The following is a 72,089-nucleotide window of genomic DNA, read 5'->3' on the forward strand; positions in this document are numbered from 1 at the left end:
GTGAGGGCGGTCCAGTCATACTGTAGACTATATATGCATGTTGTTTGTTATGATATGGTTATGGTTTGTATGGCGTTGGTATTTTGGGGGAAACTCACTAAGATTCGGGCTTACAGTTTTGGATTTTGTTTCAGGTACTTCGGATGACCGCGGGAAAGCGAAGGCGTGATCACGCACCTCCTCGCATTTTATTATTTTGATTTCTGGGACACTCTGATATGATTTGAAAACATTTTGTGATAAATAATGATTTTTGGATGTTGAAAAAGTTAAAATTTTTATGAAATTTATGGATGTTACAAAATGCCATTTTGGAATGAGATCAGGCAAGTTCCTAGGATACATGGTGACTAAAAGAGGAATATAAGAAAGTCCTGAGAGAATAAATGCCATCATTGATTTAAGTTCCCCATCCTCGACAATGGATATTCAAAGACTGACAGGAAGAGTGGCAACCCTGAACAGGTTCATCTCAAGATCCTCAGAGAGGTGTAAACCTTTCTACGACATCTTGAAGAAGAACAAAAGGTTTGAATGGACTAAATAACACGAAGATGCTTTTCAAGAACTTAAAAATTATTTAAGTTCAATACCCCTGTTGCCGAAACCACTAAATAGGGAACCACTCCTACTATACCTTTCACTTTCAATATCCTGTAATGTTGTACGTGCAGTTTTAAATAGGGATCTTAACGGGGACCAACGTACATTCTACTATGTAAGTAAAAGTCTGTCGGATCCTGAGACCAGGTACTCCCATTTTGAAAAACTAATACTTGCATTAGTAACTACTTCTACAAATATAAGACACTATTTTGAAACACATACTATACATGTAAGAAATAATTACACCATTGAGAATGTTATACGAAAACCAGAGATGTCAGGTAGGATTGCAAAGTGGTCTGTGAAGCTAAGCACATATGATATAAAATATAAATCGAGATCAACAATAAAATAGTGACTTTGTGGCTGATTTCAGCGATGTTCTACAACCTGAAGCAGAATTGGAAAGCAAAGAGCTCTAAAAAGAAGAAAGCATGGGAATATGGACACTCTTCACTGATGGATCTTCCAACTTTAAGGGAACATTCCTAGGGATCATACTAAAATTTCCACAGGGGGATATCATACCCAAGACAGTCAACTATGAATTTGATGCAACCAACAACGAGGTTGAATACGAAGCATTGATCGTGAGATTACACTTGGCCAAAGATCTTTAGATTATGGATCTTTAGGTATTCTTTGATTCCTTATTATTAACTAATCATTTTAATGGATACTATGCAGTAAAAGGTAAAAGACTAGCATTATACTTCAAGATCCTTAAAAAACTAGCCTCTGAATTCGATGTTTTTAGCCTAAGTCAAGTTCCCAGAGAAGAAACACCAAGGAAGATGCATTGGCCAACCTTGAATCTTCCCTCAGGACCCCTCTAGAAGACAGGATCCCTATAACCCATATATTGATCCTAGTGATAAAAGATCCCTCCAATAAACCAAACAATCCCAATGACCATGATCAAATAACCAACATAGCAACAATCGAAGATCCTAATACCCAATCGCTTCCTCATGATCCTAATCATCAGGATCCCGACATCCAGGATCCTATGCAGGACTCAAGATCCTGGATCCAACCCATTGTGGAATATCTCCAAAATGACATGATTCTAAGAGAAGAGAAACGAGATAAACCATTTCGGATAAGGGTCTCGACTTCGTGATGATCCAAGGGAATCTATACAAGAAATCGATGGTTGGTCCTTACTTGAGATGTTGGGAAAGTCACGAAGTTACCGAAGTACTAAATGAAATTCATGAGGGAGATTGTGATAATAATGATATGGGCAGAACCTTATGCTCCAAAGTATTAAGGACAGGGTACTACTATCCAACGATGAAAAATATGCCTTAATATACACACAAAGATGTGATGATTGTCAAAGGCATAGCAACATCCTTCATCAACCTGTAGAACCATTAAATCCCATCATTTCCCCTTGTTCATTCATGAATAGGGAATGGATATAGTTGGCAAGTTACCAAAAGCCCCTGGTGTAAAGGTCTTCATGCTAGTAATGATGGACTATTTCTCGAAATGGATAGAGGCTGAAGCCTTTGTTCAAGTACGAGACAATGAGGCAGTCTCATTTATCAAACATAATATCCTGACTAGGTTCGGGCTCCATGCCGAGATCATATGCGACAATTGATACTAATTCATAAGCAAAAGGATTAGAGACTTTTGCGTGAGTTAGGAAATTAAAATGATAATGTCCATTCCTGTCCATCCTCAATCTAATGGTCAAGCTGAATCCAACAATAAGATCATAGTCAACAATTTGAAGAAAAGATTATACAAAAATAAAGGAAGATGGGTAGAAGAACCCTCTTTCGTCCTATGGGTGCATAGGACCACTTCAAAAACAGCCAGTGGCCAAACTCCATACTCCTTGGTGTTTGGAACATAAGTCGTGATGCCTACTGAAGTAGTGATCCCAATGGCGAGATACCAATTGCAGGATCTAGAGAATAACGATAGGATCCTAACTCAGGATCTTGACACTATCAATGAGCTAAGGAATCTTGCTAGGATCTGCATTGCTGCTCATCAACAAAGGATCACTAAAGCATACAATAAGAACATTAAAATAAGAAGATTCCAAATAGGTGACTTGGTGCTTAAGAAGACATTCCAAAAATACCAAGGATCTCAATGCAGGTAAATTGGCGACTAAATGGGAAGGATCATATCTCATTAACTCAAAAGCATAAAATGGGGCATATTGGCTAGCTACCGTTAAAGGAAATGTCTTTCCAAGATCCTGGAATGTTATACATCTAAAAGCTTAGTTCATGTAAGTTGTATTAATCATTTTCTAACAAACTCAAGGTACACACTCTCTACTCGTTACTTATCTGACTCTTTTATTTAATTTTTCAAAATCCATTATCGACTTAAGTATTGGAGGGGTATTATCCAAGCTAACGCCCACCCCAAGCTAATGTTTGCAACATGTAGGAATCTAAGGATCCTAATAACTACGAATAGAGACTGATCATCTCTCCTACGATTAAGGGTACTTAATCCCCTTTAAGGTTTAAAGAGTTAATGACCTCTTTCACACGAGATAAGGTTTCTACACCTCACTTGGACATACGATATCTAGCTATGGGATTTGAATAAGGGGATCATTTCACGCTTTAGTGACTTGGCAACCCTATTATTTCAGAGTATATGTTAAGACCCTAAAGCTTAATTCTAAGTTTATAAAATTTTAAAATATCATATATTCCTTTCTTAAATATCAAAATATCATATATGCTCTTCTTAAACATCAAAATATAAATGTTAATGTCTAAAATATCCTCCCTCTACAACATGGCAATATTCAACAACAGTAAAAACTAAACAATTAATACATACATTCCACATAAATGGCTGAAGATGAAACATTTTGTTTGTCAAGAGAGCGACATTCCAACAATTTAGAAGTAAATTGTAACAACCCAAAAACCGTGATAATTTTTTTTTATCTGAAAATCGTTTCAACCATCAATTAGGTCCAAGTCAATAACAGTGTACAATATCCAAAACATCATATTAATAGTATCCAAAAAGTGTGAAAATCATGAGGGGAAGATGTTGTGCCATCATGTTGGGCTCTTCCTTTTTATGCCGGAAGTACCTGAAATCATAAACATAAATTGTAAGCATAAAAATTAGTGAGTTCCCCCAAAATACAACATACTAAACATATAAATTGGGTGTAACCCTGGAGTATATTCCAACCCAATAAACAAATTTGGGCCCCGCCCTGGGGTTTATTTCAACCCGATCATACGATAGTGGGCCCCACCATGGGGTTTATTTCAACCCGAACATGCCATAATGGGCCCTTCCTTGGGGTTTATTTCAACCCGAACATGCCATAATGGCCCCCGCCCTTTGGGGTTTATTTCAACCCAACCATACAATAGTGGGCCCCTCCATCGGGTTTATTTTAATCCGATCATACAAACATATATATAACAGCCACATAACAGCTAGCATTCTACATAACAGGATAATGGGTCAGCATTGGTGCCTTTGATCCGTGGATACAATGATGAGACTTACCTCACAGATAGACGAAATAGCTACAACAACATGTTGCTCTGAATACCAACTCTACCAGTCACCTTTACAAATAACAGTGACCAAAACTCAGATTATTGGTCAAAATACCCAAAATACCCCTAGATCAAACTTAGTCAAATCCTGGTAAAAGTCAAAAGTCAACCGATTCAACTCAGCTGAGTATGCCCCACATACTCAGCTTGTACGCACGACATACTACCGTATTGACCAAAAATGGGCCTTTGAACACGTATGCACAATATACTCTAATGTACACCCTGTTGGATAAGGTGTCTAAGTCCATAACTATATTTGGTATGTACTTGACCCGACCCGGCTTGGTCCATTTGGGTTGCATGGCATCATGTATTTGGATAAACTAAAATGAGAGAAATAACACTTATGGTTTATTAATATATTATAAGTTCTAATATATTAATAATATTATTTAATTAGCATTGATCAAGAATTAATTTAGAATTAATTAAGTGATCAAAATATGACTAATTAAATATATGGGTTGATTGTGTACATCATCCATACTTGTATAGTGGACTAGATGCTCCATGGATTATCAAGTTGGGCTAAGGTCCATAGGATGCTCCATGGGAGTTACAAACCCATGGGTCATGGAAATGAAGAGTCATGTCACATTAGGGTTTACATGGTGTAACCCTAGATGTAACACACTATATAAAGGATATGAAGCTCACCAAAATCGGGTACTAGAAGCAACATAGAGGGAAAGCCGATTTCTAAGTGTGACATTCTTTGTCAAAGTTTATTCCAAGAGCATTTGGTGTTGTGTGAAACATTTGAGGCATCACACTTGGGGTGCTAGGCTCTCAAGGTTTTCAAGGAATCAAATCAACTACAAGGTATGTAATTCTAGCCATATTTTATGTTAAAAGTTCCCCATGTATGGCAGATAGGTTTATGAACCTTGGAAATCATTTTTTGCATGTATTTTGACAAACATAGATCCAAGGTTTTCTAGGGTTGCATGTACACTTAGGGGTGTTAGAATGCTCATAACCCATCAGCGGTATCAGAGCCTAGGCTTGTTTGTTGATATTTGATGCAAAATAGTGAAAAAATCAAAATTTTAAGTTGTCTGCACAGGGGACTCGATGAGTCCAAGTGAAACTTCAACCAACTCGGCAAGTCAGTTCATGTACTCGACGAGTTGGTCATGCAAACTGCAGTTTTTTTCGATTTTTGCTGCTGGAAATGAACTAGAACCATTACCCTAAACTATTTGGTGTTTTAAAACTTGTTTTAAATGATGTAATGGTTGTTCTAATCTATTTACAATGGCTAATATCAAAATCACATGATTATATGTGTTCATATGTTCTTGAAATTTTGATATGAATATTCATGTTCTTATGAGTTCTTGATAGATCATAAGAATTACCTTTTTAATGCTTAATTCATGATCTTATGTGTTTTAATGGAGTCCATAACTTGTCCTCAAGTTATGGATAATCAAAAGTCACTTGTATTAAACCCATTAAAAGAACACATAAGTTACAAAAATGAAGAGTCTTCATTTTAATAACTCATAAGTTATGAATTGAAAAGTTTTGTTAAGTTACAAAACTTGCCCTCAAGTTTTGGAACATATAAAGTTATCTTAATAAACTTTAGTTCCAACCTCTAGTTTTTTAAAAGTTAAAAATCAACCCTTATACTTTATAATATTATAAGTTAATAATATATATATGTATAAGATCAAGTCGTCTTACCGTTAGTAGGCCTCATTCACGAAGCCGGTCTATAAGGGGGGGTATAAGGTTGCTGCCTATAAAATGGCAGCTTAATGGGTGTCCACTCTCACCCACCGCTTCCTTGATCGGTGGAAGGTCGTTACCTGAACGGGTATGACAAAGACTTATAAAAATTCTCATTAAAAGTATAATGATTATTATAAAGTAACTAAATGTTTTATTAAATTCATAATCTTAGTTACTTTAGGAAAATGTGAATAAGGTGCTAATCCATGAAATTACACTTTACACTTTGTTTAAGTCGTTAGTGGAGCGTGTGTGGTTAACCGGCACACTAACTTGGACTTAACAAGGTATGTAAAGGGTGACTTAAGGTTTATTATAGGTCGGTGGAGCGCGTAGGGTTAACCGACACATCGATTGAGTGATAAACATTAAGGGTACCAAGTGATTTGCATGGTTACTTCACACCTCGTTTTCTGATCCTCGATATCCTAGTCACAAAACTTGGAGGGCACACTCGAGATTGAAACATGCCTTTGAAAAGTACTTCATTGAATCTCAAAAAGAATCTAGGAATTTCTAAGAACCAATTAAAACCCAATATTTATATTTCGTTTTTCATGGTGGAAATTGGTGAATCGTCATTACCTACCTTTTAAATATGTTATAGCTTAGATTATGACATCCCTCTTCTAAGTTATGATATATTGTGATTGGATCCTAGCCTTAATATTACATTTAGGTGTTTTATTAAGGACTATCTTTATATCTAAACTAAATTTGTTCTCTTCTTTTCAGATGTCTTCCAACAACATTGCTTCTGGCTCAAACCCTACTGGCCCCTTTTCCCTCATGAATCTATGTGGAAGGGTCATCTTCGATGGGTCCAACTTTATGGATTGGATCCGGAACATCAGGATGGTGACTCGCTACGAGGACAAGGAATATGTCCTCTACAAGGAGCTAAAGGAGATCGATGAGTCCACTGCTACTCCCCAGGAGATCGCTGACTTCCGGACTAATGAAAGAGATGCCACCAAAGTGGCATGCATCATGATGGCCACCATGATAGCTGAACTCCAGAAGTCCTATGAAGACTACTACCCTTTTGAGATGCACCAAGATATGATGGAAAGATACCATCAAAGTGCTCATCAAGAGTGGTATGAAATAATCCCCTAGAATGATAACAACCAGGATGAAGGATGGAGAATCCGTCATGAGCCACATGCAGAAAATGCAAAGGTATGCGGATTGTTTGCTGAAGCTTAATGTGAACTTCCCCGAGGAGCTAGCAATAGATGTCATTTTGCACTCCTTTCCCTCGTGTTATGATCAATTCCGCATGACATACCACATGAATAAGGTGTTGGATTAATGTCTAAGTCCATAACTATAATTGGTAAGACTTGACCCGACCCGGCATGGTCCATTTGGGTTGCATACCATCATGCACTTGGATAGACTATAATGAGAGAAATAAGACACTTATGGTTATTAATATATTATAAGTTCTAGTATATTAATAATAAGAATAATAAGATTATTTAATTAGTATTGATCAAGAATTAATCTAGGATTAATTAAGTGATCAAAAGAAGACTAATTAAATATATGGGTTGATTGTGTAAATCATCCATACTTGTATAGTGGGCTAATGCTCCATGGATAATCAAGTTGGGCTAAAACCCATAGGATGGTCCATGGATGCTCCATGGTGTATTTGTACCCATGGATCATGGAAATGAAAGGCCATGTCAATTAGGGTTTACATGGTGTAACCCTAACTATATAAGCATCTTATTCTTGACCAAAATCGGCCACTAGCTTGTGAAGTACAAGGGCTAGCCGATTTCATGAGTTGAAGAATTCTCTCAAGCTATTCTAAGTGTTTTGATGATTGTGATTCCATTTGAGGTGTCACACTTGGGGCACTAGGCACTCAAGCTTCATGAAGACTTTCTACATCAAGAGGTATGTATTCTATCTTGTTACATTCATTGTTTTGTATGCTAGATTAGGATAATACCTTGGAAGTTCTTATTTGCATGTATAATAGAGAAAACATAGATCCAAGGTATTTAGGGTTGCATGTACACTTAGGAGTGTTAGAATGCTCAAAACCCAACAGTGGTATCAGAGCCTAGGCTTGTTTTCTTGTTATACTTGCAAAACTACTTAAAAAATCGAATTTCTTGCTGTCTGGTCATCAGACTCGGCGAGTCCATCAGGAGACTCGACGAGTCCATGCCTTAAAAGTGATGAATTCGATCCAACTCGCCGAGTTGGTTCATGCACTCGACGAGTTGAACCCCCAGACAGCATAAACTCGACTTTTTTGGCTAGAAATGGACTAGGAACATTACCCTAAGTTGTTTTTGAACTTATAAACTTGTTTTTGATATGGTAATGTTCATGCTAATCCAATTTCAAAGATAATTATCAATAGATTCATGTTTTGAATTAGTTTAGTGATTAGGCTAATTACATGAAAAAGTTTGATTTGAATTGTCTTGTACTTATGAGTTGCTTAGATTAATAGAAAAGTTAATTGAAATAGTTGTTTTCAATCCATTTTAATCTAAGAGTTGAGTATAAAATGTATTTGTGTAACTTGTCCTCAAGTTACATGAAGAGTCACATTAAAGACTCATAAAACTCATAATAGTTGGCAATGGTTACAAAATGAAGAGTCTTGTGTCATTGAATAATTTTTATGACTCCATAACTTGTCCTCAAGTTATGGAAGTTCAAGAGTCACTTCATTAAAAGAATAAATATGTAACCATAATTAAATCCATAAGTTATAAAATAAAGAAAAAGTTAGTTCTTTTATTAGTTTAAAGTCTTCCATAACTTGTCCTCAAGTTATGGAACTTGAAGAGTTTTTGGATTAAAACTACTTTAAACAAATAAGTTATGGAATTAATTAGTTTTGAATAGTTTCAAAACTTGCCCTCAAGTTTTGGAATTTGAAAAGTTTTCACTTATGAATACTTTAATTCCAAGTTAGCCCTTAGAATTTTAAAAGTTAAAATTCAACCCTTATACTTTATAATATTATAAGTTAATAATATATATATGTATAAGAGTAAAGTCAGTCTTACCGCTAGTACGCCTCATTCACGAAGCCGGTCTATAAGATGGGTATAAGGTTGTTGCCTATAAAATGGCAACTTAATGGGTGTCCACTCTCACCCACCGCTTGCTTGACCGGTGGAGGGTCGTTAGCCGAACGGGTTTGACAGGACTATAATTCTCCCTTCATTAAAAGTATTAATGATAAATACTAAGTAACTAAACTCTTAATAATACCCAATCTTAGTTACTTAGGAAAAATGTGAATAAGGTGCTAACCCATGAAATTACACTTTACACTTTGTCTAAGTCGTTAGTGGAGCGTGTGTGGTTAACCGGCACACTAACTTGGACTTAACAAGGTAGGTAAAGAGTGACTTAATATTTATCATAGTATCGATGGAGCGTGTGTGGTTAACCGGCACATCGATTGAGGGGTAATTTATTAAGGGTACCAAGTGATTTGCATGGTTACTTCACACCTTGTTTTGTGATCCTCGGCATCCCAGTCACAAAACCTGAAGGGCACACTCGAGATTGAAACATGCCTTTGAACAGTTCAATGAATCTCAAAGATCTAGGAGTTTCAAAACCAATTAAAACCTAATAATACATTTCGTTTATCTTGGTGGAAATTGGTGAATCGTCATTCACCTACCTTCAAATATTTTATAGCTTGGATTACGGCATACCTCTTCTAAGTTATAAAATAGTTTGTTGGGTCCTAGCCTTAATATTTCATATTGGGTGTCATATTAAGGACTTTAAATCAACTATCTTGAATATCTCCCAAAAGGTGTCTGGTTTAGACACCTATGATCTTCCCAAATCTCTTGAAACAAGGTTTCCTAATGAAGATGATGTCCCATGGATATCATACTTCTTTCTCCTCCTCCAATTATTCTCCCTAACCCACAAGTTCTTGAAAAAGTTTAAGGTCACTCAGACCCTATTGGCAAGGCAAGGTCTAGGTGTGAACACATCTTGGAGATGTAGTCACATATTGACAAGCCGGGAGAGTTGGGTGTCAAAGTCTTGAGAAAGTTGGTGGTTCAATCACTTTCTAAGTAACATAGTGAGTTCCTTTGGGACACCTATGAAACAGACTATGACAAGACCCTTAATGATCTTATCTATTTGCTAAGATCAACTTCCTTAAAACTTGATGGACATTGACAATAGTGACACGGGAAATCCCGGAAAGCATTCTCTTCCCAATGGAAAGGGATCGGCCATAGTCAACTCGGTTGACCAAATGGTAAAGAGAAAAGCTAAGTCTGTGATAGTCCCGTGTACCATTATCAAAGGGTCCATATGTTTATATTGCCAAAGGAAGGGGCATTGGTCACGAAGCTGCCAAATTTACCTAAGGATGTTAAAGTCAATAAGTTTGACTCTACTTCAGGTAAAGTCCACTATCTAACTCTGTTAAGTTTCTATTCTGAGATTCTTGATACATGATGTGACTGGGTCACATGGTGATGTTTTAAGGATCAAAGAAAAGTAAAGAAACTTAAAGGAAGAATATGCTGAATCTGATCGCGTAGATGGATTTCTATCGCATAGTTTGAAGATCGGATTCTTGAGCTACTTCTTTGGAGTTATGAGATATTGCTTAGGAATAGATAACAACAAGTTTTCATATGGATTGTAAGGATAAGTTTTTCCGCAAAGTTTTTAAAATAAAAGAAATTTTTTTTGATTTATTTATTTTAAAATATCCTTACAATGGCATTTGAGGAAAAATTGTTGGTTATATGATTCCATTAAGAGCAAGAGTGGAAATATGAAACTGATTCTTTCATTTGTGGTAATGTCTAGATTTACGAAATAAGGAAAGTTTTTCATCACCCAAGTTTCAATTGGACCGGAACTTGGAATCATGCAAGTTGTATAGCATGATGAATGAGAACTTTCAAGTATTGGAAAAATTAAGACTAATTACTTGTTCACATGGATGTGTGAGTCAAGTAAAGGACTAAGGGATCGAGTACACATTCTTGTGCACTGATTAAGTCCACCACAAAAGATTGATAAGGCTATTCGTCATAGTTTACTAAAGTTCAGTAAATATGATTATACTTACAAGCTTAAGTGTAACTCTGAGACATTGGAAAAAAGGTTCCAATGTAAGACAGAACGAATAAGAAGAATCAAATTAGGCAGAAGGATAAAAGTCTCTCAAATCTGAAAAGATGGGAGAGTACTTTAGTATCATTTTTGTGATCATCTTAATGATTAAGAAACCATAGCACAATTAGTTCTCTAAGGAAAATCTTAGTGCATTCTTATGACTAAGAAGAGGGATCTTGAATTGTTGAAATGGTTAAATCAAGAAGATGAGTCATACTTCGTTCCAATATAAGTCTTAGAGTCATACTCTAAGATTGTAACTTGAGTGACATGTCTCAAAGAAGGTTTAAAACACTTGTCAAATGTAAGAGTAAAAGTTTTCTACTCTTGTACATTTGAAATTGGTAAGTTGTGATGTTTTGGATAAAACAAAGACCAACTTAGGCCAATTGTGTGAAGTGTTTGTCTTGATTAGAATCTGCACTATCTCTTGGATGTTTGACAAGGGAGTCTTATATGTCAAGAGGACAGTGGGAGTCTTAAAGGTCTTGAGAGTCTCAGGAACTAATCAAGAATAGAACCCGAGGTTCTTCACCAGCACACGACTTGAGGTTTATAACCTATCGTGTTGACATATTCTGTGCCCATTCCAGTTAAAGTTGGCTTTGCGTATGAGTTCTTAGAGTTCTCAATTAGTTGCACAACAACTTGGAAGCAATGGCAGGCCCTTGAGGTGCCAGGTGGCAAGAAGTTATGATTGAGTTCAATCCATATGGTTTTGGTTTTGTCATTATCTGTGTCTTGTGATTATGGTTTTGACAAATTCACATGGATAAGAACACATACACCATTAAATCTAAGTGTCTTAAGGTTTCTCTCCGATTCATGAAAATGATGGTGAGGAAACACTTTCACTAAGTAGATTTTATCTAGATAGCAATTGTGGTATTTGCATTCTCAAAGTCGTTAGTGGAGCGCGTGTGGTTAACCGGCACACTAACATGGAGTTGTGAGAAGTGGCAAAAAGGTCTAAACATTATGATTACGACATCCCTCTTCATAATTTTTTAGATACACAAGTGTGCTATCTAAGGGAAGGTGTATGATTTTGATAAAGTCTTATGAAAACAATCTAGTATCAGAAATCTGAACTTTGGTAAGAAAGTCAATGAAGTATTGATTTCTAGAAGTCCAAGTGATTTCTGAGAACATGTCAATACTAGTGGGAGCATAAGTGTTATGCTAATAATCATCATGTTAGTGGGAGCATGATAATTATGATAAGTATTGCAAGCTAGCAATGTTAATTATAGAAAACAAAAGGTTTCAATTGGGAAAAGGTTGTTTTGCTATAATTAAGGGAGAGGAAATTATGCTTCATCTCAAATCTATAAGCTTAGATCGTGAGGTTTTAATCATTTAGTCAAGCATATATATGAATTTCATGTTGGAATGGCTCAACATAAGGAAATTCTGTATATGGGTCCATTATTTGCGTTCTAAAATTCGATTATGATTACGGCATCCCTTTTCATAATCTGAATTATGAGAACTTGGCAAATTGAAATGGAAATGTTATAGCAAAAGACTGGTTTAGTCTTTATGTGAGACATCATGAATCGATTCCCATATGCTTCGGATATAGGATCGATTACATGTGCTATATTCATCCTTTCTAAAATTTTCCAAATGCCTGGGGCATTAAGAAGGGAAAAGGTTTAGAACTGGATATGACTAAAAGGATTAAACAATTGTCGAGGACAATCTAAGGTTTACCAAAGATTGGTTGCTCAAGGACAGTTGGAAGTGTAGTGATAATTCTGGAAGGACCATATTGACATAATCTGTAAGGAGGCAACTCTTGTTCAGAAGTGATAGTCAAAATGGAATCTAGAAATGTTTCAAAGTTAGAATTTTCAATCTGTTTAAGATTAGGAAACTTAATGCAAGAAGGATGTTCCCAAGGAGCTGATCTCCTTTGGAATACTCTGTGATGATTATTGTCAAGTCTTTCTGACTTTGTGCATAATCATTACAAGAGGATCAATGCATATAAGTTTAGAATCTAACATATTTCAATAAATGGCATGAATTTGGAATTCTTGCATTTGCAGTAAGGATTTGGGAGTGTGAAAAGAGAATCATTGAAGTTATGTTCAATTGATCTAGTTCACAAAGTAAAGATCATAGACAAACATAGTATGCATACTTGGTGTGTGGCATGACTAGTGTTTAGAAAAACATAGTGTACATGCTTGGAGCATGGGACAACTATTGTTTTAAATTCAAGAATAAAGTTGATAGCTGAAACAGTATACAATGAATAATGTGCAATCATATGGTGATAAATAAAAGGTGTTTTATTTATGTTCATAGGTTTTGATACCATATTGGATTCAATTATTATTGTGTTTCACTTTGCATGTTTTGACTTCCCGAATAAACTAGGTTATTCTTCCGGAATGACTAAGTTATTCAAACCATCCACAGTCGGTCATATGTTGGAAGTAGATATGAATTAAGACTGTCATGGGTTGGCTTGTAGAGGTCTAAGGTGTTGGACAAAGGGCTACAACACTCATGAGTGCTCATAAGTTTTGAGTATTGGATTCAACCCGCGCTCATTGGAATCACTTCATGGATTTTATCACGATTGATCATGAGACGATAATATCTTATATTCTTCAAACCTAGAGATATGAGTTGTTACTATGAGTTGATAGTACATTGATAGCACGAAAACGCATTTGGTAACTCGGTGCTATAAAACGTGCCTTTGTGTATGATTCAACAAGTAGTAGAACAAGCCATATGAGTCGAAGTTTATCTGTTCCTTTTACCTTCGGGATAAAAGCGATATCTGTGGGCCCCTCGATGATTTGATGATGACAAATGGAAGTGCTCGGCCGGGCTAGGACTGATTTGATTTGTTCAATTAGTTAGTCGTCATAAATTGGAAATCGGGAAACAACAAATGGACAGAGAGAATGATTATAATCCATGTCTCAGTCCATATGATATCCAGAATGGAGGAATATATGATCACTTATCTAATGGACAAGTCATTGACAAAGGTCAGAGTTCATCTACAAGGTCAGAGTTCGACAGAAGCTTTTGAGAGCTACGATTGCCGGTTGGTTCCTGAAGTCATACGCAATAATAGTTTTAGACTTATCCAAGTGGGAGACTGTTGGATTAATGTCTAAGTCCATAACTATAATTGGTAAGACTTGACCCGACCCGGCATGGTCCATTTGGGTTGCATACCATCATGCACTTGGATAGACTATAATGAGAGAAATAAGACACTTATGGTTATTAATATATTATAAGTTCTAGTATATTAATAATAAGAATAATAAGATTATTTAATTAGTATTGATCAAGAATTAATCTAGGATTAATTAAGTGATCAAAAGAAGACTAATTAAATATATGGGTTGATTGTGTAAATCATCCATACTTGTATAGTGGGCTAATGCTCCATGGATAATCAAGTTGGGCTAAAACCCATAGGATGGTCCATGGATGCTCCATGGTGTATTTGTACCCATGGATCATGGAAATGAAAGGCCATGTCAATTAGGGTTTACATGGTGTAACCCTAACTATATAAGCATCTTATTCTTGACCAAAATCGTCCACTAGCTTGTGAAGTACAAGGGCTAGCCGATTTCATGAGTTGAAGAATTCTCTCAAGCTATTCTAAGTGTTTTGATGATTGTGATTCCATTTGAGGTGTCACACTTGGGGCACTAGGCACTCAAGCTTCATGAAGACTTTCTACATCAAGAGGTATGTATTCTATCTTGTTACATTCATTGTTTTGTATGCTAGATTAGGATAATACCTTGGAAGTTCTTATTTGCATGTATAATAGAGAAAACATAGATCCAAGGTATTTAGGGTTGCATGTACACTTAGGAGTGTTAGAATGCTCAAAACCCAACATAAGGAAGAAGTCACACTCAACAAACTTCAAGGACTCTTAAAGACCGTAGAAACAGGTCTTAAAGGTAAGTCGGTTGTTAACACTCCTACTCCAAACTCCGCCCCTGTCCTGGTAATCAGGAAAGGTAGAGGGATGAAGAGGAAGAGCCCTTCGAAGGGTACCAAGGGTAAGACTCTTGATGGATCTTCTTCAAGTGGAACCAAGAAAGGTTTCGTCACTCCTTCTTCTGACCCAAAAGAGGCTGAATGCTTCTATTGCCATGAAAAGTCGCATTGGAAGCGGAACTGCCTAAAGTACCAGCAAGATGTGAAGGATGGGAAAGTCAAACCCAACCATGCAGGTATTTACACTATTCTATCTAATAACTCACCCTATTCTAACTCTTGGGTCCTTGATACCGGTTGTGGTATTCATATTTGTTCTGATTTGTAGGGACTAAGAAGAAATGAGAATGTGGAGCATGGAAAGATAAAATTGATCATGGGGAGTTCATCTGTCACCAAGATTGAAGTTTATTCTTTGTTGCTAAGTAGTGGGTTTACTTTAGATTTGAATAAATGTTGTTATTCGCCAGAAATGGCAAGAAATATTATTTCCTTTCATGCTTTGTACAAACAAGGGTTTACCTTTTCTTTTGATAATGAAATTGGTGGAATAAATGCTTTATTTAATAATGTTCTTTATTTTAAAGCATTACCTTGTGATGGTGTGTATGAAGTTGTATCTGTTGTAGATAATCTAGGAAATAATGTGTTGTGTATTGATTCTTTTAGTAATAATAACTTGGATAAAGCATCATTATGACATTGTCGTCTTGGACATGTGAGCAAGAAACGCATATGCCAACTCCAAAATGATGGAGTCTTGGAGTCATTTGACCTAAAGTCAGATGATAGTTATGAATCATGCTTACATGGAAAAATGACAAAGTCACCCTTCACTGGTTTTTGTGTTAGGGGTGAAGGTCTGTTGGATCTAATGCACACAGATGTGTGTGGACCCTTCAAATCTGCCACAAGGGATGCTAATCGTTATTATCTGACTTTTACTGATGATTATAGTAGATATGGATATGTCTATTTAATCAAGCATAAGTAAGAGATTTTTGAAAGGTTTAAAGAGTTTAAACAGGAAGTCGAGAATCAATTGGGCAGGAACATTAAGATGCTTCGATCCGATCGTGGTGGTGAGTATCTTAGTACAGAGTTCCTCGACTATCTTAAGGAATGTGGGAGTATCTCACATTTGACACCTCGATCCGATATGGATATTTCTTTTTTTACTCCCCGCTCCCGAGTTACAGCAAAGAAAAGAAGAAGAAAAGAAGAGAAGAGAAAAAAAGTAAGGAGAGAAAAGAAGAGAAAGGAAAAGAAATTTGTGTTTTGTGCTCCCGGGTTGGAAAGAAATGGAAGGAAAGATAAACATTTTGTTCTTTCTTTTCAAATCCTTCCAAATCGGAAGGAAAGTTAGGAGAGAAATTGTTCATTCCATTTCCTTCCACTTCCTTCCTTTAATGAAAGTCGGGAACACAAATTTCTCTTACTTTCCTCTCAGTTCCTCCCATTTCATTTCTTTTCTCTCCTGAAGTTGAACCCGGGGGCGGGGTGTTAGTGAGAAAAGCCCAATGGTCATGGAAACCGACAATTATAAGTCACTGTCGTTTATTAACATCTAAAAATGGACTTCGTACCCCTAAACTACAAAAAAAAGATGAAGGACCATTTAAAACAGAACCCAATAGTTGGTTGAGCAACAATGACATTTACTCTTCATTAATATACCAAGTTGTACTATGTACAACTTCACTACAAGAGTTTCAACCTATATGTATGTTCTTGGTATTCTTTTATTGTTTCTTTAGTTTTTATTATTTATAACACAAATATTTTTTTTTTGTACAATAACAGGTTATAAAAGCGAGCATTCATCATAGGATGGCTACTAGAGAAAGAAAGGGGTTCGTGAGCTAGACTTAGATAAAAAAAATGGTAAACCATATTATCTAAGCAATTTATATGAGATCAATCGATGAATACTAACAATATCTTATGTGTGTCAAGGTTCATTTCTTATATGAAATTTTACATCTCAACCATTAGATGGAGTTCTACACCACTAGTTCCACTAAAGGGCACTTAATAAGATCCAATAGTTCCTCATGGTGTCCAATAGTTCCTCATGGTCATTCCACTTTAGTTTTTTCGACCAATTTTTGTTCTTCAGACTATCTTTTTTCTCGATTTCATGAAACTAAATTTCAAATCAACCTTTCTCTTGGGGCAAACATTGAAGCTAGATATATAACCTTCAAAATACGAGTTAAAGTCTTCATTTTGTTTTCATAGAACAAGCACAAAACCAAGCATTGCAATTACACACTTAATTCAATACAACACTTCTTATTCCCTTCAAATACCACCACCATCCATCGCCCTTCTCCTTTTCCTCGACGGTTTGCCATTGTCAATTAAAGGGTAACCTGTACACAATACAAATATAAATAGAAGACCCATGCATGTACATGTTCTATCATGGTTGAAATTAACCTATGTTTTATCCGGCTTTGTTTTTTTAACAATTCAATTTTCTGAACCCCGTCTAAGATGGTATGAAGTGATTCGGGCTTTGCTTAGACCCATAAAATGAAGCATGAAAAATAGAAAAGTGGTAAATAGACATGTACATAATTGGCTTTGGTTTACTTCCTGATCATCCCAAGCAATTGACACGTATGCTTAAGGAAAAATGGTTTACTTTTTCAGGAAAGTGTAATGAGCTTACGCTAGTTTAAGCGATGTATCAGACCAATCATCCTGATCAGGAGGAGGTCCACTGTTGCAACTGTATACGTTGGTAGCAACAGATTCCGATGACTGCACTTGATCTTCTGGGTTAATTACAATATTGTCCAACTCGGCAGCCGTTGTCAGTGGCCTCTTGCCTACCGAAGTCAAACTCATCATCTAGACATACATCAACAAAGAAAATGTTTTCTATTAATTAATCACGATTAACAAACACACACACACACACACACACATATATATATATATATATATATATATATATATATTATTTAAAAAACAAAAGAATCTTGCTTGTTGTTTCAAGAGCTTGTTCTCTTCCATCAACTGAAAACCCTGCAACATAGTTCAAAGAGAAATTCTTTTAATATCTTATTACCTTAAAAATGCATCAAAATCAAATTCTAGAAATTACAGAGTCAAATCTTTTGACACAAGAGAGACAAACTTAGTATAATTTTAAATGATTTTGAGAAAAAAGTTGTATAAGCCGACGTAGTAATGATGCTCTTCCTAAAACAAACGAGTTCCTGTTTGACTTTCAAAATCAACAACCCTTCAAGCAGTTAATTTTGAATTGCAAATTTTATAGGAAAACTATTAGTATTTATAGAAACAATACTTTTACATACATACGACCACAACTTAGAGCATCCACAATGGAGAGTTTAATGGAATAGTTGAATGAGATGTCATGTCTACTTGTCATTCAATGGATACAATTCTACAACTCCACCATTGTGAAATGCCACCTTGGCATTCAATGGATTTGGAGTTCAATGGTCATTGAACTCTTCAATGGGAAAAAGGAAAGTATTTAAATCTTTAAATAAATATTCTTTTAATATGTTCCTTTGAACTTATAGAGTTTAATGCATTGTGGGATAAAAATGAATAGAGTTGTATGGAATAGTGAATGATGATGTGACACTTCATTGAACTCTATAGAGTTCAATGCATTGTGGATGCCCTTATTTTAACTGTAGTACTTACTATTTTTTTCTTCGAAACATGTGTAATATATGATTTTGAAATGAAAATGGGGCTCTTAAAAATCAACAATGGACTCTAGTTTGAGTATATAACACTATAACCTTTTGTTGAAGAGTTGCTATCTCGTTTGCAATCCGTTCATCCTGAAATAGGACAAGAAACACTTTAAAGCCCGGTGAATATACTCACTCATGTAAGATAGTATAATAACCTTTGTCTGGAGCACACGGTTGAGGCCTCCTTCAAGCAAGCTCTCCAAACGTTGAAGTTCCTCTAGAGTTAACCCATTAAGGTCCTCGCCACGTAGGTGGCTATATTTAGTGACGAAATCATACATAATTAGTGATGAAGTTAATTCACTTTATTGCAATTGATGGAAAAAAGAAAGAAGATATATAATACCTCAATTCTCGATTCTTGTCAAGTACCTCTTTGCTCATCCTTGACTCTTCGCTTTCCAGGAGCTACAGACGTATATATAGTGTTTTACTTTGACAGTTGAATATTCATATTTATATGCTATGAGCGAATTAGTAGCAAATGTGCATACAACCATACTAATTTTGTTTTACTTGTAATAATACTATGCATAACATTTCCAATGAAACAATTATTGTAATATGAATAAGTTGGTCAAAGATCAAGGGACAAAACCTGTAGATTGAGAGAAGGTGCGTCAACTTTATTGACGTTATTAGTCGAGTGGAGTTTATATTTCCCGAGTAACTCTTGCATACTTCACAACACAAAGAAAAAACATTTTACAATTTATATCTGTGGATAAAAGATTATATTTATAATGTTGTTTATGAGTAAATGTACACGGTCATATGCACCTTTGTTTGATTGAGTGAAACAAAAAGAGAATGAAAACATTTCTTGATTGATGAATTGCTCAAAAATTACAATACAACAAAATGAACTACATCTATATGTAACTAATCTCTCAATAAACTTCTTAACTAAATAATTCATAGAACACATGGCATCTAACTAACGAAGTTCATAACAAATTTGGCACATAGATCTGTACTTAGCTACCGCAAAAGACAAGGAGTCTGTAACTTGTTTCTTTGATTTCCATGACAATGGTGTTCCTCCAAATAGAATGAAGAAACCACTCACGGATCGCCTAGTAATTGGACAAGATGCCCAAATTTATGTCACAATATGCCTCAAGATCAAAACTTGGTTTATTATTACTCATAAATAATGCTTGAGAAACTGTTCCTTTAAGATACTTTAAAACACAAATGACAGCACTATAATGGGCTTCATAAGGTTCTTGATTGAATTGATCAAGATACTGTAAAGGATAAATCTGGTCTTGTATGTAATAAGAAGTTTAATTTTCCAATTAGTTGTCTATAACTAGTAGGTGCAACTAATAGATTGCCCATTTTTTGAAATAATTTCAAGTTGGATGGTAATAGAGAGTATACAAGCTCACAACCAACCATTAAATAATGTTGTAGTAAATCCATATTAAATTTATGTTGATTAACAACCATGCCATTTGGTGTTTCATTAAACTCCAATCCCAAAAACAAAAATGTATGTATCCCATATCCTTTATCTTGAATTGTTCATCGAAAAAAGCTTTTAAATTTGATATTTCTTCAATATTGTCCTCGGCTACTAATATGTCATCAACATATATAGCAAAAATGATAAAGCTTCCATTTGCTTTCTTTATTTCTTCAGTACTGATGCGATGTTTGTTTCAATCCATATAAGGATTTTTCAATCAATAAACGTAAGAATAAGGAACATGAAGACCAGGAGGAGCTTTCATGTACACTTCTTCATGCAAGTCACTTTGCAAAAAAAAAACATTATTCACGTCAAACTAATGAACTCTCCATCCCCTTTCACACCCAATGAAATAATAGCTCGAACAATAGTGAATTTTTTACAATAGGAGAAAACGTTTTGTGATAATCAATTCCATGTTTTTGTGTAAATCCCTTTGCCACTGAATAAGCTTTCTGACGTTCAATGGTACCATCTGATTTGTATTTGATCTTATAGACCCATCTACAAGATATAGACTTCTTTCCTTTAGGAACTTTGACAACATCCCATGTATGATTGGCTTCTAATGATTTGAATTCATTCTGCATAGCATTTTCCCATTTGGACCCCCTTGTACTTCATTGTAGAAGGCATGTTCAGTTTGAACAAGAGAAGCATCAAAGCAAATTTGGAACAATCATGGTGAGTAATTGGAGAGGTAATGCACAAATATATAATCATTAAGATGTCTAAGAGGATTGGAGTTCCTTGTTGAACGTCTTAAGGGGTTTAATGGATTGGGGACAACGAGGGTATTTTGGTAAGATACAATAGCCTAATAGCCTACCGATGAAATCTCATTTGTAAATACTTCAGGAACAGATTAAAGGAGATAAGAAGAATCAGAAGAAGCATGCTCTTAAATTGATGATAGATGTAATGAAAAAACATCTTCAAAAAATTTGACATCTCTAGATATGAAAATTTGCTTAGTGTCTAAATTTAACAGTTTGTATGCCTTTTGACCATAGGGGTATCTAATGAATATTTGTATGCCTTTTGACCATAGGGGTATCCAATGAATATGCATTTTATAGCTCTGGGCATGAACTTGTCACTTGAAGGTTAAATGGGTGTAGTATGACAAAGACAACCAAAAGCTTTTAAATAAGATAAATGTGGCTTTTCTTTATGCAAAACTTCATAGCAAGTTTCAAAATGAAGTGGTTTAGTTGGCATTCCATTAATTAAATGAGTGGCAGTTTTGATATATTCTCCTTGGAAGATATGTCCAACTCCATACTGAAAATAAGGAGTAGCCTACAAAATATGCTTGTGTTTTATTTCAACAAGACCATTTTGTTAAGGTCTATAGGGTACATATATTTTTTTTAATGAATAATGCCTGCTTATGTAAAGAAATCTACTCCCTTTTTGCTTGATCAAAGATCACATGCATTGCCACTTCTTATCACTTTGACCATTACACCAAATTGAGTTTTGATAAGGTTAGCAAAACCTTTAATAATGTACAATACATGATTTGTGAGAAAGAAGATGTGTCCATGTGGATCTGCTGAAACCATCCACTATTGTGATAAAATACTTATGACCATCAATAGTAGAATGTTTATAAGGACCCTAAACATCAATATTTATAAAATCAAATGCTTGAGATGAGTTAGTTTGAATTTTTGGAAAAGATAGTTTATGTTGTTTTTCTTGAGAACAAATCAAGCAATCAACATAATGATCATGAACATTTAAAAACAAACGAGACAATTTCTTGAATTTATCCAAAGGTAAATGCCCAAATCGTTTATGCAAAAACATTGCTTCAGTGATACAATCAAAGGAATTATTAGAAGAATGTAATGTATACATTATAGAAGACTTGTTACAAGAATTCAAAGCAAAAAAATCATACTCAAAAGAAAGTCTATTGGCAATATCTTGATAACCAAACACATACAAATCATTTATGTGCTGTCCAAGAATGCCAAAAGAGAATTTATTCGTTGACAAAAGGGTCCTACATGAGACACTCTTTAGCATTAAGAAGTAAGAATGATGAAGGTATTCAATTATGCAACAAGTTTAGGAACATATAGAAGGTTATACTTGAAGCATGGAACATACAAAACATTATGTAATGGAATGGAATTATGAAGCCTTATACATCACTAGAGAATGAAATGAGAGTGTTTTGTCCACTAGGCAAACCAATCGAGTGAGGATGATTGGATTTATTAAGAGATGAAAAAGATATTTATTAGAACACATATGATCGGTAGCTCCTGAATCAATGATCCAGGAGTTATGTGTTCATAATAATGCAGAAGATCTATAAACATTTGCAAAAAATGTTTAAACGAGAAAGTTTTTCCTTCATTAATCATTACTCCATCGAATTAACTTGGCTAGTTGAAGGAGAAGCATTCAAGTTATTAGTATTAATTGGTTGAATGAGCTGTTATAATTGATCTTGAGAAATCAATGATGGCAATACCACATATTGAAAAGAAGAATGAGTATCATCATGCTTGGACTTGGTGAATTTGAAATTTGCAAATTTGAAACTGGCAGGAAATTTGTAAAGACAATAACATTAAGATTTACTATGTCCTGATTTATTTTAGTGATTATAGGTTAAAGCCCTCTTGAGATAAGAAGAAGAAGCTTTCATGGCAATAGTTTAGTACCAAGAACAAAGTGAGGAATTGAAATATCTCTTTGACGTTCCTCTCCGTGAAAACAAATCATCTTACAACTAGTTTTCGATCTCATCGAACCATGTAATGAAGTATCAACTTTTATTCAAGAATCTGGCCCATTACAACATGTCCATAAAGCACATTCAAAGCTTGTGTTTAATGAAATCCGTAAAGAAAAATGACCCACATCAACTACCAACTTCTCTCTCTTCACTGTTATTGCCCCTCCTTTGTCAACATCACTTCCTCCGCAAAACAACCTTGCCATATCCTTGCTCTACAACAACAATAGCAACAATGCTACTTGAGGTCATGGTAGCCGTCAACTTGATGTGACAGTCGTAGTCGTAGATGATGTCTCTACAACCCAAACGCCGGCAACCAACAACCAACGACCCCCCTTTTGGGCCTATTTCCTATATGGGCTTGGTCTAACAACAAAGGTATATAAGCCTTCGTGCCCATTCCCAACATCCCCCTCTACTCGTCCTCCCACGTCTAATAATTAGAACCCGACTACAAAATACCAACACCGTCTTTACAAAACCATTCTTATGCATAAACACTCTTATGGATCTTGCTCAGGTAATGAAAGCTATGTCATTATACCCTTTCGTGAGAATTGGCATATGGATACCGATGATTCATCAAGCGGGTTCTTAATGTGAGCTCTTATTCTATTTAAATTTGAGAAATTTTAATAAAAACATAATCATCATAAACTTCTAATTTATGTCTCCATACATTCTTCTTCCATCATCCTCCATTTCATCTTAAAAATATCATTTTCTCTTGCTACATTATCAAAAATGAAATCTTTGTCCATTGCTTTTTCTAGTATAATAAACTCTCTATTAAATTTAATCATTTTGGTTTTGTTGTGAAGGACTACCCATCTAGAAAAATCCTCACAAAATGAAATAGTATCAACGAACTCTACCCTATTTCCTCGTCTACACTTCAAAATCTTCCCAATCCTAAAGTTTTTGTTATTGTTTTTCAAGATGTATGACACCATTGCCGTTGTAAGACATCTAAGATATAACATTCTGGATCCTCTTTGGAATCGTAATTTTAGTGATTGTAATTGCATTAAACCATATACTATTTTTCAATCGCGTGTTTTCGATAAACATTTTAAATTATATTTTTATGGTTCGTCTCATTTACAACTTATAGACATCTTTAATTTTGAGTTTAGGGAACATTGTTACTATCTTTTATTACTTGATGATTACACTAATTTTCTATAAATATTTCCACTCAGTCACAAGTCACTTTCTTCGCCTTCTATAAATTTATTCAAAACCACACTCTTCTTTCTCACTCTCAAGTCCCCACTAACTTTTAGCATCATGCACTTCAAGTGGATGCATAAATTCTCAATATACTACCTAGAAAATTGCTAAACCTAAACTCCCTCACTCAACTTTTATACCACCACCTAACCACTTACAAACACCTATAATATGGATTGCTACTTGCAATGTACACTATAATATGGATTGCATTTATCCAATTTATATATACTTCAAGCTTACTTTGTTGCACCAATGCGCATTGTGGCAGGTGCATAGGTTTTTAACCTACATTGTCCCCTAGTAAAAGCAACTATTATGTTCTTACAACGTGAGTGTTATCTTTCTTTTCGAGAATATCAAAATGGATAGCATTGCGGCAGGTGCATAGGTACTTAACCTACATTGTTCCCTAGTAAAAGCAACTATTATGTTCTTACAACGTGAGTGTTATCTTTATTTTTCGAGAATATCAAAATGGATATCCATTTTTTCTATGAAAAAGTCGCATGAGGAGAAGTGCAAATTTTACATGTTCCATCATGGTCCAAGTTAACCAACATCTTCACCAAGGGTTTGCCCTGTGTTGTCTCAATTTTCGTTGATCACCTCATCTTTTCTACTACGGGGACTATTAAACACCTATCTTATTATTATTTATGTATTTATCTTGTTAAAAGTGTTTTTATTAGAATAGGATTATACTTTCCTTGGATATATATATATATATATATATATATATATATATATATATATACACACACACACACACCTTGTGAATGAAAGAAATCAAAGAAGATTAAATCACCTTATACTAAGTTAAAATAAAATCAACATTGATATCAAATTATCAATTATTGGATACTTATTATTATAGAACAAAAGAAAACAATACCACTGGGCTTAATGGGCTTAATATCTTCTTAATGGTCATAATATACATGAGATCTCTAATGGTAAACATATATTATAGGTCAAACATTACCACCCCATCATCCCATTAGTATTAATCTTTAATTAAATAAGTTCTCCAATGATTAACCTCTTCTATGACTTTTTTTTTATTTATTAATTGAAGTAATTAATTCTCATCTATCTAAAATGTTCTATAAAACCCCCTTACTTAACTAATCTTTTTATAAAAACGACGTAATTTAATACAAAATATTTTAATAAATATTATCACTAGACGTTTAATATTTTAATAAATACAAACTTCTAACATTAATATTTAAATAATTAAAGACAAAACCTCATAAATGGTCTCCGTGGTTTCTCGTATATAGTCCCTATGTTTAAAAAAAATTCATAGATAGTCCCCTTGGTTTCAAAAAAAAAAAATTGTAAACCATATTATCCAAGCAATTTATATGAGATCAATCGATCAATACTAACAATATCTTATGTGTGTCAAGGTTCATTTCTTATATGAAATTTTACATCTCAACCATTAGATGGAGTTCTACACCACTAGTTCCACTAAAGGGCACTTAATAAGATCCAATAGTTCCTCATGGTGTCCAATAGTTCCTCATGGTCATTCCACTTTAGTTTTTTCGACCAATTTTTGTTCTTCAGACTATCTTTTTTCTCGATTTCATGAAACTAAATTTCAAATCAACCTTTCTCTTGGGGCAAACATTGAAACTAGATAGATAACCTTCAAAATACGAGTTAAAGTCTTCATTTTGTTTTCATAGAACAAGCACAAAACCAAGCATTGCAATTACACACTTAATTCAATACATCACTTCTTATTCCCTTCAAATACCACCACCATCCATCGCCCTTCTCCTTTTCCTCGACGGTTTGCCATTGTCAATTAAAGGGTAACCTGTACACAATACAAATATAAATAGAAGACCCATGCATGTACATGTTCTATCATGGTTGAAATTAACCTATGTTTTATCCGGCTTTGTTTTTTTAACAATTCAATTTTCTGAACCCCGTCTAAGATGGTATGAAGCGATTCGGGCTTTGCTTAGACCCATAAAATGAAGCATGAAAATAGAAAAGTGGTAAATAGACATGTACATAATTGGCTTTGGTTGACTTCCTGATCATCCCAAGCAATTGACATGTATGCTTAAGGAAAAATGGTTTACTTTTTCAGGAAAGTGTAATGAGCTTACGCTAGTTTAAGCGATGTATCAGACCAATCATCCTGATCAGGAGGAGGTCCACTGTTGCAACTGTATACGTTGGTAGCAACAGATTCCGATGACTGCACTTGATCTTCTGGGTTAATTACAATATTGTCCAACTCGGCAGCCGTTGTCCGTGGCCTCTTGCCTACCGAAGTCAAACTCATCATCTAGACATACATCAACAAAGAAAATGTTTTCTATTAATTAATCACGATTAATAAACACACACACACACACACACACACATATATATATATATATATATATATATATATATATATATATATATATATTTAAAAAACAAAAGAATCTTGCTTGTTGTTTCAAGAGCTTGTTCTCTTCCATCAACTGAAAACCCTGTAGCATAGTTCAAAGAGAAATTCTTTTAATATCTTATTACCTTAAAAATGCATAAAAATCAAATTCTAGAAATTACAGAGTCAAATCTTTTGACATAAGAGAGACAAACTTAGTATAATTTTAAATGATTTTGAGAAAAAAGTTGTATAACCCGACGTAGTAATGATGCTCTTCCTAAAACTAACGAGTTCCTGTTCGACTTTCAAAATCAATAACCCTTCAAGCAGTTAATTTTGAATTGCAAATTTTATATGAAAACGATTAGTATTAATAGAAACAATACTTTTACATACATACGACCACAACTTAGAGCATCCACAATGGAGAGTTTAATGGAATAGTTGAATGAGATGTCATGTCTACTTATCATTCAATGGATACAAGTCTACAACTCCACCATTGTGAAATGCCACCTTGACATTCAATGGATTTGGAGTTCAATGGTCATTGAACTCTTCAATGGGAAAAAGGAAAGTATTTAAATCTTTAAATAAATATTCTTTTAATATGTTCCTTTGAACTTATAGAGTTTAATGCATTGTGGGATAAAAATGAATAGAGTTGTATGGAATAGTGAATGATGATGTGACACTTCATTGAACTCTATAGAGTTCAATGCATTGTGGATGCCCTTATTTTAACTGTAGTACTTACTATTTTTTTTCTTCAAAACATGTGTAATATATGATTTTGAAATGAAAATGGGGCTCTTAAAAATCAACAATGGACTCTAGTTTGAGTATATAACACTATAACCTTTTGTTGAAGACTTGCTATCTCATTTGCAATCCGTTCATCCTGAAATAGGACAAGAAACACTTTAAAGCCCAGTGAATATACTCACTCATGTAAGATAGTATAATAACCTTTGTCTGGAGCACACGGTTGAGGCCTCCTTCAAGCAAGCTCTCCAAACGTTGAAGTTCCTCTAGAGTTAACCCATTAAGGTCCTCGCCACGTAGGTGGCTGTATTTAGTGACGAAATCATACATAATTAGTGGTGAAGTTAATTCACTTTATTGCAATTGATGGAAAAAAGAAAGAAGATATATAATACCTCAATTCTCGATTCTTGTCAAGTACCTCTTTGCTCATCCTTGACTCTTCGCTTTCCAGGAGCTACAGACGTATATATAGTGTTTTACTTTGACAGTTGAATATTCATATTTATATGCTATGAGCGAATTAGTAGCAAATGTGCATACAACCATACTAATTTTGTTTTACTTGTAATAATACTATGCAGAACATTTCCAATGAAACAATTATTGTAATATGAATAAGTTGGTCAAAGATCAAGGGACAAAACCTGTAGATTGAGAGAAGGTGCGACAACTTTATTGACGTTATTAGTCGAGTGGAGTTTATATTTCCCGAGTAACTCTTGCATACTTCACAACACAAAGAAAAAACATTTTACAATTTATATCTGTGGATAAAAGATTATATTTATAATGTTGTTTATGAGTAAATGTACACGGTCATATGCACCTTTGTTTGATTGAGTGAAACAAAAAGAGAATGAAAACATTTCTTGATTGATGAATTGCTCAAAAATTACAATACAACAAAATGAACTACATCTATATGTAACTAATCTCTCAACAAACTTCTTAAATAAATAATTCATAGAACACATGGCATCTAACTAACGAAGTTCATAACAAATTTGGCACATAGATCTGTACTTAGCTACCGCAAAAGACAAGGAGTCTGTAACTTGTTTCTTTGGCACATAGTAAATGTACACGGTCATATCACCCTCACCCTCACCTCTCTCCCCTTATTCTTATTTTTCACCTGATCGAATGATATAACAAGGTCACAAATTTTGAAGTCATAAATTAACTACAAATAATCAATGTCAAAGTTAAACCCAAAAATCAATAAAACACAAAATCAAAACCCTTTGAACCCATCAAAAAATCATTCCTCTCTACTGCTCACTCTCCACTCTAAAAAATCATTCAAAAACTTGAGTCCTTGATCATGATCATTACACATGTTGCTGCAGATGGTGACAAATTCAATGTAGGTAATCGAATTCGATGGGATCAGCTTCGAAGCAGATCTCACGTTCTGCAACTATGAACACCTCATGATTTTCTTAGCATCACCCACAGATACTATAATGAAATCTGAAGAAGACGATGCATTCTCCATGGTCTGAAGCTTTAGACCGCCACACCTGAGGCGTTTAGAGCCAGAGGTGTTCATCTTTTTCCTAGAACAGATATCACGTTCTGCAACTGTGAACACATCATGATTTTCTTAGCATCACCTGTGGATACTCCGACGAAATCTGAATGAGATGATGCATTCTCTATGGTTATCGTCAATCCTAAGACATTCGGAGCCAGAGGTATTCATCGTTTGCCACCACTTCTCTCCAACAGGGAAGTAAAATAGTTTCGGCTGGAACCGGAAGAGCCACCGGTATAATCCAACGTCTGTGGTAGCAAGGGCAAACGCATGATTTCCTACTAGGTGTTGCCGGATGCCATAATAGTAGAAAGAAAAAATCAAAAATTTTCGCACTGCTTTTTTGGAAGTCAAGAGTTGTCGGTGCCACTGTGGGACACCATATAAAATTACCCTCCTGTTTGTTGGAAGAGGACTTCTCCGACGATGCCATTAATGCTGACGTATAATGCGACTGCCGGTAAATTAGTTGTCGGAGGGTTTTAGAATTACAGATTTTAGATATTAAAGATGAGTGAAGGTGCAAAGGGGAGGGAAAACAAGGTGGGTTGGGGAAGAAGAAAAAGATAGGGGTTGATGGGGTTTTTTGACTTTAATGAGAGAGAGGTTTTTTATTTATTTTCATTTTCTTTTTCTTTAAATAAAGAAAATCTAATAAATAAGTTTTTTTTATGTGGGTGAGGGATTATTTGTGTAACATCGTGTTTTCCGTTATTTCTTATTTCAGGCCCACATCGATTATGTAAAGGCTTTGGGCCTTAAGGAGGTAATGTTTAGACCTTTTGGAAGGAGGCAACGATGGTTATGAGATCTAAACTTTTGAATTGTGTATTGGGCCAAAGGGTAGAACGGGAAAAGTCATAGGCCGGGTTCTTGCATGAAATATAGATTTTTGGTCGAAACGTTTTTAGTCCAAGATATTTAGATAGGATTATAGAGCTCATCATTACATTTCCGTGGATATAAAGAACATTGAAAACGGAGTTAGAACGAAGAAGTTACGACCGTTTGAAGTTAGGCGATTGTTGGGTTAGCCGCATATGCTGGGCATACCAGAAGTACGCGATCAACACCCAAACCCTATTTTCGTGGTTTGAGCCTTATTTAAGCTCCTTAACTTCCCCAAACCCATTCTATTCTCAGCCTCCACCTCTCCAACACCCTCCTTTGAAACCCTAACCCTAGTTTGAGTCTTCTGAGAAAAAAGAAGGTGTTTTCTAGTACTTTTGAGTGTTGTTGGTGCACCTTGGAGAAGAAGGAACTCATTAAAGAAGCCTTTGTTGCATGGGATCTTGTAGATTCAAACCTTTTTCACCTTGATCTTTCTTTTGGAGGTATAAAGTTTGAATCTTGATGATGAAATTGTTAGATCTAGCTAGTTTTGGGTGTTATGAGCTTTTGATCATTTTAAGTACATAAAGTTTAGATCTTTAAAGTTTATGACCTTGTTATGGATAAAGTTGAAAACTCTATCCATCTAAACATCATATTGATTCAGATCTAAAGGTTGGAGACTTGGATTTAATGAATTAAGTTGAAAAAGATACATTTTTGGTCCCTTTGAGACTTAAAGACTGGATCTTGTTTGTTGGGACCATTATAATAGATAAAGTTGGAAACTTTATCCATTATGGAGCTATTAGGAACCACAAAAATCTTATCTTGGTCCTTCTCTCCCTTCCATGCAAGAATTATGATGTCTTAATGGATTAATAAGTTAGGATTTTAGCTTTTGGACCTTCCCTAGCCATGGAAAGTCATAAAGGTGGAAACTTTATGACTCAAGACAATGTTTTGAGGATAGATCTGAGTTTTCCTGTATTACGTGTTTACTTGATCCTTGATTGTTTATATGTCAACATATAGAGATAGTAGGTTGAGGCGGTCTTGCTTTGTGTTATAAGCCAAGATACCCGGTGCGGGCCGACTATAAGCCGAAGGCACGGAGGCTCGGGAGGAGCGATTGGGTTGAGGTGGTAGGCCAACAAACCCTGGGTATTCCAGCCCGATGGCTGGGTGGACCCGATTCTTGCTTGTATGTTTATCGTATGGAGTATTTTCGAGGAAACTTACTAAGCTTTGTGCTTACTCAGTTGTTTTATTGTTTCAAGTATCATTGGTTGTCATGGGAAGGCGAAGACGGACTGTACACATTCATCAACAACAATGAAGATTTTATGCTTTAATATTACTTTGATTTTTTAATAAATGTATTTGGAATAAACGGTTTTTTTTTCAAAATGGATTTATAAATAGGAAGCTTTACTTAAATAAAATGAAAATTTTTCGTTGTGAAAATGGGACATTACAATTTGTTAAAAATTTTGAAACCACATGGACCATCTATAATGTTTTTTAAACTTAGGGACTATATCCCGGATTTTAGAAAACCACATGGACCATTTATGATATTTTGTCATAATGAAATATAATACAATACATTGCCTTAATAAATACTCACACTAAATCACTAAATCAAAGAGATAAAATGAAATATATTAAAGTTGACTCGATAAAAATTAGTAAAAAAATCATGTTTTCCAGTGATGTTAAGTCATTTTACAACTCAACCAAATAGTAAAAATCTTAAAAAAAAAGCTCTCATGCTCTAATAACAATGAACAGCAAACTACCCTTAAAAGGCACAAGCATAAATATAGCTAGTTTGATGGGAGAACGCTATAAAAATGAGTTATAGTAGTTGTTAGGATTAACCTCTTGCATACCTGCCTAAGAAGGCTTGAAAAGGCGTTAGGAAAGACTGATAAAACTGGAAATTTATTAACATTGAACAGCAAACTACCCTTAAAAGGCACAAGCATAAATATATCTAGTTTGATGGGAGAACGCTATAAAATTGCATACCTGACATGAGTAAGAAGGCTTGAATAGGCGTTAGGAAAGAATGATAAAACTGGAAATTCAGGATCCCCATTTCTATGCAATGTTTTCTAAGTTTATAGGAATGACAGTACGTTTTGAAGTAAGTTCATACCATAAAAGTTAAGCAAAATGATCCTCTTTGTTCGGCTTGAAGTAATCAAGTATGGTAGTTAACAGTAAAAATCAATCAGTTTAGTAAACATCAGTTTCCCATCTTAGTAGTTAAACAAAGATCATTTTACAATATTTATAAAACTAAATTAAGGCAATTAAGCTTATTTTAAAATTATTTATTTACCAAAAATTTAATTCATATCTTAACATAGGCAAAAACCACATAAAGGTTTCACTATAATCTTAAACATTCATACGATATGTTTCCGACAATAAAAACTTTGAACAGATACAGTCTGGGTAAAAATCAAACATAAAAACACAAATCTACTACAACAAATAAAAAAATGAGATTCAATTCGTTTTGAAGCTAGTCGTTTAGGGTTTAATTTGTCGGTTTAAGAAGACACGATGCATGATTTACAATACCACTAAGACTTAATTAGGGTTTTATCTTTGGGTTTGTTTAAGTTTCTATGAAAGAAAATATTATTAAACTAGCAAACAATAGTGGAGAAAGAATATTTCTCGTGATTCCTGAAACTTATTAAAAAGAAAAATGATATGCGTATCAAACTACAATCGAGCTTTTACATCATGAAAACGTAAGAAATCATTGTGTGCATTTTATAGTATAATCCATGTATACACATTTTTGAAATTCAATTATAAATGATTGTTTATCCCCCTTTGTTTATCTTGAAGTCAAATTATCTTTTAATTGTGGGAATAATAATTATTAGATAGTACAAACAAAAGTAAGCAACTTCACTTACACTTCGTTGTCACTTTTTTGTATCCTCCAATCAATTAGAAGGTCATGGCGTACTTATTAAACATTAAAATTTGATCACGGAAACTGATTATAATGTTTGCAAATTATTTTATTAGTTTTCTGGGAGTGAACGAATTTTTAATTAGTCGTCATATTCACGGTTCAATTATAAAATGCTTATAATTAAACAAGAAAGAGAAAACAACCGGGAAAACAAACTCCCACCATCATAGAGATGTATTTCAATGTAAAAACTAATTAAAAGAAAAAAGTTTGACTACAAACCCAAAACTTTCGACATATCATAAAAAATTAACATCAAGTTATCTAAAATAAACGATCTGTCTACACATCAGCACTATGTGATTTATATTAAGTATGCGAAACCTATATAACTTGATCTTATAAAGTTAAGAATGGTTCGACTTAATAATCCAAGCGCAGTTTCTAAGAGTAAAAATCAGAACCCTAAATGTACCCTCTTCTACAGTCCACACACAAAACCACCACCCCAAAAAGGAAAAAATGAGATTGCATGAATGGAAACACAAATCTTGGTATTTCTATAAGTAGAAACTTTATGTGATATAGGCATATAGGGTTTAAAAGCACACGTATATACCCATAGAATAAAAAGACATACAGTACCTGGAACTAGCATACTCAAACAGTTTTCCGGTGGCGGAGAAGATGACCAAAGCGACGTCGGCGTCACAAAGTACCGCAAGTTCTTCAGCTTTCTTCAGAAGCCCTCTTCTTCTTTTGGAAAAAGTCACCTGCCTTGCAGTTATATTATCGATCTTTCTTATTTTTATCTTCTCTCTCGCCATGGATAACCCTTCTGCAACATGAAAGGACACAAATTTCTGAAATTAAAAAGATACCAACCCACATGAAAAGCCAATTTTTGAAGTTGTTAGATCTAAAAGAACCCCCCACGAAAAATCAACGATACCAACATCTTTTCTTTTTCTTTGATCTCCATTAGGGCAAAGAAATCAAGATTTTGGTGGGTTTTTCTTTACCTTTTCTGGAAGGAAGAAGATGGATTTGGGGTGGATTCTTGGAGACAACAGTGATGAAGAGTCTCGTAGCCAATAAAAGAAGAGAGAGAGAAAAAGAAAGAAAAGTGGTGGACGGTGGTGTGTGGATATCCGTGTATGTGTGTGCTTGTGTGGGGTTCCAGGAAAAGGAAACTATAACCTTCCTCTAAATAGCAAAACTAATTTACTTTAATTTCAACTACTTACCGCATTTGCCAAAAGAAAGATGGATATAGAAACATGTACTTTAATTTAAAATTTAAAATCTTAAACATCAATTTCTAGTATTTTCATAATCAATTGTATTTCATCAAAGGTTAATATTACTGATGGTAATTAATTATTTTGTATGTTTAATATTGGTCAATAACAAGCATTTGTATGTAGATGAGAGTTTTTTCTAAAGTTAACATTGAGATATTTAAAATGAAAGGTTAATGTTAGGTCTTGCACTTAGGTTGGGTTTAGATTGACTGGTTAGATCTAATTCAACCCATATAATATATGGGTTAACGGATCACGGGTTGGTGGATTGAAAACATCAACCTAACCCAATTCACATAACTTGTTTAAGTATATGACTTTGTAGGTTTGCTGGTTAGGGAGTCATTTTCGTGTAACTTTTCACATGTTAAATTTATACGAATTATACACGTCTTTAAATTAATTAATAATTAACATTTTACATTTAGTTCAACCAAATATGAATCTAACATAACAACTTAATAAGCAATATTTGAAAAAAAAGTTTCCAACATAGACTCATAAACTCAAACATCCAAATGAAAATAAAAGCAATCATGAAAACTGCAATTGTGTCATATATTCCATTGATTTATATATAACTTTTTTTTTTAAATATAATATATATAGTCGGGTTGGCAGGTTGACCCGTGAACGCAAATAACTAACCAAACCCAACCCATGAAATAAACGGGTTGGTGGGTCAGAAATCTCAACTCAAACCCGTTTATTTTCGTATACGATACATGTTGGGTTACAGGTTGGGTCGATAATTTTTAACATCCAAAATATACTGATATTTTTTTAAACCATTAATCCCATGCAACAATTTGTTCCAAAATCAACATAATGAATTGTATTTCTCAAACATCAGAGTAAAACAAATATAATCAATGTGGAAAAGCCATCAGGGGATGCTATGCAGTCAAACTAGACCCTTCATTTTGAAACTGGAAGTACCTGAAAAATGTTAAACCACAAACCGTTAGCACAAAACTTAGTGAGCTCCCCAAAATACCACAAACCATACAAGTAACGGACCCAACCCAAATCGGGCCCCACTCATATAAAACATACATAATTGGGCCTCACTCATATAAAACATACATACACATGCAAGAGTCACAAAGCCAACTAGCATCTTACAAATATAATACAGTGGGCCAACATTGGTGTCTTCGACCCACGAGTACAGTGAAGAGACCCACCTCAATCCTGGAGACAAGATAAACCACTCACTCGAGCTGGCGATATCAAGCCACCTCTTGCTAAACATATCCATAATAAAATCCTAATTAACAATTAAGGAAAGACTAACCTACGAAAGGTTTATGCTCACAATTAAACCTCCTTTCAGAACAATACTGTTTTGCCCTTCCAATATGAAGTCCAAAAGTCAAACCGGCCAAAAAGTCAATGGTCAATGCTCAGTTGACTTACGCCCTGCGTACTTAGATTACACCATGCATAGTACTCCTGATCCCAAAAACTTCTATTAAGCTCTTAATACAACAAGCCAAACTCTCAAACTCTCAAATATGATCTAAATGAACGTATTAATGGATAAAGTCTCCGACTTTTATTGATTTTCATGGTCACAAAAAGCACAATACCAAAACCTAGTTCCATAAAGTTATCCATGGTTCAAGAGGTCATGCATGGATGAATGAGAGTGACCAAGCTCTCATTTTTATGACTCAATAACCTCATAAACATCATAAGGAGGCACTCACATGGTCTGGAGTAACCCATATATAACAATTGGGAATTTCACGTCACCAACTGTCTCTAAAGATTAGCATCATCCGATGAAAATGATAGAACTTATCATATTAAAGGAAAATATGATCAGTTAAATAATGATGATAGGGTAAAAAATGAGTGAGTAAAAAGCTATATCACTTTTTATGATGGTTGGTGTATTTGGAAAGTACACAACAAAATGGTCCCAACGATATAAGCGTTGTGGAAATCTAACTCCAATTGGAGGAGTTATGATTTTATAAAAGATAAAAACCAACCGCGTTAATAAATTTAACCCGACGAAGGATAAAAGGTCAAAAACGGAGTTCGTATGAAGGAGATACGATTTTTAGTAAAGTATAATGTAACATGCTGACGATAAGGTATTTCTAAATTTAACCCTCAAGTATGAAAGTTATGGTATTTAGCCATTGTGTATGAGAAAGCTTGTAAAATGGCCCATAGTGGCATTTTTGTAATTTCGGACTAAGGTTTAGTACGTTGGGCATACATGCGAGGGTTTAGTGATGGGTTTTGAGCATAACAACATCCAATGTGATCATGCAACCCTACTTGTTGTGGATCTAAGTTTTTCACTAATTGAACATGCAAAAGAAATTCCAAAGCAATAACCCTATATCTAGCATATACAATTCAAAATTCATATAAAAGGGTTAAGAAGATTACATTGCTTGTTATATAGTAATAATAAGAATTCCTTGATTTATATTAACTCTTGAAAGCTTTGGTGGCCCAACTATTGCACCTCTAATGGCTCACAAACACTTTTAGCAAGAAAATGAGAAGGAGAGGGAATGAAACTCTTATAATTTTGGCTAGGGTTTCTATGCTCTAAGCATTGGTCGAAAACCTTGAGTAAGGGGGTCTTTAAATAGTTGGTGGGTTGCTAGGGTTTCAAGAGGAAACCCTAATTTCCTGCTTAGGGTTTAAGCAACCCATGGACCTCCCATTAGGAAGCCTTGGACGAATTCTATAGGGCCTCCTTATAGAATTGTGTCCACTCCTAACAAATGAGTCCATCAGCCCAGTTTTGCAACTATCAATGATTTGCAAAACAATCCCCATTCTTCAATCAGTTCCTTTAATCCCAAAATTAATTTCTGATCAAATACTAATTAAATAATATGATTTAATTAATATATTATTCTCATAATATATTAATAAATCGTTTATTAACTTCTCTCTCCACACTCATCCTGTCAAGTTGCTAAAGTGAAGGCAATCCTAAAAGGACCATGCTACTATGAAATCAAGTTTATACCAATTATACTTATGTGCTTAGACACCTAATCCAACAGTCTCTCACTTGGATAAGTCTAATAACCATAATTGCAAGTACAACTTCAGATAAGGGATCATATAATCCTCCATTCTGCAAGATATCATGTAGACAAAGACATGGAATATAATCATTGTCATTGTCCAATAGTTTGTTTCTCGATTTCTGATTTGTATGATAAGGAACTTAATTGAACATATTAATTCAGTCCTGACCGGGCCCGACACATAAGTCAACACCAAATCATCGAGGGGACCAAGATATCGCTTTTACCCCTTGAGATAAAAGGAACATATAAACTTTGACTTATATGCTTGTACCATTTACTCTTCAAATCATACACAACAATGTGTTTTATAACATCAAGTTACTGATGCGTTTACACATTATCAATGCACAACCAACTCGAAAACAACAACTCATATATCTCAGTTTAAAGACTATACGATATTATCGTCTCACAATTACTTGTGACAAATTCCATGAAGTAATTCAAATGAGCGTGGGTTTAATCCAATACTCAAATCCCCATTTCAGGAGTACTCATGAACGTTGTAGCAAACATTTGCTATGTATAAACACTTAGACAATCTACAAGCCAATTCATGACAGTCTTAATTCACTACTTACTTTGAAAGTATGATTGGTTGTGGATAATTTGAATAATCTAATTATTCTGGAAGTAAAACATGAAAAGCTGAAACATAAAATAAACAATTAACAAAAGATAGTAAACAATACTCATACATAAATCTCCATTATATAATCACCAAATGTTAATTACATTTATCTATTACAAGTTTCTAAAATATCTATATAATCACTAAAAATAATATCATCTTTCAGACCAATGCTCCTCGCATGTTGAAGGTGCTTAATCCTACTCGGGCCCTTTGTGAGGAGATCTACAGGATTCTCTTCTGACGATACCCTCTTGTCGACGAGTCCTTCTTCTACCTGATGTCTGATGAAGTGATATTTCTTGTCGACATGTCTGGATCTTCCATGATCCCTTGGTTCCTTGGTCAAGGCAACCGCTCCTTCATTATGGTATAAAATCTCCATAGGCTCTTTTATGGCTGAAAAAACTCCAAGGTCTCCAATGAAGTTCTTCAACCATATAGCCTCCTTTGATGCTTCGCTCGTGGCTATATACTCTGACTCACACGTTGAATCAGCCACTGTCTCCTTCTTGTAACTTTTCCAAGTTACTGCTCCTCCATTGAGTGTAAACACCCAACCAGACTAAGAGCGGAAATTGTCTCGGTCTGTCTGAAAACTGGTGTCATTATAACCAATAACTCTCAAGTCATCACTGTTGGGTTTTGAGCATTCTAACACTCCTAAGTGTACATGCAACCCTAAATACCTTGGATCTATGTTTTCTCTATTATACATGAAAATATAAACTTTCCAATGTATTCATCCTAACTAGCATAATAACATTGATTAATATGAATATCTCAAGTTAGAATTACATACCTCTTTGATGTAGAATGTCTTCATGAAGCTTGAGTGCCTAGTTCCCCAAGTGTAACACCTCAAATGGTTCACACAACACCAAATACACATGGAATGACTTGAGAGAAATTGGAACACTTCATAAAATCGGCTAGCCCTTTCTATCATCCATAGTAGCCGATTTTGTCAACAATAAGATGCTTATATAGTTAGTGACAATTAAAGTAAACCCTAATTGTCATGGCTTTCCATTTCCTTGGATCCATGGGTTCAAATATACCATGGAGCATCCATGGTGCATCCTATGGGTTTTAGCCCAACTTGATAATCCATGGAGTCTTAGCCCACTATACAAGTATGGATGATTTACACAATCAATCCATATATTTAATTAGTCTTCTTTTGATCACTTAATTAATCCTAGATTAATTCTTGATCAATACTAATTAAATAATCTTATTAATATATTAGAACTTATAATATATTAACAAACCTTAAGTGTTATTTCTCTCATTTTAGTCTATCCAAATGCATGATGCCATGCAACCCAAATGGATCATGCCGGGTCGGGTCAAGTCTTACCAATTATAGTTATGGATTTAGACATTAATCCAATAGTCTCCCACTTGGATAAATCTAAAACTATTATTGCAAGTATGACTTCAAGAACCGACTGGAAATCGTAGCTCTCAAAAGCTTCTGTCGAACTCTGACCTTTGTCAATGACTTGTCCATTAGATAAGGGATCATATATTCCTCCATTCTAGATATCATATGGACTAAGACATGGATTATAATCATTCTCTCTGTCCATTTTTTGTTTCCCGATTTCCGATTTATGACGACTGACTAATTAAATAAATCAAATTAGTCCTGGCCCGACCAAGCACTTACATTTGTCATCACCAAATCATCGAGGGGCCCACAGATATCGCTTTTATCCTGAAGGTTAAAGGAATGGATAAACTTCGACTCATATGGCTTGTTCTACTACTTGTTGAATCATACACAAAGGCACATTTTATAACATCGAGTTACAAATGCGTTTTCATGCAATCAATGTATAACCAACTCATAGTAACCACTCATATCTCCAGGTTTGAAGAATATAAGATATTATCGTCTCATTATCACTCGTGATAAAATCCATGAAGTGATTCCAATGAGCACAGGTTGAATTCAATACTCAAAACTTATGAGCACTCATGAGTGTTGTAGCACCACCTTGTCCAACATCTTAGACCTCTACAAGCCTAACCCATGACAGTCTTGATTCATATCTACTTCCAACATATGACCGAATATGGATGGTTTGAATAACTTAGTCATTCAGAACAATAACCTAGTTATTCTGGAAGTCAAAACATGCAAAATGAAACACAATAATAATTGAATCCAATATGGTCTCAGAACTTATGAATATAAATAAAACACCTTTTATTTATCACCATATGATTACACATTATTCATTGCATACTGTTTCAGCTATCAACTTTATTCTTGAATTTAAAACAATAGTTGTCCCATGCTCCAAGCATGTACACTATGTTTTCTAAACACTGGTCATGCCACACACCAAGTATGCATACTATGTTTGTCTATGATCTTTACTTTGTGAAATAGATCAATTGAACATAACTCCAATGATCCGCTTTTCACAGTCCCAAATCCTTACTACAAATGCAAGAATTCCAAATTCATGCCATTTACTAAAATCTGTTAGATTCTAAACTTATATGCATTGATCCTCTTGTAATGATTATGCATAAAGTTAGAAAGACTTGACAACAAACATTATAGAGCATTCCAAAGGAGATCAACTCCTTGGAAACATCCTTCTTGCATTAGGGTTCTTCTAATCTTACACAGATTGTATAATTTCTAACTTTGAAACATTTCCATATTCCATTTTGACTATCACTTCTGAACAAGAGTCGCCTCCTTACAGATTATTGATGGGTTTTAGCCATATGAACATTCTTATGTGCACATACAAAACCCTAATGCTTGGATCTAGGTTTCTCTAATTGAACATGCATTGAATCCAAGACTTCTAATGACAATTCTAGTATAATAGCATAAGAAATCAGATTTAGATGATTACCTTGAATCACTTGCTTGAATCTTCTTGTCCTTGGAGCTTTAGAGTCACAAATGTCACTCCTCTAATGGCTTACAAACACCAACTAGCAAGAGGATGATTATAGAGAGAGGAGAGAGGAGGAAGAAATCGGCCAAGGTTTCTTTAGAGACAAGAGTGTCGATTTCCCTTAACCCCTAAGGTCTATTTATACTAGTGAGGCTCCTAGGGTTTTATCCTTAAACCCTAATTGGATAACTTAAGCCCTAAGCAATCCAATACCCTAATGATAAGCCTTGGACGATTTCAATGTCTATCCTAAGCCCCAAAACCATCCCCCCTTATCCATAAGGGATTATAGCCCAAAATACAACTATCATACAATTGACAGTTTATGCCCCTTTATTCAATTAATCTCTTTAAGTCGCCAAATTAATTCCTAATTAATTTATGACATATTTTAATCAAATAATAATATTATTATTCCTTATATTATTCTCATAATATATTAATAATATTTCTTCTCTCATTATAAATCATCCTGTCAAGTTGCTATGGTGAAGGCAACCCAAAAGGACCATGCTCAATCGGGTCAAATACTTTCCTAATATAGTTGCAGCCTTAGACACTATTCCAACAGTCTCCCACTTGGATAAGTCTAGTAACTATATAAAAGTATAATCCGATTAGCAATCGTAGCTCTTTAAGACGCTGTCAAACTCTGATCTTATCAATCCTGTCCTTTAGATAAGGGATCGTACAGTCCTTTGTTTAGATATCATGCTGACAATTCTATGGAACCAATTTGTCCAGCAATTGGTTTCTCGATCTCAGATTTATTCGACATAGAACTTAATCGAACACATCAATTCAGTTCTGACCGAGCCCGACACATAAGTCAAATCAAATCATCGAGCGGTCGAGATATTGCTTTTACCCTCTTAGGATAAAAGTAACAGATAAACTTCGACTTATATGCATTTACTTATTCATTAATCAACTATACACAATGCGTTTTATAACATCAAGTTACTGATGCAGTTTCGCATTATCAATGTACAACCAATTAACAAATAACAAACCATATATCTAGGTTTTAAGACCATATGATATTATCATCTTGCGATCACCCTTTTTATCACATTCCATAAGGTGATTCCAGCAAGCGCGGGTTTGTTCCAATGCTCAAAACTAGTTCATAAGCACTCATGAACGTTGCAGCAAACTTTTGCTATGTCTAATACCATTTAGACAATCTACACACCAATTCATGACAATCTTCATTCATACCTACTTCCAACATATGAACAATTGTGGACAATTTGAATAATTCGATTATTCTTAATAAACTCAATTATTCTGGAAGTCAAAACATGCAAAGTGAAACAATAGTTAAACAATTAACATAAGATAGCAACATTACTCATAAATAATACTCCTTTATTTAATCATCAAATGTCAATTACATTTATCTATTACACGTTTCCAATACTATCTAATCTATACTAATATCATCCTTCAGCCCAATACTCCTAGCATGTTGCAAGTGCTTAACCCTGCTCAGTCCCTTCGTAAGCGGATTTGCTGGGTTATCTTCTGATGATATCCTCTTAACCACGAGTTGTCCTTCTTCTACTCGATGTCTAATAAAGTGATATTTTCTGTCGATATGTCTAGATCTACCATGATCCCTTGGTTCCTTGGTCAAGGCAACCACTCCTTCATTATCACAAAAAATTTCCATGGGCTCCTTTATGGCAGGTACAACTCCAAGATCACTGATGAAGTTTTTCAACCATATTGCCTCCTTCGACGCTTCGCTCGCTGCAATGTACTCTGATTTGCACGTTGAATCAGCTACGGTTTCGTGCTTGGAACTTTTCCAAGTCACTGCTCCTCCATTCAGGGTAAAGACCCAGCCCGACTGCGAATGATAGTTGTCCCTATCGGTCTAAAAGCTGGCGTCACTATACCTTCGCACCTTCAAGTCATCACTCCCTCCGAGGACTAAAAACCATTCCTTCGTCCTCCGAAGGTACTTAAGGATATTCTTGACCGCAATCCAATGTGCTCTGCCAGGTTTCCCTTGATATCTACTAACCATGCTCAAAGCAAAGGCTTCATCAGGGCGAGTACAAGTCATAGCATACATGATTGAGCCAACTGCGGAAGCGTATGAGACTCGGCTCATTTTTGCTATCTCAGCTTCGGTACTCGAACTTTGAGTCTTACTCAGCTTGGCATTACTTTGTATCGGTAATTCTCCCTTCTTCGAGTTTTCCATACTAAAACGTTTTAATAGCTTATCTAAGTAAGTGTTCTGACTAAGTCCTATTAGTCTCTCACTTCGTTCTCTTACTATCCTTATTCCCATAATATAGGAAGCCTATCCGAGGTCCTTCATAGCGAAGCACTTCCCGAGCCAAGACTTAACCTCCTGCAGAGTCGGGACGTCGTTTCCTATGAGTAGTATGTCATCGACATACAGAACGAGGAAGCTTACTATACTCCCACTGGCTTTGACATATACACATGATTCATCTTCTCTTCGTACAAATCCAAACTCTTTGACTTTCTCATCGAAGCAAAGATTCCATCTGCGAGACGCTTGCTTAAGTCCATAAATGGACTTCTCAACCTTACACACTCTATTTGGATGTTTCGGATCAACAAAACCCTCTGGCTGAGCCATGTAAACATCCTCAGCCAACTTCCCATTAAGGAAAGTGGTCTTGACATCCATTTTCCAAATCTCATAATCATGGAATGCGGCAATAGCAAGCATCACTCTAATAGAGTTTATCTTCGCAACTGGTGAGAAGGTCTCATCATAGTCAACTCCGGGAGTTTGAGTAAAGCCCTTCACAACCAATCGCGCCTTATATGTGTGTACGTTTCCATCCACTTCGGTCTTCTTCTTGAAGATCCATTTGCACCCAACGGTCTTACGTCCGGGCACATTATCAACCAAATTCCAAACTTGGTTGTCATACATGGATTGGATCTCGCTGTCCATTGCCTCTTTCCATTTTGTAGACTTCGGGCCTGCCATGGCTTCCTTATAGCTATTAGGTTCATCTAACTTTATTAGTGTACTATCACAAATAGACGTGTCCCCTTCGGTAGTAATATGAAAACCATATAACTGGGGTTGAACTCTAAATCTTTCGGAACGTCTAAGAGGTAATGACACATCAATCGGTTCAACCGGAGTTTCCTCCTCAGGTTGAGTGTCAGCGGTAGAGGTTCCTTCATCAATCGACTCTTGAATCTCTTCAAGCTCGATTTGCCTCCCACTGTCTCCTTGGCTTATGAGTTCTCGCTCTCGGAAAACTCCTCTCCTCGCAACGAAGACAACATTGTCCTTCGGTCTATAGAAGAGATATCCAAAGGATTTCTGTGGGTAGCCGATGAAAACACATCGCTCACTACGAGGTTCGAGCTTGTTGTGAGTATCTCGTCTTACGAAAGCATCACAACCCCAAACCTTGATATGTGCTAACGAGGGAGCTTTCCCTGTCCACATCTCGTGAGGTGTTTTGGCAACCTTCTTAGTAGGGACTCGGTTAAGGATATGGGCGACAGTCTCTAAGGCATATCCCCAGAATGAGATAGATAGTGAAGCACGACTCATCATAGAGCGGACCATGTCTAACAAGGTTCGATTACGCCTTTCTGCCACACCATTCAACTGCGGTGTCCTAGGTGGCGTCAATTGTGAAACTATTCTGCACTCCTTAAGATAGTCGTGGAATTCAAGACTTAGGTACTCTCCTCCTCGATCGGATCGAAGCATCTTGATTTTCCTGCCCAATTGACTCTCCACTTCATTCTTGAACTCTTTGAACTTTTCAAACGTTTCTAAATTTTTCTTGATTAAATAGATATACCCATATCTACTATAGTCATTGGTAAAAGTCACATAGAAGCGGTTCCCATCCTTTGTGGTTGATCTAAACGGTCCACATACATCAGTATGTATGAGGTCCAATATACCCTCACCCCTTTCACATGTGCTAGTGAAGGGTGACTTAGTCATCTTTCCAAGTAAACAAGACTCGCATGTGTCATCTTACCTAAGGTCGAATGACTCCAACACTCCATCCTTTTGGAGTTGGGCTATGCGCTTCTTGTTGACATGTCCAAGACGACAATGCCTTAAGGATGCTTTATCCATACTATTGGAAGAATCCACGCATAAAACATCATTTCCTAGGTTATCTACAATCATAATTGTTTCATAAATTCCATTACATGGTATTGCTTCAAAATATAAGACACCGTTTAGATAAGCATAAATAGAACCATTCTCATTATTAAAAGAAATTCTAAATCCTTGTCTAAACAAACCACGAAATGAAATGATGTTTCTTGCCATTTCTGGCGAATAGCAACAATTGTTCAAATCTAAACATAAACCATTCCTAAGCACTAGAGAATACACTCCAATCTTGGTCACAGGCGACGATCTTCTGTTCCCCATGATTAGATTTATTCTTCCATGCTCCACATCCCTATTTCTTCTTAGTCCCTGCAATTCAGAACAAATGTGGTAACCACACCCGGTATCTAGTACCCAAGAAATAGCATGAGATGAATCATTAGATTTAATTATGTATATACCTGCGAAAGACGGCTTGATCTTTCCTTCCCTGATGGCTTGCAGGTAGTCTGGGCAGCTTCTCTTCCAATGCCCTATTTTGTGGCAATGGTGGCACTCTGCCTCCTTTGGGTTAGGGTTAGGCTTAGCGGGATCAACTTTGGTCCCACTAGAAGAGGAACCATCTCGGGACTTTCCTTTGTGGTGGCTCTTAGACGGAGCCTTCCCCTTCTTACCTCTACCTTGCCCAATTGACAAAACAGGAGCAGCTGGTGGATTGGGAGTTGGTGCAACAGACTTGTCCTTGAGGTTGCTCTCAGCAACCCTAAGGAGACTTTAGAGCTTACTTAGGGTGACCTCCTCTTTGTTCATGTGGTAGGTCATCCTAAATTGATTGTAACACGGAGGCAAGGAGTGAAGCACCATGTCGATAGCCAAGTCTTCCCTAAAGTCAACATTCAACTTGCGAAGACGATCGACATACCTTTGCATCTTTTGCAGGTGCACGGTTAGAGATTCTCCATGACCCATCTTAGCAGAGATCATGTTAGTAAAGATCTCGTAACGTTCCTGCCTCGCGTTTTGGTGGTATCTCTCCAACAAGTCTTGGTGCATTTTGTACGGATATATGTCCTCGTAGGAATTTTGGACTTCGACGTTCATTGTGGCTATCATGATGCAATGAACCTTCGTTGCATCACGTTCATTAGTCTCAAAAGCAATCATTTCAGCCGGAGTAGCAATTTCTAGGTTGATCTTCTCGAGCTTCTCATCAAGGACATACTCCTTGTCCTCGTAGCGAGCAATCGTGCGAATGTATCTTATCCATTCGCTAAAGTTCGTCCCATCGAAAGTCACCTTTTGGCAAAGGCTCATCAATGTGAACAAGCTAGCAGCAGCGTTGTTCGCGTTCGACATCTACAAATAGAAAGGACAAAGATAGATTAGAATTTGAATCCCAAATTATCACCCAATAAGAAAAATTAGGGCTAGGATCCAACAACAATATTTACACATTAGAAAAGGGATGCCGTAATCTAACATGCAAATAATTTGAAGGTAAGTGAATGACGATTCACTAATTCTCCACCATGAAAACATAACTTTAAGTTCTAAATGTATTGAGAATTCCTAGGTTTCGATGAGATTCATTGAACTTTTCAATGGCATGTTTAAATCTCGATATGCCCCTCTCGCTTGTGACTGGGATACCGAGGATCACAAAGTGGGTGTGAATTACCATGCAAATTCACATGGTGCCTTCATTGTAACAATCACCTATTTGATGTGCCGGTAAACCACACACTCTGCATCGAACTATGATAAACAATGAATCACCCTTTGCCACCTTTGCTTAGAACCAATTAGTGTGCCGGTAAACCACACACGCTCCACTAACTTCTTAGCAAGGGTGCAAAGTGTAATTTCATGGGATTGCATCAATTCACTTTTCCTAAAGTAACTAGGATTGGGAAATTTTGAAAAACATGTAGTTACTTTGTATTTCATATTATACTTTTAATGAAGAGATGAGGTTGCCCTATCCGACCCGTTCGGCTAACGACCCTCCACCGATCAAGCAAGCGGTGGGTGTGAGTGTACACACATTAAGTGCCATTTTATTGGCCGCAACCTTATTCCCACTTTATAGACCGGCTTCGTGAATGAGGCCTACTAATGGTAAGACTAGCATTTTTAGTTATACATATATATACATATTAATCTTGTAATATTATACTAGTATAGGGTTGAATTTTAAACTTGTAAATTTCTAGGGTTTGAAATTTAAATTGTCTAAATTAAACTTTTAATCACAAAACATAAATTTCAAAACTTGAGGGCAAGTTTTAAACTTTTCAAAACATAGGGGATCAAATAACAAATAATCCAAATTAACATTTAATCAGATAATTATCCATATTTGATTTATTTATTTATTTCTTGCAAAACAATTTACCAAATTAATTAAAATAATTAATCAGTTATCACATAAGGAAATTAATATTTAATTAATTGATAAACATCTTCAATTAGGTCAAGAATATACTCAAATATATCATAAAATCGGATTTATATTGACCTATTAAGATTATGGTAAGTATCCAAAAGATAAACAACAAGAAATCCCGAAATTAGCTGTTTCTGACGCTCGGACTCGCCGAGTACCACAATGGACTCGCCAAGTTGAGCCTACTCGCCGAGTCCACTATGGGACTCGCCGAGTTCATCAAGCAGAAACACAAAATTCGAATTTTGCAAGCAACAAACAAGCAACCAATGCATCAATTCAATAGAAACCAATCAAGGCTCTAATACCACTGATGGTTTTTAGCCATATGAACATTCCTATGTGCACATACAAAACCCTAATGCTTGGATCTAGGTTTCTCTAATTGAACATGCATTGAATCCAAGACTTCTAATGACAATTCTAGTATAATAGCATAAGAAATCAGATTTAAATGATTACATTGAATCACTTGCTTGAATCTTCTTGTCCTTGGAGCTTTAGAGTCACAAGTGTCACTCCTCTAATGGCTTACAAACACCAACTAGCAAGAGGATGATTATAGAGAGAGGAGAGAGGAGGAAGAAATCGGCCAGGGTTTCTTTAGAGACAAGAGCGCCGATTTCCCTTAACCCCTAAGGTCTATTTATACTAGTGAGGCTCCTAGGGTTTTATCCTTAAACCCTAATTGGATAACTTAAGCCCTAAGCAATCCAATACCTTAATGATAAGCCTTGGACGATTTCAAGGTCTATCCTAAGCCCCAAAACCGTCCCCCCTTATCCATAAGGGATTATAGCCCAAAATACAACTATCATACAATTGACAGTTTATGCCCCTTTATTCAATTAATCTCTTTAAGTCACCAAATTAATTCCTAATTAATTTATGACTTATATTAATCAAATAATAATACTATTATTCCTTATATTATTCTCATAATATATTAATAATATTTCTTCTCTCATTATAAATCATCCTGTCAAGTTGCTATGGTGAAGGCAACCCAAAATGACCATGCTCAATCGGGTCAAATACTTTCCTAATATAGTTGCAGCCTTAGACAATATTCCAACAATTATGTCAATATGGTCCTTCCAGAATTAACACTATACTTCCAATTGTCCCTGAGCAACCAATCTTTGGTAAACCTTAGATTGTCCTCGACAATTGCTTAATCCTTTTAGTCATATCCGATTCTAGACATTTTCCCTTCTTAATGCCCCAGGCATTTGGAAAATTTTAGAAAGGATGCATATAGCACATGTAATCGATCCTATATCTGAAGCATATGGGACACGATTCATGATGTATCACATAAAGACTAAACCGGTCTTTTTTTATAACATTTCCATTTCTATTTGCCAAGTTCTCATAATTCAGATTATGAAAAGGGATGCCGTAATCATAATCGAATTTTAGAACGCAAATAATGAACCCATATATAGAATTTCATTATGTTGAGCCATTCCAACATGAAATTCATATATATATATATATATATATATATATATATATATATATATATATATATATATATATATATATCCTTGACTAAATACGATTAAAAACTCAATCTAAGCTTTTAGATTTAAGATGAAGTATAATTTCCTCTCCCTTAATTATAACAAAACAACTTTTTCCCAGTTGAAACCTTTTAGTTTCTATAATTAACATTGCCAACTTGCAACCTTTATCATAATTATCATGCTCCCACTAACACGCTAATTATTAGCATAACACTTATGCTCCCACTAGCTTTGACATGTACTCAGAAATCAACTGAACTTCTAGAAAAATAATACTTTATTGACTTTCTTACCAAAGTTCAGATTTCTGATACTAGATTGCTTTGATAAAACTTTATCAATATCGTACACCTTATCTTAGATATCTCACAGGTGTGTCTAAACAACTTTAAGAACTATGAAAAGGGATGTCGTAATCATAGTCTTGATTGTTTGGACCTTTGCCACTTCTTACAAGTCCATGTTAGTGTGCCGATTAACCACACATGCTCCACTAACGACTTTGAGAATGCAAATATCACAATTTCTACCTAGCTAAAATCTACTAAGTGAAAGTGTTTCCTCACCATCATTTTCATGTATCGGAGAGAAACCTTATGACACTTAGATTTAATGGTGTATGTGTTCTTATCCATGTGAATTTTGTCAAAACCATAATCACAAGATTAGATTAGTGACACTTCCAAACTCATATGGAATGAACTCAATCTTAATTTCTTGCCATATGGCAGCTCAAGGGCCTGCCATTGCTTCCAAGTTGTTGTGCAACCAATTGAGAACTCTAAGAACTCATATGCAAAGCCAACTTAATTGGAATGGGCACATAATATGTCAACACGATAGGTTATAAACCTCAAGTCGTGTGCTAGTGAAGAACTTCAGGTTTTATTCTTGATTAGTTCTTGAGACTTTCAAGACCTTTAAGACTCCCACTGTCCTCTTGAAATATAATACTTTCTTGTCAGATATTCAAAAGATAGTTTGGATTCTAATCAAGACAAACACTTCACACAATTGGCCTTAGTTGGTCTTTGTTTTATCCAAAACATCACAACTTACCAATTTCAAATGTAAAAGAGTAGAAAACTTTTACTCTTACATTTGACAAGTGTTTTAAACCTTCTTTAAGACATGTCACTCAATTTTCAATCTTGGAGTATGACTCTAAGAATTGTTTTTGAATGAAATATGACTCATCTTCTTGATTTAACCATTTCAACAATTCATAGCTCCTCTTCTTAGCTATCAGAATGCACTTAGAGGATGAAATGTGATAAAGTTTCTAAATCATTAAGATGGTCTTAATACATGATACTAAAGTACTCTACCATCTTTTCAAATTTGAGAAACTTTTATCTTTCTTCCTAAGTTGATTCTTCTTATTCGCTCTGCCATACATTGGAATCTTTTCCAATGTCTCAGAATTACACTTAAGCTTGTAAGTATAACCATATTTACTGAGCTATAGTAAATTATGACGAATAGTCTTATCGATCTTTTGTGGTGGACTTAACCAGTGCACAAGAATGTGTACTCGATCCCTTAGTCCTTTACTTGACTCACACATCCATGTGAACAAGTAGTTAGTCTTAATTTTTCCAATGCTTGAAAGTTCTCGTTTATCATGCTATACAACTTACATGATTCCAAGTCTCGGTCCAATTGAAACCTTGGGTGACGAGAATCTTTCCTTATTTGGTAAATTTAGACATTACCACAAATGAAAGAATCAAATTCATATTTCCACTCTTGCTCTTAATGGAATCTTATAAGCAACAAAAATTTTCACAAATGCCATTGTAAGGATATTTTAAAATAAATAAAATAAAAAATTTTCCTTTTATTTTAAAAACTTTGTGGAAAACTATTCTTACAATGCAAAAGCACATGAAAGCTATGTTGTTATCTATTCCTAAGCAATATATCATAACTCTTAAGAAGTAGCTCAAGAATCCGATCTTCAAACCATGCGATAGAAATCCATCTACGTGATTAGATTCAACATATTCTTTCTTTAAGTTTCTTCACTTTTCTTTGATTCTTAAAACATCAACATGTGACCCAGTCACATCATGTATCAAGAATCTCATAATAGAAACTTAGCAGAGTTAGATAGTGGACTTTACCTGAAGTAGAGTCAAACTTATTGACTTTAACATCCTTAGGTAAATTTGGCAGCTTCGCAACCAATGCCCTTTTCTTTGGCAATGGACCCTTGATAATGGGACTATCTTAGACTTAGCCTCTCTTTTTACCATTTGGTCAACCGAGTTGACTATGGTCGATCCCTTTCCATTGGGAAGAGAGAGCTTTACTGGATACCCAATGTCATCATTGTCAATGTCCATAAAGTTTTAGGAAGTTGATCTTAGCAAATAGATAAGATCAGTAAGGGTCTTGTCATAGTCTGTTTCATAGGAGTCCCAAAGGAACTCACTATGTGACTTAGAAAGTAATTGAGCCACCAACTTTCTCAAGACTTTGACACCCAACTCTCCCGGCTTGTCAATATGTGACTACATCTCCAAGATGTGATCACACAGACATTTGCTTGCCAATAGGGCTTGAGTGACCTTAAACTTTTCAAGAACTTGTGGGTTAGGGAGAATAATTGGAGGAGGTGAAGGAAGTATGATTTCCATGGGATATCATCTTCATTTAGGAAAGCTTGTTTCAAGAGATTTCGGAAGATCATAAATGTCTAAACCAGACATCTTTTGGGAGATATTCAAGATAGTTGATTTAAAGTCCCTAATATAACACCCAATATGAAATATTAAGGCTAGGACCCAACACAATATTTTATAACTTGGAAGAGGGATGTCGTAATCCAAGCTATAAAATATTTGAAGGTAGGTGAATGACGATTCACCAATTTCCACCAAGATAAACGAAATGTAGTATTAGGTTTTAATTTGTTTTTGAAACTCCTAGATTCTTTTGAGATTCATTGAACTTTTCAATGGCATGTTTTAATCTCGAGTGTGCCCTTCAGGTTTTGTGACTGGGATGCTAAGGATCACAAAACAAGGTGTGAAGTAACCATGCAAATATACTTGGTACTCTGAAGTGTTTACCCCTCAATCGATGTGCTGGTTAACCACACACGCTCCATCGATACTATTATAAACATTAAGTTACCCTTTGCCTACCTTGTTAAATACGAGTTAGTGTGCCGGTTAACCATACACGGTCCACTAACCGACTTAAACAAAGTGCAAAGTGTAATTTTATGGATTAGCACCTTATTCACATTTTCCTAAGTAACTAAGATTGGGTACTTATAAAAGGTTTAGTTACTTAGTATTTATCATTAATACTTTTAATGAAGGGAGAATTATAGTCCTTGTCCTACCGTTCGGCTAATGACCCTCCACTAGTTAAGGAAGCGGTGGGTGAGAGTGAACACCCATTAAACTGCCATTTTATAGGCAGTAACCTTATACCCCCTTATAGACCGGCTTCGTAAATGAGGCATACTAACGGTAAGGCTGACTTTACTCTTATACATATATATATATATATATATATATATATATATATATATATATATATATATATATAATTAACTTATAATATTATAAAGTATAAGGGTTGAATTTTAACTTTTAAAATTCTAAGGGCTAACTTGGAATTAAAGTATTCATAAGAGAAAACTTTTCAAATTCAAAAACTTGAGGGCAAGTTTTGAAACTATTCAAAACTAATTAATTCCATAACTTATGTGTTTAAAGTAGTTTTAATTAAAAAAAACACTTAAGTTCCATAACTTGAGGACAAGTTATGGAAGACTTTAAATTATTAAATAATGTAACTCTTCTTTATTTTGTAACTTATGGAATTAATTAATGTTACACATTTTATTACTTAATGAAGTGAATCTTGAACCTCCATAACTTGAGGACAAGACTCTTCATTTTTTTTAATCATTGCCAAATTTTGTGAGTTTTATGAAACTTAAATGTGACCTTTAATGTAACTTGAGGACAAGTTACACAAACAAATTTTAGAATCATCTCTTAGATTAAAATGGATTGAAAACACATAATCAATTAACTTTTCTATTAATCTAAGCAACTCATAAGAACAAAATAATTCAAATCAAACTTTTTCATGTAATTAGCATAATCACTAAACTAATACAAAACATGAATCTATTGATAATTATCTTTAAAATTGGATTAGCATGAACATTACCACATCAAAAACAAGTTTATAAGTCCAAAAACATCTTAGGGTAATGTTCATAGTCCAATTCCAGCCAAAAAGGTCGAAAATATGCTGTCTGGGGGTCCAACTCGTCGAGTGCATGAACCAACTTGACGAGTTGAATCATTTTGACCACTTTTAAGGCATGAACTCGTCGATTCCCCTGATGGACTCGCCAAGTACGTTGTCCAGACAGTACAAAACTTCGATTTTTAAGCAGTTTTTGCAAGTATAATAAGAAAATAAGCCTAGGCTCTGATACCACTGTTGGGTTTTGAGCATTCTAACACTCCTAAGTGTACATGCAACCCTAAGTACCTTGGATCTATGTTTTCTCTATTATACATGAAAATATGAACTTTCCAAGGTATTCATCCTAACTAGCATAATAACATTGATTAATATGAATATCTCAAGTTAGAATTACATATCTCTTTGATGTAGAATGTCTCCATGAAGCTTGAGTGCCTAGTGCCCCAAGTGTGACACCTCAAATGGTTCACACAATACCAAATACATATGGAATGACTTGAGAGAAATTGGAACACTTCATAAAATCGGCTAGCCCTTTCTATCATCCATAGTAACCGATTTTGTCAACAATAAGATGCTTATATAGTTAGTGACAATTACGGTAAGCCCTAATTGTCATGGCTTTCCATTTCCTTGGATCCATGGGTTCAAATATACCATGGAACATCCTATGGGTTTTAGCCCAACTTGATAATCCATGGAGTCTTAGCCCACTATACAAGTATGAATGATTTACACAATCAGCCCATATATTTAATTAGTCTTCTTTTAATCACTTAATTAATCCTAGATTAGTTGTTGATCAATACTAATTAAATAATATTATTAATATATTAGAACTTATAATATATTAACAAACCTTAAGTGTTATTTCTCTCATTTTAGTCTATCCAAATGCATGATGCCATGCCACCCAAATGGACCATGCCGAGTCGGGTCAAGTCTTACGAATTATAGTTATGGACTTAAACATTAATCCAACAATCACTACCACCAAGAACAAGGACCCAGTCCTTTGTCCTTTGTAGATACTTAAGAATGTTCTTTACCTCTATCCAGTGAGCTTTACCCAGGTTCCTTTGATATCGGTTGACCATGCTCAAAGAAAAAGCCACATCAGGGCAAGTACATGTCATAGCATACATGATCGAGCCAACGACGAAAGCATATGGAACTCGACTCATTTCTGCTATCTCGGCATCAGGACTCGGGCTATGAGTCTTAATCAACTTGGTCTTGCTTTGGATAGGCAACTCTCCCTTCTTGGAGTTCTCCATGCTAAAATGCTTCAACAATTTATCCAAGTAAGTGATTTGACTAAGTCCAATTAGTCTTCTACTCCTATTTCTCAAAATCCTTATTCCCAGAATATAGGCAGCCTCTCCTAGATCCTTCATAGTGAAACACTTTCCAAGCTAGGACTTAACTTCTTGCAGTGTTGGAATGTCGTTTCCTATGAGCAGTATGTCATCAACATATAGTACTAGAAAGCTAACTCTACTCCCACTAGATTTGACGTATGCACAAGACTCATCCTCACTCCTAGAGAAGCCAAACTCTTTGAATTTCTCATCAAATCAAAGATTCCATCTACGAGAAGCTTGCTTCAATCCTTAGATTGATTTCTCAAGCTTACACACTCTATTAGGGTATTTAGCATCCAAAAAATCTTCTGGATGATACAAGTAAACATCTTCAGCCAACTTCTCATTAAGGAAAGCGGTTTTGACATCCATCCGCCAGATTCCATAATCATGAAATGCACCTATCGCTAACATAACCCTAATAGACTTGATCTTGGTCACTGATGAGAAGGTCTAATCATAGTCAACCCCCAGGGTTTAAGTAAATCCCTTCGCAACCAGTAGAGCCTTGAACGTGTGCACTTTTCATCCATGCCGGTCTTCTTCTTGAAGATCCATTTGCACCCAACTGTCTTACGACCTGGTACATTGTCAACCAAGTTCCAAACTTTATTTTCATACATGGACAAGATCTCGCTGTCCATTGCCTCTTTCCATTTTGCAGACTCAGGGCCCGCCATGACTTCCTTATAGTTATCAGGTTCATCCAAATTTATCAGTGTACTATCACTGATAAACGTATCACCTTCTGCAGTTATATGGAAACCATACAACACAGACGGAACACTAAACCTACTAGAATGCCTAAGAGGTAATGATTCGTCAATTGGTTCACCAAGAATTTTTTCCTCGGGTTGAGTGCCAGTGTTAGAGGTTCCTTCATCGCTTGACTCCTGAATTTCTTCAAGATCAATTATACTTCCACTGTCTTCTTTGCATATGAGTTCCCTCTCGCGGAAAACTCCCCTTCGTGCTATGAAGACCACGTTCTCACTAGGTCTATAGAACAAGTATCCAAAGAACTTCTGTGGGTAGCCGATGAAAATAAACTGCTCACTTCAAGGTTCAAGCTTGATGTGAGTCTCTCGTCTAACGAAAGCTAGACAACCCCAAACCTTTATATGTGTCAATGAGGGTGTAACATCCTAAGTCCAGGTGTACCTTGTAACCCTTGGTCTTTTGAGTAATTGTCCATTTTAGTCCCTTTATGAGAAAAGGTGGTGAATGAGTATGCGGGGCGTACACGAGTGTACGCTCTACATACTCACATACCAGAGGGTATGCTGGGCATACTAGGCCCAGAGTGAAAACCCTAATTTAGAGTGAGACGTTATTTAAAGAATATGATGGCCTCATTCCTGGCCACCATTCTCAAACAACAACCCTCCTAAACCCTAGTTTTCGTTCTTAGAGCCTATGAGTGCATTTGAGAGCCTTGAGAGTATTCTTGTGTTTCTTTGGAGTGAAGAAGGAGCCTTGAAGAAGAAGGAGTGGGATTCCAGGCTTTGTATCTGAGCATATTAGAGTGTGGAGCTTCATTTTGAGGTATAAAGGTCAAAGATTTCTCAAACTTTTTATTTGTGCATCATCGTAGAGTATTTTAGGGTTTTGTCCCAAAAGTTGGAGACTTTATGAGATATTGAGCTCTAGAGACTATGATCAACCACCTTTGAGTGTAATTAGTGATGTAGTGTCATAAAAATCCAATCTTGGACGTTAGAATCAACCCATGCATGAGATATGGGCTTTTTAAGATAAGAGAGTGAGTGTTTTGTGTGTTTGTGACCCTTACAGCCATGCAAAGGCTTAAAGTCACTGACTTTATGAAGTAAGAGCTATTAGAGAGTCCAGATCTGTGATATGAGCCAAGGTCTTAACTGATTAAGACCAAATGAGTGAGAAGAGTGAAATTAGGATGTACGATGGGCGTAATCCCAATACGCGCAACGTAGGGGTCGAGCATCCTTGATGCATGCATGACTGCAGAGTAAGCCCAACATAGAGAGCTGGTACGCGCAGCGTACTCTCTGTTGTTGACTTTTAGGGTTTGGTCAATTTGTGGACTATGAAGGCCTTTGAGGGGTAAAATGGTCTTTTAACCTTCTGTGAGTTTGTAGAAGGGTTAGTTTAGCTTATTGAGAGCTGTGATTATTTAGGGATAATTGTCATATTTGTTAGGCGGAGGCTAGACCGGTGATTCGAGTTCGATATTCGCCGATTTCTTGCGAGGTGAGTCTTCTCACTATACTTACCATGAGTGGTAACTTTATGTGACCGAGATGTCTTATGTGCTTATCTGTGTATTGTGATATTTTGCATTTTGTCTTTGTGGTTTATGCTGAGTATTATTATTATGAGCTTATTGAGTTAGGACCAGAGGGTCCACCCAAGTTGTGGGACTGGAGGGTCTCCACTGGAATACATTGACCGGAGTTTCGTATTGAGTTAGCCTCGTGTGGCTAATATGATGTGTGTGGTATTTTGGGTAACTCACTAAGCTTTGTGCTTACCGTGTTATGTGTTACAGGTACTTCTCAGGATCGTGGGAAGGCACCGGCTTGATTGTACACACACTCGCATTGGAGACATGTTTTTGGAGGATCCTAGATTTGTGATAAACAATTTTGAAATATATGTTGAAATTTGATAATTGAGATTTTTGAGAAAATGTGACATGTGTTTTATTGTGTTTGAAAATGAGAATTTTGGTTGAAAATTTACGTCGTTACAAGTTGGTATCGGAGCCTTGGTTTGAGGGATTCGGATGAACCTCCGGGTGTGTTTAGACTTAAACTGAGGATTTGAGAAAAAATTTCAAAAGATATGATTAATCTAAAACGAGAAAGAGCTTTAAGAGAAAAAGAGTTGGAGCAGTGTGTACAATCAGCTAGAGATCCAAACGGTGATTTACCAAAATACCCTTACTTTTGTGTTATGAGATATTTTTATTAGAATTGCATGCTAGAGAGTAGGCTAGGTATTTCATATTGTAGGGCTAGAGTTGCCTGATTTGTGATGCCTTAGCCTAGGAGATGCTTTTGATCAGTGTTATCTGTTATTTGCTTGAGTGTGTGCTGAGTTATGAGTCGGGAGATATTCTAGGAAGAGATACTTAGATGAGCTTGAGAGGGGTCTACTGAGAGAGTAGTCTGTGATTCGTGAGATATAAATTATTTGTGAATTAGAACCCTAGGAGGAGGACTTGGGTGACTACAGGTGGGGTGTGGAAGGTAGTATTGGGCCCGTACTACTGGAAGCACCCGGTTTGTATGCAATCCAAGTAAGAATCCTTAGGATGCTAAGGAGCAAGTAGGGATGAGTATTCGAGCGTGAGTATGCTCGAGCGAGTATCCTATGATTTGTGTTGTGTTTCAGAGACATCATGGTGGGTACACGCCACACCCCAGAGAGCAGTGGAGTTAGCGATGATGAGATTCGCAGGATGATTCACGACGAGGTGGCCACAGCCATATGAGAGGCTATTTTAGAGATGTTTGGGTCTATTAAGACCACTTTGATCCAGATGTTTGATGAGCGATATGCTGCAGTTTCTGAGGTGGCTGTTGCTGCCAGGCCACAGGGAGGTGACTCGTTATTATACTAGGAGTTCAGCAACACGAAGACACCAGAGTTTGATGAGACTCAGGATCTGATTGTTGCGATGAGATGGATCTCTGATATCGAGGGGTGTTTCTACACTTGTTCATGGCTAGAGCATTTAAGGGTACAGTTCACGCTGAACCAACTTCGCTTGGGAGCGAAGGACTAGTGGAAGTTTGTGACGACCAATTTTACTCCCGCAGAGCACACTATAGTGACTTAGGAGAGGTTTATTGTGATGTTCCGAGATGAGTATGTTCCCTGGTTGAGAGGGAACGGTTGGCCCATGAGTTTCTGTCTCTCAAGCAGAAGACAGAGTCGGTGATTGAGATTACACGGATGTTTCACGAGAGGGCACTATTCATCCCTGAGCATGTGTTGACTAAGCATGCGTGCATGAGCCGGCACTTGAGCATTCTGATGAGGGATATTCGGGAGTTCGTGGTGACTCATCTTATTGGACATTTGCTGAGCTTCAGGAAAATGCCAGGAGGAGGAAGATCGAGTTGGAGACTTAGGCCAGGGACGATGCTGAGTCTCAGCAGAGATACCGGAGGCCAGCACAGTCGCAGCCGGCAATGAAGTGGGCTAAGCCCGCTGATTCAAAGACTGGTGGCCAGAAGGGCCACACTTATGGAAAGTATGGCAAGAGTCACGAGGGGTCGTGCTGAGCCGGGATTTGCTACAAATGTGGCAAGGAGGGGCATATGGCGAAGGATTGCCCCAAGGGTTTGTAGTTTGCTTCCACTGCAACCAGACCTGCCACCGGAAGGCCGAGTGCCCCCAGCTTTGTTATGGATCAACACAGGGATCTGCACCTGCTACTTTGTGTGCTACTGATAGTCAGCTGGTGAAGGCTGAGGTTTCGAGGGCTAGTGGTAGAGCTTTTTAGCTGACAACGGAGGAGGTTCGCGCAACACTTGATGTCGTGGCTGGTACGTATTTCCTTATTTATTTATTTTGTGATTTATTGTGCTTATTCTGTGCTATATTTAGGTACATTTCTTGTGAGTTTTGTACCTGATTTAGTGTTATTTTATTCGGATGCGAGTCGATCCTTCGTGTCTTAGCTTTTAGTTATCACATCAGTATCTGACGTGAGGCATTGAGTCGACCTTTAAGGGTTTCTATAGCTGACGAGCATGCGGTTTTTGCTATTGATATGTTCCGAGGATGTGTGCTAGAGATTTTTGTTGTCGGGTTTCCGATTGATCTGGTACCGATTGTGATGGGGGACATCTGTGTCATCGTGGGCATGGATTGGTTGAGCCGTTTTGGAGCCGTGATCGACTGCGAGCGTCAGTTGGTGACTATACGAGACCCCAGCGGGGGAGTGCTTACAGTGTATAGTGAGGGTAATAGATTTGGGTCAACTTTCTGCTTTGCTGCCAGGGTGAGGCAGAGTTTATAGTAGGGTTGTTTGGGCTTCTTGGCATATGTGATGGATACACCGATTGTTTCAGAGGGGCCGAGTTCTATTGTAACGCCCCAATTCCCAAAGTATTGATTTATGGTTAAATTTTCATGATTTCAAGGTCTACTTGACGAGTTGGTTGCCCGACTCGTCCAATAGAAGCGGGTTGGTCCAAGTGCTTAAGTGACCTACTCGCCGATTCCAAGTAGGGGCTCGACGAGTAGGAGCTGGAGGATAAAACCCTAATTCCCGAGGGTTTGCACCCTATTTAAAGGATCATTGGCCTCCCCAGTCTCCTCTTCACAGCCTCTTGATACTCCATATCCCTAACTCGTGTGAGTGTGCTCCATTTATGTGTCTTAAGATTTGAAGAAGGATTTTTGGTGAGAAAAGCTTGGGGAACCAGTAACTAGAAGCAAGGAATGCGTGGGAATCAGAGATCTACCGTAGTTGGCATCCTTTGGAAGGTATTAAGCTGTTATCTTGGCCTCATTTCATTCTAGATATCTTTTGGGTGGATTTTAGGAAGCTTTTCTTGTGTTTGAGCTAAGATCTGTAGTTGCAACTTCAGATCTGAACTCTCTTGGGTCTCTAAGTGCATAAAGTTGTTAGCTTTGGCAAGTATGAACCTCCCCCAAGTGTAAGACTTCTTTGCAAGCTTATTTTTTTCATTTTAAGACTTTAGAGCTTTGCATGCACGTAAAGTTTTCAACTTTACGTGATAAGCATGCCTTGGGAAGCTGGATCTACAATATGAAACCTTAGCATGGCTTAAAAATCATCTATATGGATGAAGGACTGAAGGGACTCGATGAGTCGCATGGTCAACTCGGCAAGTCCTATGAAGATTGTCGTGGGCTCGGTGAGTTAGATGAGTGACTCGGTGAGTTGGCTAGGGTTTTACCAACCTTTGGACATGTATGAACTTGGCGAGTTGCAAGGGAAACTCGACGAGTCGGCCAAGGAGTTTACGAACGCAAACCTTAGGAACTCGATGAGTCACTCTAGTGACTCGGCGAGTTGGCGAGTTATGCAAGGAACTCGGCGAGTAGCTGAGGGTACTTGATGAGTTGAGGGCAACATGGACTGTTGACCTTGACTGATGACTTTGACTTTAACCAAGGGTTGACCAGTTGACTTTTGGGAACATTTTGGGAAATTGGAAATTTACAAGCATGGTTCTATGATGGATATAGGTGGTGGAGTTTGTGTCGGTAATCTGAGAGTTTGAGTCATGTTCGAGTCTACAGTGTGAGGTGAGTTATGCTTACTATATCAACTAGGTCTAGCCGACCCTTTATCAGATTTGTATTCGGGTATTTTCTTGATATGTTTATTGATCTACTAGATTTATATCCTGGTAGTTAGGATGGTGATATGCTTATGCTTAGTAACCTAGTTAGGTTAGTGTCCTGGTTATAGGATGATGTTATCTTAGTGACCGGTTATGTCTGTATCTCGCTTATTGTGATGTTGTTATGATTAGTGATCTGTTAGATCAGTTTGACTATTATATGATGTGAGCTAGCATATGATATTTATGTGCACATGTTTTTTTGGTTGGGGTTGGGTTGAGGCGATCCAGCTTTGTGCTGAAGGCCAACATACCCAGGGTGGTCCGGATAAAATGAAGGCCCTGCAAAGCGGTTCAGTTCGGTCGAAGGCCCAGCGGGCGGTCCGGATTGGCTGCAGGCCCTACGAAGTCGTACAGACGTGTCGAAGGCTCGGCAGCGGTCCAAATAGGCTATAGGCCCTGCAAGGCGGTCCAGTCAGGTTGAAGGCTCATTATGCATGCTATTATGTATTTGTTGATATGATATGATTATGGTTATATGAGATTGGTATTTTGGGGGTAGCTCACTAAGCTTTCGGGCTTACAATTTCAGTTTTTGTTTCAGGTTCAGCGGATGGCCGCAGGAAGGCGAAGGTGTGACCGTATACTTCCTCGATTGATGATTATGATTTGGGAACTTTGATGTTTAAAATATTTTGAAAACAAATTGTAATAACTGAATGGTTTTAAATGATTTAAAATGTTTTAAATATGCTCTAACTTTATGGATGTTACAAGTTGGTATCAGAGTCTTGGTTTGAGTGAATTGGCGGAACACTCGTGTGAATCCAGTCTCAAATCAAGGAAGGATTTTCAAAATGATTTTTAAATGGTTTTCAAAATAAGTAAAACAAGATGTGAAGTGTATGATCAGCTGAAGCTAGTAAGTAGACCCCAAAATACCATACGGTTATTTGATATTGTGATATGTTAAAACATCATGCTAGTACTAGGCTAGGGATCTTCAGGAGTTGCATGATAGAATTGCCTGATTACATGATGCCTGCTAGCCTAGGGTTTCCTTTATATGAGAATGGCATCATTGCTGTTTTTGTTTAGTGTATGCATCACAGTTATACATAATTAAGATCTTATAGCCTGAGAATGTTTGATTTGGCCTTATGTTCTGCTCTTATCTGATTAAGGGCTTAGGTTAGGCTTGGATATTTGAAAGTCTATAGGGTCCAACGTTATGAATGGCTAGCATACACTAGTGCTACGGGGTTGGTGAAAGTTTCATGGATGGGTGGGTTGTGTGGGACAGGTAGGCCAGTTATGAGATATTTAGCATTCCTCTAGTAGTGAGGATTGAGCGCTCGCTATGTATATGTATATTGTTAAGGTGTTGTGGTGATACTTGAGACAAATATAGGTAGGTGTGGAAGGTAGTATGGGTCCGTATTATTGAAAGCATAGGACCCATACGTGTAGCAAGGAAATCACAACCCCTGGGGTTTAGTTGGAAGTTGGTTCCCTGTTATTGTATTGGATATCCGAGATGTTTTGAGGCCGAATCCGAATCAGGAACGAGAGCTAGCAACTAGGATAGGCCAGTATTGTCAGAGGATCGTGTCAGGGAGAATATCCGGGGAGGAGGTGATCGAGATTGTTCGGAGGCAGATTCCGGAGATGATTGGGTCTTTCAAGACCTCCATGGTTGAGTATTTTGTCGAGCGCCATGCAGCCATTACTGTGACGGCTGCCGCAACAGCTTTTGCAGCTGTAACGACGGCAGGGAGAGGAATGATTAATTGAGGGATGATTAATTGAGGGATTGGATTGTCGTTTTGTAGGGCAAGGATTGTTCCCTCTCAGTTTTTCGAGCTCGAAAGAGTGAGCAGGCTTGTGACCCCAGGATCAGGTTGTATTCCAGCTCGGGGTCAGCTGGTTATAGGAATAGGCAACATTACTTTAGCGTCGGTGAGCGTAGGTGGGTCGATGTAGCATAAGTAATTATGAGGTCTAGTTTGCCTTGGATATGTTGTATCAGGCGGTAAGGATTGATTATGCGACCTATTGCACTTTTGGAATTATAGATTATATTTTGGGAGTAGTTTGTAGCCCAATTTAGGGCAGAGGTTGTTTCAGCTACTACAGTTCAGCTGTGGACGTTTGAGCTGGTAAGTGAGTCAGGGTGCGAAGCCTGAAGAGAATGATTTCTAGAGCCCGAGAGCAGGAAGCTTGTTTGGAACACCTTTGGAAAAGGGATATTATGTGGGATGTCTGTTGATAGGATCCCACAGAAGGGTTATTCAGCATTATCAGGATTCAGTGGTTTTAGAAATCGTTAGTGATTGACGGACTAAAGCGCCAAGGGAAGCAGCTCGTCGCCGAGGTATTAGTTGGAGCATCTATCTTGTGGTCTTCAGGACTTGAGTGTGAGGTCATCCAAGCATTAGTGACTATCGGTTTCACTGGCGTTTAGGAAGTGTTCATGTGGTTCTTAGAAGTGTGTGATTAATTAGGATCAGCTAGTAATGGAGCACTAGCGGGAAAGAGTTGGTCGTCATCGGGTCGATCGTTGGGAAGTGAGAAGGATTGGGAATCCTCCAATTTTCATGTATTATGAAGGTGTAGTCGAATCTAAGTGGGGGAGAGTTACCCCGACATGCAGAGCGGGGGAGGTTTTGAAACGGGGATAAGTTTCATGACCCGACATGGAGAATGGAGGCCCTAGTGGCGGCTTGGTTTAAGGGTTGTATTGATTGGGGGTTTGGCAAAACATACCAGCATAAGAAACACGTCTTCTTGGTGCTTGATAGCAGAAGTTGGGGAACCAGGTTGGAGTTCTAGTCAAGAATTGAGTTTAGTTTGAGTATTCGGTCGAGGGTGTGCTCGAATCTGAGGGTTTTTTGGATTGATAGATTGAGGGTTTTGTTAGCTGCCAGAGCTGGGCAGTGCATTCAGCACGGGTGTGCGGGTTATTCAGTGTATGTGGTAGACACATGGGTCAGGGGACAGACCATGAAAACTGTTCTCACCCACTTGGGGTTCCAAACTCCTGATCCATTTAATGGACTCTAACTCCGGCCTAATGATCACCAGGAGGGGTGGTCCAGGGAGATACTCAACAGTTTAGAACGGTCCAGACATTCTGAAGGCCCAGAGGGGCTGTCCAGACATGCTGAAGGTTCTGAGAGTGGTCCAGATAGACTGAAGGCCTGGTGAGGTGGTCCAGTTATACTGAAGACTCTGTATGTGTTTGAAGATCTATGTGCGGGTATTAAGTATGCTACTATGCTATAGCAATCAACATGCCTATCCCCAGGTATTGAATATGTTATTGGAGTAGGCTGAAGACTCCGGTGTATTTTTGGTTTGATTAGAAGTTGTTATTAGAGATCGGATGGAGTATAAAGGATCTTGGTCATCTCATTAGTTCGGAGTGTCCCATAGGATTAATCTTCTTGGATCGGGTAATACTCCAGTTGGGGACTGAGAGTAGATCTGAATGGGTATTCGTAAGCCTTAGGAAGACATGGGATTAGAATGTTCTGTCATTCGGGTTCTGGGAACTGGGTAAGATCTTTCTCATGATCGTCTATGGCATTTGGATAGGGTTGAGGCGGTCCTACTTTATGCTGTACACAAAGATACCTGGCGTGGACCGACTAGAAGTTATAGGCATGGAGGCTCAAGGGGAGCGGTAGGGTTGAGGTGGTAGGCCAACAAACCCTAAGATTTTCAACTCGATAGTTGAATTTATTAGACATGTTGGTATTTTAACCCGAAGGGGTGATATGGTTTAGATATGAGTGTCGTGCTGGTTGGCCGGTAGTGTTAGGTATGTTGATGATGGTTTGAGTTATTGTGAGGTGTTTTGGGTTGGTTTCATCTATGAAAGAGCCATATCGTGTCTGAATTGAGTAGAAGATGGGTCGCTGAAGACCAGGTAGGAGATGAGGCTGACGTGGGTCATGTAACGTTTATTATGTTAGCAGAAGTTGATGGCAGGGCGTGGAAGCAAGTCCAGCCAGTCAATTTTCTTTTCGAGAGACGCGTGAGACTGCTGTTTGTGTGTGTATTTTGGTTCAGTAATCGGTGAGGTGTCTAATGTTTCGGGTAGTGGGCAGATAAGTTGGGACTAGGGAGGTTTCAACTTCGTCTGAGAAACATCATATGGTAGCAGGAAGAGTTAAAGTGGGTTTATGACTTGGGATTCATGTGTGGTAGAAGCTTTTTTGTATCGTTATGTGATTTGTTGATGTGAGGAGCGTCGAGAAGGCCCTTCGAGCAGTGGAGGAAAGTGAATATCTATAGGACCAGAGTGTTGGGTAACTGAAGTGACGACAGTAGTGTTGATCGGTCATCGGGAGCATTCCAATGATGAGTTGGGGGCAGAGGAGGGCATACCAGACTCATGTTGTAGGCTCGGAGGCAATCCAGATCTATGCTGAGGACCACGTAAGGGTATTCCAGTCATAGGTCGTGCGCATAAAGATTGTGCTGGCTATGTCTTTTGTAGGAGCGCGTTCGGATTGGATGTATTGTTGAAGATTTGGGGGAGTTGTACTCGGTTGTGACAAATCTGAGGATGGTGGATGAGACGCAAGGATAGATCCTTGGATATCAAGTTATGGGTAGACCCAAGTTATATTTATAGAGGTATCCAATCTACGGTATTCCATCATGAGGATGACCGGACCCTATGATTGATTGGACCTGATATGTTTAGTATTCCAGCCCGAGGCTGATTTGGCCAGGCATGAGTGTTCGTGTTTTAGTGGATTGATTTGGTATGATATTTTTAGGACAATTATCCTGTCAGCACAAAGAGGTTCGCTTCAGGAAGAGGAAAATTGAGTTTCCGATACTTTGGATCATCAAGATTTTGTCAAGTTGGCAAAGTGGAATGTAGGATAGACCTTATGAAAAGGTTCGGTTGGGATTCACATCACCTTTCACGTTTCCCAATTGTGAAAGTGCATCATGGATCGAGAGGCAGTAGTATCGTTGGATGACATTCATGTCGATGAACACCTAAATTTTGTTGAGAGGCCGATGGCCCTTCTAGAGAGAAAGGTGAAGGTTCCGTGGAACAAGGAGGTACCGTTGGTAAAGGTACAGTGGGAGCACCAAAGAGGGTCTGAGTGGACGTGGGATCCGGAGACAGAGATGCAGGAGCACTATCCAAAGTTGTTCACTGCGGTGGACTTCAAGGACGAAGTCTAGTTTAAGTGGGGGAGAATTGTAATGCCACGATTCCCAAAGTATTGATTTATGGTTAAATTTCCATGATTGCAAGGTCTACTCGACGAGTTGGTTGCCCGACTCGTTGAGTAGCAGCGGGTTGGTCCACGTGTTTAAGTGACCTACTCGCCGAGTCTAAGTAGGGACTCGATGAGTAGGAGCTGGAGGATGAAAACCTAATTCTCGGGGTTTTGCACCCTATTTAAAGGATCATTGGCCTCCCCAGCCTCCCCTTCACAACCTCTTGATACTCCATAGACCTAACTCGTGTGAGTGTGCTCTATTTGTGTGTCTTAAGCTTTGAAGAAGGATTTTTGGTGAAAAAAGCTTAGGGAACCAGTAAGTAAAAGCATGGAATGCATGGGAATCAGAGATCTACTGTAGTTGGCATCCTTTGGAAGGTATTAAGCTGTTATCTTGGCCTCATTTCATTCTAGATATCTTTTGGGTGGATTTTAGGAAGCTTTTCTTGTGTTTGAGCTAAGATCTGAAGTTGCAACTTCAGATCTGAACTCTCTTGGGTCTCGAAGTGCATAAAAATGTTAGCTTTGACAAGTATGAACCTCCCCTCAAGTGTAAGACTTCTTTGCAAGCTTATTTTTTTCATTTTAAGACTTTAGAGCTTTGCATGCACGTAAAGTTTTCAACTTTACGTGATAAACATGCCTTAGGAAGCTGGATCTACAATATGAAACCTTAACATGGCTTAAAAATCATCTGTATGGATGAAGGACTGAAGGGACTCGGTGAGTCGCATGGTCAACTCGGCGAGTCCTATGAAGATTGTCGTGGGCTCGGCGAGTCAGTTGAGTGACTCGGCGAGTTGGCGAGGGTTTTCCCAAGCTTTGAACATGTAAGAACTTAGCGAGTTGCAAGGGAAACTCGATGAGTCGGCCAAGGAGTTTACGACCGCAAACCTTAGGAACTCGATGAGTCACTCTAGTGACTCGGCGAGTTGGCGAGTTATGCAAGGAACTCGGCGAGTAGCTGAGGGTACTTGATGAGTTGAGGGCAACATGGACTGTTGACCTTGACTGATAACTTTGACTTTGACCAAGGGTTGACCAGTTGACTTTTGGGGACATTTTGGGAAATTGGAAATTTACAAGCATTGTTCTATGATGGATATAGGTGGTGGAGTTTGTGCCGACGATCTAAGAGTTTGAGTCATCTTCGAGTCGACAGTGTGAGGTGAATTATCCTCACTATATCAACTAGGTCTAAGGCACGAAGGTCGGCCCTTTACCGGATTTGTATTCGAGTATTTGCTTGATATGTTTATTGATCTGCTATATTTACATCCTGGTAGTTAGGATGGTGGTATGCTTATGCTTAGTGACCTGGTTAAGTCAGTGTCCTGGTTATAGGATGATGCTATGTTGGTGATCAGTTAGGCCTGTATCCCAGTTATTGGGATGTTGCTATGATTAGTGATTTGTTAGATCGGTTTGACTGTTATATGATGTGAGCTAGAATATGATATTTATGTGCACATGTTTGTTTGGTTGGGGTTAGGGTTGGGTTGAGGCGATCCTGCTTTGTGCTGAAGGCCAACATATCCAGGACGGTACGGATAGGATACAAGCCATACGAAGCGCTCTAGACGTGTCGTAGGCTCGGGAGCAGTCCAAATAGGCTGTAGGCCCTGCGAGGCGGTCCAGTCAGGCTGAAGGCTCATTATGCATGCTATTATGTATTTGTTGATATGATATGATTATGGTTATATGAAATTGGTATTTTGGGGGTAGCTTACTAAGCTTTCGGGCTTATAGTTTCAGTTTATTATTTCAGGTTCAACGGATGGCTGCGGGAAGGCGAAGGCATGACCATACACTTCCTCGATTGATGATTATGATTTCTGGGAACTTTGATGTTTAAACTATTTTGAAAACAAATTGTAATAACTAAATGATTTTAAATGATTTAAAAAGTTTTAAATTGGCTCGAATTTTATGGACGTTACATCTATCTCCGAGGTTCCGAAGTGTGCGAGTTCTCAGATGTTTTTACAGAGGAGTTACTAGGTGTGGCTCCCGAGAGGCAGGTGGAGTTTCAGATTGATTTAGTTCCGGGCGTGGCGCCTATTGCCATGGCACCTTATCGCCTTGCACTACCAAAGATGTAGGAGTTATCCTTACAGCTCTAGGAACTGTTGGGGAAGGGATTTATCAGATCGAGTAGCTCGCCGTGGGGAGCGCCGATCCTTTTTGTCAAGAAAAAGGATAGTTCACACCGGATGTATATTGATTACCGGGAGTTGAACAAGCTGACGGTCGGAACCGTTATCGACTTCGGAGGATCGACGATTTTTTTGATCAGCTGCAGAGGGCATCTTGGTTTTCCAAGATTGATTTGAGATATGGATATCATCATATGAGAGTATGCGAGAAGGATATTTAGAAGACAATGTTTAAAACTCATTATGGGCATTACGATTTTGTGGTGATGCCTTTCGAGATCACCAACGCACCGACAACATTCATGGATCTCATGAACCAGGTGTGCGGGCCTATGTTGGATCGGTCGGTGATCATGTTCATCGATGACATCTTAGTGTATTCAAGGTCCAGAGAGCAGCATGAGGAGCATCTGCGGGAGGATCTTGGGGTATTGAGGTCGGAGAGGCTGTATGCCAACTTCTCCAAGTGTGATTTATGGTTACGAGAGGTCCAGTTCCTGGGACATCTCGTTATTAAAAATAGGATATTGGTCGATCCGACCAAGATTTAGGCAGTTATGCAATGGGAGGTGCCGATATCCCTATCCAAGATGTGGAGTTTTCTAGGATTGGCCGGCTAATATCAGAGATTTATCAAAGATTTCTCCAAGATTGCGGTTCCTCTAACCAGATTGACCCGAAAGGGCGTTACTTTTGATTGGGGGCCTGATCAGCAGGCATCATTCAAGACTCTTCGCCAGAGATTGTGCGAAGCTCCAGTGTTAGCCCTTCCAGAGGGAGTGGAGGACTTCGTAGTCTATTGTGACGCATCTATTTCAGGGATGGGTGCAGTGTTGATGCAGAGGGGTCATGTGATAGCATATGCGTCGAGGCATCTAAAGCCTCATGAGACGAGGTATCCCACCCATGATTTGGAGTTAGGGGCAGTGGTGTTCGCCCTCAAGATTTGGCGCGACTATCTCTATGGTGTCCGGTGTACCATATACAAAGACCATAAGAGCCTAAAGTACCTGATGGATCAGCCCAACCTGAATATGAGACAAAGAAGATGGTTGGATGTAGTGAACGACTACGACTGTGAGATCTTATATCACTCAATCAAGGATAATGTGGTAGGCGATGCCTTGAGTCTTAGAGCCAAGAGCGCTCCGATTCGGGATGTGTGTATGAGGATGACAGTGATGACTTCAGTCTAAGATAACATTTGAGAGGCTTAGGTAGAGGCTGTGAGACCGGAGAACCGTAAGAGAGAGCGTGTGATTGGGCAGGTTTCCGAGTTTGTGACGGACGGTCGTGGGCTTATGACCTTCCATGAGCGGATTTGGGTGTCCTACATAGGTGGAGCTCGTTGTGTGTTGTTGGAGGAGGCACATAGATCGAGATTCTCGATCCACCCAGGGGTCACTAAGATGTATTTTGTCCTGAAGAGAGATCATTGGTGGCCCTGTATGAAGAGGGACGTGTCATGGGTGGTACATAGGTGTTTGACCTGTCGTCGGGTTAAGGCGGAGCACCAGTGACCATATGGTCCATCGCAACCTCTAGAGATTCCCCAGTGGAAGTGGGAACAGATTTCTATGGACTTTATCACCAAGTTACTAAGGATTGCATGTGGAGTTGACACGATTTGGGTGATTATGGACCGGATGATGAAGAGCGCTCACTTCCTCGCTATCAGTGAGTGTTCATCTGCGAGAGACTGGCCGAGATTTATGTTAAAGAGGTGGTAGCTCGGCATGGAGTGCCGACCTCGATAGTGTTAGACCGAAACGTGCGCTTTAATTCCAGGTTCTAGAAGAAATTTCATGAGGATTTGGGTACCCGGTTACATTTCAGTACCGTATACCATCCGCAGACAGACGAACAGAGCGAGCGGACGATTCTGACGCTTGAGGACATGTTGTGTGCATGTGTTATCAACTTCGTAGGAAGTTGGGACACTTATTTGCCCTTGGCTAAGTTTTCTTACAATAACAACCATCATTCGAGTATCGGTATGCCTCCCTTTGAGCTTCTTTATGGGAGGAGGTGTCGGACTCCCATTTGTTGGGGAAAGGTTGGGCAGTGAGTGATAGGTGGCACTTAGATAATGCTGAAGAGGACTGAGCAAATTTAGCAGGTCAGACAGAGGTTACTAACGGCTCAGAGTCGCCAGAAGAGTTATGCAGACAGGCGACGATCCGAACTGGTCCAGGTCGGAGATTTTGTACTCCTGAAGGTATCCCCTTGGAATGGGGTGATTCGATTCAGGAAACGGGGCAAGTTGGGGCCCCGGGACACTGGTCCTTTCAGAGTGACCGACAGAGTGGGTAAGGTAGCATACCGGATGGAGCTACCTACAGAGTTGAGTCAAATGCATAACACCTTCCATGTGTCCCAGTTGAGGAAGTGTGTAGCTGAGGAGATGGCAGTGGTACCCCTAGAGGACATTCAGGTGGATGCGAGCCTGAATTATATTGTGAGGCCAATCACGATTTTGGATCGAAAGGTGAAGGTTCTGAGGAACAAAGAGGTGCCCCTGGTTCAGGTCTAGTGGGAACATCGGAAAGGGTCTGAGTCGACTAAGGAGCTAGAGTCAGAGATGCGAGAGCAATATCCCGAGTTATTTTTGGAGCATGACTTCAAGGACGAAGTCTGATTCTAGTGGGGGAGAATTGTAACATCCCAAGTCTAGGTATATCTTGTAACCCTTGGTCTTTTAAGTAATTGTCCATTTTAGTCCCTTTATGAGAAAAGGTGGTGAATGAGTACGCGGGCGTACGCTCAGCGTACTCATATGCGTGTATTTGATGCGTAAGCCACCTAGTACGCTGGGCGTACTAGGCCCAAAGTGAAAACCCTAATTTAGAATGAGACCCCTATTTAAAGGATATGATGGCCTCATTCCTGGCCACCATTCTCAGACAACAACCCTCCTAAACCCTAGTTTTCACTCTTAGAGCTTGTGAGTGCATTTGAGAGCCTTGAGAGTATTCTTGTGTTTCTTTGGAGTGAAGAAGGAGTGAGATTATAGGATTTGGATATGAGCTTATCTGAGTGTGGAGCTTCATTTTGAAGTATAAAGCTCAAAGCTTTCTCACTCTTTTGATTTGTGCATCATAGTAGAGTATTTTAGGGTTTTGTCCCAAAAGTTGGAGACTTTATGAGATATTGAGCTCCAGAGACTATGATCAACCCCATTTAAGCGTAATTAGTGGTGTAGTGTCATAAAAATTCAATCTTGGACGCTGGAATCAAGCCATGCATGAGATATGGGCTTTTTGAGATAAGAGAGTGAGTGTATTGTGTGTTTTTGACCATTCCAGCTATGTAAAGGCTTAAAATCACTGACTTTATGAAGTAAAAGCTAATAGGGAGTCCAGATCTGTGATATGGGCCAAGGTCTTAACTGATTAAGACCAAATGAGTGAAAAGAGTGAAACTGGGATGTAAGCTGAGCATAATCCCAGTACACGCGACGTAGGGGTCGAGCATCCCCGATGCATGCATGACAACAGAGTACCCCCAGCATAGAGAGCTGGTACGCGTATCGTACTCTCTGCAATTGACTTTTAGGGTTTGGTCAATTTGTGGACTATTAAGGCCATTGAGGGGTAAAATGGTATTTTACCCTTCTGTGAGTTTGTAGAAGGGTTAGTTTAGGTTATTGATAGTTGTAATTAATTAGGGATAATTGTCGTATGTGTTAGACGGAGGCTAGACCAGTGATTTGAGTTTGAGATTAGCCGGTTTCTTGCGAGGTGAGTCTTCTCACTATACTTACCATGCGTGGTATCTTTATGTGACCGAGATGTCTTATGTGCTTATCTGTGTATTGTGATATTATGCATTTTGTATTTGTGGTGTATGCTGAGTATTATTATTATGATCTTATTGAGTTAGGACCGGAGGGTCCACCCGAGTTGTGGGACCAGAGGGTCTTTACTGGAACACATTGACCGGAGAGTCGTATTAAGTTAGCCTCAAGTGGCTAATGTGATCTGTGTGGTAT

At 37.4% G+C, this 72,089-nt stretch overlaps 1 protein-coding gene and 1 long non-coding RNA gene across 5 annotated transcripts; both read right to left on the bottom strand.

Annotated features, from left to right (window-relative positions):
- Nucleotides 1–17,007: 17,007 nt before the first annotated feature.
- LOC145057478 (MADS-box protein AGL24-like) lies at nt 17,008–33,955 on the bottom strand. 4 transcript variants are annotated; one of them, XM_079005329.1, is made up of 9 exons: nt 33,795–33,955; nt 33,418–33,610; nt 19,413–19,494; nt 19,161–19,222; nt 18,970–19,069; nt 18,860–18,901; nt 18,060–18,101; nt 17,743–17,924; nt 17,008–17,440 (listed from the first exon to the last, which is right to left on the bottom strand). In XM_079005329.1, the coding sequence occupies exons 2-9, from the start codon at nt 33,597–33,599 to the stop codon at nt 17,425–17,427; spliced, it is 708 nt and encodes a 235-aa protein (XP_078861455.1). In that variant the 5' UTR covers nt 33,600–33,610; nt 33,795–33,955; the 3' UTR covers nt 17,008–17,424. The 4 variants fall into 4 exon arrangements, with proteins under 4 accessions (XP_078861455.1, XP_078861456.1, XP_078861458.1 ...); XM_079005332.1 differs by lacking the exons at nt 17,008–17,440; nt 17,743–17,924; nt 18,060–18,101; ... (2 more) ...; nt 19,161–19,222; nt 19,413–19,494 and adding exons at nt 25,927–26,119; nt 26,421–26,602; nt 26,751–26,792; ... (2 more) ...; nt 27,853–27,914; nt 28,105–28,186; XM_079005330.1 differs by lacking the exon at nt 17,008–17,440 and having other exon boundaries at nt 17,739–17,924.
- On the bottom strand, nt 28,315–33,411 carry LOC145057479 (uncharacterized). The gene is made up of 2 exons (XR_013686085.1): nt 28,979–33,411; nt 28,315–28,595 (listed from the first exon to the last, which is right to left on the bottom strand). It is a non-coding gene; the product is annotated as an uncharacterized LOC145057479 (long non-coding RNA).
- Nucleotides 33,956–72,089: the final 38,134 nt, after the last annotated feature.

Source organism: Lactuca serriola, chromosome 6 (genome assembly GCF_051521515.1).
Source record: "Lactuca serriola cultivar US96UC23 chromosome 6, Lser_US96UC23_V15, whole genome shotgun sequence".
Taxonomy (NCBI): domain Eukaryota; kingdom Viridiplantae; phylum Streptophyta; class Magnoliopsida; order Asterales; family Asteraceae; genus Lactuca; species Lactuca serriola.

Excerpts from the sequence above, each read along its gene's own strand:
- LOC145057478 (XM_079005329.1), bottom strand. The coding sequence starts at position 33,599 with ATGGCGAGAGAGAAGATAAAAATAAGAAAGATCGATAATATAACTGCA. Across the intron at positions 19,495-33,417 it reads TTTGAGTATGCTAGTTCCAG|TATGCAAGAGTTACTCGGGA; the intron begins GTACTGTATGTC and ends TGTGTTGTGAAG. Across the intron at positions 18,102-18,859 it reads TAGCAACTCTTCAACAAAAG|GGTTTTCAGTTGATGGAAGA; the intron begins GTTATAGTGTTA and ends ACTATGTTGCAG.